Raw genomic sequence first — 60,948 nt, 5'->3', positions numbered from 1 at the left:
AGAAACACTTATTTCACAAATCTAATTAGGAATATTTTCTATCAAAAGTGCACGAAACTGGCTGAGTCTAGGGGAGAAAATATCTCTAGGTTCGTTTGTGAGCCATGTTTTAAATGTGCTACATATGTGTGGTATCGGCTATTATATCAAAACAGATATTTCATAAGTAAACCTAATTAAAACCCAGCTCGCAATTTACTGCAATCAAGAGTTCCAATGCAGGACACATTATAATTCAAGTGAGATGACTACCTCCAGGCGAACTGATTAAGTCGAAGTAAATGGAACTAAAGGCACGTCCACACTGAAAATGGTGAATATTGAAAATTTAAACTATGTCTTATGTACGTATACCGTTATGTGAGTCCTTAAAAGTGTAGCTCTTGGTTCTTAACAAACTGCCTTGTAAGAGCTTAGTACTGATAAATGATAACTCTAAAATCGATGGTTCAATTCGAACACCCTTTTTGTGCAGGCTCTGGTGGCGCACATACATTCACAAGTAGTAGAGTTTCATCCAGCACCTGCAGATTCGTTATCCTTACTGTCAAGCACGAGATAATTATTAAAACAAATCAAGATTATACAAATTCAGAGGTGCGCGCAAGCACGGTTTGAACCGGCAATCTTTGATTAAACGCCTGCATCTCATCACAATGATGCAAATACAATTGTAATACAAAAAAAAATGCGGTGTTAAATATCTCTGCATCTCGTACATCAGCTAGTAAATGATGCAAATACAATTGTAATACAAAAAAATGCGGTGTTAAATATGTCTAAAAACGCTTAACAATTAAATATTTAAGTAATTTTAAAGAACCCTTGGCGCAGTGGTTAGAACGCGTGCATCTTAACCGATGATTTCGGGTTCAAAACCCAGGCAGGCACCACTGAATTTTCATGTGTTTAATTTGTGTTTATAATTCATCTCGTGCTCGGCGCTGAAGGAAAACATCGTGAGGAAACCTGCATGTGTCTAATTTAAACGAAATTTTGTCACATATGTATTCCACCAACCCGCATTGGAGCAGCGTGGTGGAATATGCTGCAAACCTTCTCCTCAAAGGGAGAGGCGGCCTTAGCCCAGCAGTGGGAAATTTACAAGCTGCTAATGTAAAAAAAAATGTAATAACATACATATTTATAAGGTATTTGTAACCTAAATTGGTATTCATTTGTAATAAAGCCATCCCAGCTTCGCACGGGAAGAATAAGGGTCTATGTCAGAGGTTTTTATTGTAATACATATAATCTTATTGACTTACGCGACGCACGCTAGTGAAATTCTCAGTCGGGATCATTCTCCCGACATCTTCTAATATCATCGTAATTTTTCAGCTAATTGACATAAACCGCAATGAATAAGTTGTATAAAAATCAGTTCATTTTAGAACTGGTAGTTATCGTGTCGAGACAGACAGACATGGAAAGTTTTTTATTTTATTATATAGTAATAACGTTCTACGTAAAGTAAAGGCCCGTATCTCTACATTTATTTTAAAATATTTTATAATATTTTAACTAAATTCAGACATCGACTGCCAAAAAAACTCATAAGAATTTTACTGTAAATCAAGTCAATAAAGGTAGTGTAGTATTTTTGTTGAACTTAGGCAATACATTGCGTAAGCAGTAGTAATTGGCTAGCACGTGATATGGCTTTAGATGTTTGATTAAATATACTGAATCAAATTCGCTTAACTTATCCGTCCTTCAATATACAGAATTTCATCGTGTTTGAGTAAAATGTATGCCAATATAAAGCATAAAATTGTCTCGTTGACTTTTTATCTTAAGGATAAAGATGTTTAAACATTTTCTGAAACGAATTGGTACATGCGATTGAAATGAAATAACATCAGCTCCTTTCCGCTGATTGTCGTTTGTAGTATTATGGTAGTGTATATTTTGTTCCGTTGAAATGTGTTGTTAATAATTTACGGAAATGTGATGCAAGTATTATGGAAAACAAAAACGTGTTAAATTGCAGTTTCTTATACGTAAAGACTGATGAGTCATATAATCGGCAGCTGGATTTCAAGTATCACCTGCACCACCTACATGTCCGAAAATCCACAACAGTGCGATTTTTAAGACATTTTCTGCCTCGCACAACCACTCTGTGAGACCAGCTTTCGCCAGTGGTTTTACCGAAGTGATACGACTTGGGAACCTTCAAGAAAAGTGCGTACTCATTCCTTAAAGGCCGGCAACGCACCTGCAAGCCCCCCGGTGTTGCAGATGTCCATGGGCGGTAGTAATCACTTTCCATCAGGTAAGGCTCCTGCTAGTTTGCCACCTATAACATATAAAAAAATAAAATATAATAAATAAATAGTTCATTTTAGAACTGGTAGTTAGCGTGTCGAGACAGACAGACATGGAAGATTTTTTATTTTATTATATAGTAATAATATTCTACGTAAAGTAACGGCCCGTATCTCTACATTTATTTTAAAATATTTTAACTAAATTCAGACTTCGACTGCCAAAAAAACTCATAAGAATTTTACTGTAAATCAAGTCAACAAAGGTAGTGTAGTATTTTTGTTGAACTTAGGCAATACATTGCGTAAGCAGTAGTAATTGGCTAATAATAATAATATCCGATTATATGACTCATCAGTCTTTACGTATAAGAAATTGCAATTTAACACGTTTTTGTTTTCCATAATACTTGCATCACATTTTCGTAAATTATTAACAACACATTTCAACGGAACAAATTATACACTACCATAATACTACAAACGATAATCAGCGGAAAGGAGCTGATGTTATTTCATTTCAATCGCATGTACCAATTAATAGAAAATAAGATTTGGGTGTTGTTAAATATTTCAGAATCAGATTTTTCTTCTGAAGTTTCAAATAATTCATATGATCAGTAATATTATATATTCTTATGTTATGCCGTATGTTATTCCTTCCGCCGCCGTCAGTATTCCATCAATGATGCGGTCACCCATAGATCCTTTCCTCTTCAACATCAGCAACCGTTTATCGGTAGAATATTGTCAATAACGACCGATTTTAATTTGGTTCGATTTAAACAGCAAATAAGTTGTAAGCAGCTCGAAGTGGAGAAGTGTTGCGGTGAGGTGCGGTGATAAAACTAGAGAAGAGGAGCGGGGTTCAGATTTTAGTATTTTCTATTATATTTGTACAAAAATTAATGTGAAACAATGACACGGCAAAAGTAAAAACTGTGCAGTCGACGCTACTGCAAAATTTTAACTGACAAAATTGACTGCTTATTGTGAAGCTGTGCCGCGTATTCGTGCCTTACAACTGCCGTCGTCTACGCTACCACAATTTGTTAACTGTCCCATTATGTTGAACTGTATTTCGCGCTCAGCGTCCTGTGTCTCGTACATTGTTTGAATTAAACAAGTCGCTGACGGAGTGCCCCTCATCGTGGCATGTTTGTACACGAATGAGACTAAATAATATGTTAGTGCTTATAAATTAATGAATAAATTAATTACTGTAAGTGGATTATGTTGTCCGCTTTGTTTACATTCAACATCAACCTGTTTCTGTCAACTGCTGGATATAGGCCTCAGCTATGGAACGCTATTAAACTCGAACTTCAGCTCTCCTCCAATCCCTGCCCGTTGCCATACAAATTTAATCGCCCAACTTAGCTACGTTGTGCCCTATACTACGATTGCTGACACGCGTTCTCCACCCAAAAACCAGTTTGCTCCACATCTCTTTTCTTGATTAAAAGGTTACCGACATAGCTCAACGAATTGGCTAAAGTTGCAGTGGGAAAGTTACAGGAGCCGCAGAATTGAACAATAATATAATTATAATAGTATATAACTCGCTAATTACATAATGGATAAATAAATTGCGTATATAACGTCTGCATCTTCTGCATTTATAATAATATAAAAAAATAAACAAATTAAATTGACTGTGTCCTCTTACTTTTTAGATGACGAAAAAATTAAAAATATTTGTATCTTGGAGCGCCGCGAATAGTAATTATACTTGTCAATCATTCGATCCCTTCAATCTATCAATCTTTGTCTAAAAAATAGTGTTTTGCTTCCATTAGCGTTATAAGATTATGTGTAATAAATTATTTTAGTGAAGACTCAATCTTACTTTTATCTTAATCTACATTTTTGTAACATTTATTCTTGACCTCGACTCGAGATAAAATTTTTCGTCAGGTGATAAAAGAGAGCTGAAGTCTACGGAATAAATATCGCAAATCTATGTATTCAACTTTGATAGGGTTTTATGCTAGCCTTCTGCGTAGGTATCTGTCAGATATTACCACCAAACGGTAGCACCCAGTATTGTTGTGTTCGGGTTTGAAGTGAGTGAGTCAGTGTACTACAAGCAAAAGGGACAAAACACCTTAGTTCCCAAGGTTGCTGGCGTATTAGTTTTATAGAGATTAATTAATATTTCTTACGGCGCAAATGTCTATGGTCGATGGTGACCACTTACCATCAGGTTGCCCATTTGGTCGTCGTGTGTAAAGAGGTCCTTATAATTAAGTATATATAACGATTTCTTAACATCATTTAATCTTTGATGCTGTTACAGTTAGTTTACTCCATCCCTAACCTTTATATATTTTTTTATAAAAAAATTACATTATATTTATAAATGGAATCGTACTTAAATGCAACAACGAAATACTAGAAATTAAAAGATAATATCAACTAATAGTTTCAATAGATCAGTATTAAGTTTATTGATTGTTTTAATTTACGATTGAATTTTTAAACGATATATCGCGTGGTCACTTTCAACTAATGGGACTACGATGACTTGCAACTCATTAACACGAGTTGAATACGGAACTCATTGTTTGAATTTTGCGAAACGTTTTGAATATTATTTTACTTATTATGAAATTTATATACTAAAATACTTGCTGTCCCTTTTAATACCATTCCACCAAATATATATCTATCCGAAATTTCTTATATCATGCTATTTTAATGGACTGGAAATGACAATGACCCCAGCGACAATCCCATATCCCTTTCGTTTGTCGGACTGTTTCTCTTTATTATTGATAATAAAATATTTTCATTAAAATAATAAATCATTTTCACACAAATATAGAGTTTGATAAAATAATAAAACCGACAGACTATTATTTCTAATGCCTTGTGTAAGTAAAGTCGACTTAAAAGTTTTGTATTGCCTAAAGACGTTAATTTAAACCTAGCGTGATGTAATAGGCATTGTGAATAGTTCACCTCTATAATAATACTTTTCAAACAAACATTACGAGCACAGTGCATTGGACATTCTGTTAGAATTCATTCAAAACATATTATTAAGTATTCTATAGTTCATTTTTCGTTTCGTCATAATTTGCTAGTTTTTAAACCAACTATCGTCAGGTTCGTCGGATTTTATAATATTTAAAGTGCATTCCAAATGACTAAAGATAAAAAGATAAAGATCAATCAAAATGATAGTACACTTCTACAACAGCCTTTTTATGATGTAAGTACTTTTGTATTTATTGATATACTTTTTCTTGGTGGTAATGCTTTATGCAAGCCCGTAGGTAGGTACCTAACCTACCTGGATGTACCTACAACCCACAGATCAATTATTCTACCGGCAAAGAAGGTTCCCAAGGTTGGCGGTGCACTCGCGATGTAAGCAATGGTTAATATTTCTTACAAGACTAATGTCTATGGCCGGTGGCGACTACTTACCATCAGGTAGCCCATTTGCTCGTTCGTCTACCTATATCATAAAAAAAAACTATTTCAAAGGTTTTAATACAATTTGAATTTTTTGCAGAGTAAATTTTCAGTTTTTATTTTTTTTTTAAATGTAAAATTGTTTTTTACTACACGAAAAATTGGGAATGTTCTGCGTAGCGTGATAAGAAAAATAATGCGTTATGTCCTTTGCAACTGTAATTAATAGATCACACGCAAAGTTTTGTTGTTTGGCGGTAGAATAGTTAGGTGGGCGGTAACCAGAAATATCCATGTTAAGAAGCTTTTATAGTTCTTATACTGTATTCTAATAATAAGATGTAAAAATGTTTGAACGGTGCCATCACAGTATGGCTCTCTGACATCTAATTTACAATATGTTAATGAAATAACCTTAGGTTATACAATGTCAGATATATGCCATATTTTAATTTTACAGGAGTTCCTGCAAACAATGACGAATATGATCCATTGGTCACGTTGGGTTGGAGTTGCTGGATCAGAAGGGGTTGTGTGGAAATTATGGGGATTTCTGTTGCTATGTCTTCTCTTGGCCATAGAGGGACAGGCTATATGGAAGGTTATTAAGGCACTCGCTGGCTGGGCCATCGATATGCGTGGACATAGTATGTAAATAAGATTATTCCTTTCAAATTATTTTTATATGGATTTACAAAAAATGTAGAAACGAATATCAGACTTAGATACTGCATATCCATAATGTTATTTGCTGAGTTTTTTTTATTTAAAATAAGAGAACTATAAAATCGTGGTTCAAGCAGGCACCAGTCAGCTTTCCATTCCTATTTCGAATGTTAAATTTCATAATGATTTTATTTCCTATGGGATATGTGGAATGGCCTTCGAAATTCTCTTCTTCAAATTTTTCAGCAGAAGAGGTCCGTGTTTAGTAGTATGTATATACTTAAATGGATTCATCCAAAATTAATGGGAATAAAATAATGAACTAATACAGGATAAATGTAGCTACAAAAGAGTTATTCTGTAAGAAGAAACTCGAAACTCACTGGAGAATACGAGCGTAAAATATTAGAATGTGATATGCGACATTAACTATACTAATTATAAAATTTATAAAACACACGCATCACGAGTGCGATACGACGTGAATTCTTACAGAATCGCACTGCAGTTGTACTGTGGAGCCATTTTAATATAATATTTAATTAATTTCAGGAAGTGTTACCGCGAGACTAGCAGGAACCATGTTTTATTCTGCATCGTTGTTGTGTTTGATACAATGCTGGCGGTTATCCTGTTCTTGGAAAGAGATTTCGAAATACTGGGCGTCAATAGAATGGACTTTAAGCATTCAATATGTACCACGGGATAAGACTATAAGGACAAAAATGTATAAAACTGTTTTCTTTGTTGCTACACTTTCTTCTGGTACGTAGTTATTTTAGGCCATATTTAAAAATTAATTATGGAATAGTAATCAAAGAATCGAACTCCACGTTTTTTTATCTATACTAATATTATGAAGAGGTAATATTTGTTTGTTTAGGGATATCTCCGGACTTCATGATCCAATTCTAGTTTATTTACATTATAGTAGGGTACATAGAGCCATTGTGTTTGATTCCTGCTTGGTTTCCTAGTCTTTCTTGAAAATAACAGCCATGGAGAAAATCTGTCTAAATGATATTGCTTTCAAGATAGTACAACTTCCACTCTTTGGTTTCAGTTGAACATCTCCTGGACATGATATCGTCATTTGATTTTAATTGCCAACTGTCGCTGTGTTTTCGAACGTTCTTTTTAAAATCGCATGGATTTTTAATTTTAGAACGTAAGTTTTACCTTTAGAAGATCAATATTATTTATTTTATTTTTAAAATATCAAGCTTACATTATTAGTTTTAACATGGAAATATCTTTGAAATTATTTCATTATTCTCACGAAAGTTGTATTACGAATGATAGATTTTAGTATTACGATTGCCTTTTATCTGTAAATTTTTCACGACTGGGAAAATTTTCTGTTATGCACTATTATTATTGAATTAACTATTGTTATATTATATATATGTTTTTACGATAGACAGTACATATCAATATTTATTTTGATTTATACACACCCGAGAAGTATGGCATTAGCACATACTTCTTTTTTTTTCGACTATCTGAAAATATAAGCATTTTTGTGGAACAAATCATTCGACATTCGTTATTTATCCGACGCGTTCGATTAACGCCCACGCGATTGGGCCGCCGGTGCGAGCGCTATGACCATCATTTTCCTTTTTCCCTTTACGTAATTAGACCCCTGAAGAACCGCCATACTGGTACAAATGACCTAGTAATTTGTGTCATCATCTCCCGGTCTAGAAGGGCTTTCAAGTAAAATATACTAACCTCATATTTAACTTTGGTAACTTATAAACTCACAGACGAATATTCCGACTGGATTGCGGTTTTGGTCTTTATCACGAGTATAATGGCAACAATTCTGTGGAACCTGCAAGACTTAATAATTATTTTAACTAGTATGGGCTTATCGGCAAGATATCAAAGACTAAATGAAGGTGTTAAAATAGTCACAACTAAAAACAATAAAGAGGAAAAATCGAATAAAGTAAACAATGTAAGTGACAAGACACAAATAAATTAATAGTTTTTAATTTATAATTTAAAATTATGAAAATTAAATGGAATATGGCAATAAAATAAATCATACTAGTAAAATAAGAGCCAGATAATGTCTCACTATTAGCTGATGGTTCTTCTCTTGAGGATAATATTTAGACCTTATCTAACACGCTGCTCCAATGTCGACTGATGGATAGATAAGTGGCAGAATTGCCTCCTGCAAATAAAGATTTTCCCATAATGCTGATCTTAATAGCTCAGCCAAAAATGAACTATAGACACATGAAATTTTGTGAATGAAAATTCAATTGTTTGGTCCTGTCTGGGCTAGAAATCGCAACCTCTGGTTAAGATTGCGATATTTTTATGATGTGTTCTAACTTCTTTGCCATCTCGGCTCTATAGTAATATTGATTGATTAAATTTCAGGACAGAGAATTCTTGAAGGTATATATGTGGCGGAAGATTAGAGAAGCGTATGTGAAACAGTCGATGTTGGTTAGAAAAGTTGACAACTCACTGGGAACATTAATTCTGATGTCGGCATTTTTCAATTTTTATTTTATTTGCGTACAATTATTTTTGGGTATCGCGTGAGTATTAATCTTGTTGTGTACCTACTTAAAGCGATTTATTTGGCTAGTAATAATTTAGCTCGGACTCTTTTACAGTAAATGCCTTTGTTACGTATTTGTACAAAGACTTAAGGTATAGCAAATTTTGAAAATCACGACTATAATAAATTCTTGGGAGCGAATTGAAACAACAGAAACATATAATTGACAACAAAATAAAATGAAAAGACCCGGTTCCACTGTAAACCAAAAAATATTGTTTTCCCAACTATGGCAAAACCGACAAAATCCCATATAGATATTTTGTATAATCGACATTTTTTGTGAAAATTTTGTGTTATTTTTTCGTCGTTATCTGTTTATTTTTCTTTTAGTTCCAGCGATCCAGCTGCATCAGTGAATCAAATATATCATGCCGTATCTTTGTCTTGGGTCTGTATTCGAACTGGTTACACCGTACTGGCTGCAGCCGAAGTCAACAAAACTTCAACACTGGCGTTACCATATTTATATGAAAGTTCTGCTCAGTATTATAACGTAGAGGTAGTTTTTTTTTCTTTGTGTCATGTTTTCTATACCTTGTAAAAAATTTACCGGTTAGTTTTGGGTAATTATATATAATTCCGAGATATCTTGCTGGGAGAGCTCAGTGCAAGCCCGTCTGGACAGGTACTATCCACTTATCACATATTCTGCCACCAAACAAGAATACTTAGAGGGTAAATGAGTCAGTTTATGAACAGGCACAAGAAATATGCCATTTTAGTTGCCAAGATTGATGGCGCCAAGTAGAGACCACTCACCATGAGGCGAATATTTTTTTAAAAATAATCTGGAGTTTACAACTCAATTGTATTGTAAAATAACACATCAATAACTAGAAATGACATATGAACAAAACAAAGTGACTATCAAATACTTTTAACGTTTCTAATAATTTTCTGAAGCTTCGAAACCGATCGCTCATTCCCCTACTATACTTTAGTCACGTGTTACGCTCAACACGTGACTAAAGTACATACATACAATGAAAACGTATTATTTATGATTTTTCGACGTATAGTTAGTTTTTTTAAATATTTCTAAGTGATTTTTTAAAGGCTCAAAGTTAAACATTTAACCTTCCATAACATTAACTCCAATTTTACTTAAAAAAAAAAAATAATTTTCTAAAATTTCGACATGTATTACTAAGTTATTCTAGGAGTAAACGTTCGTTTACGTTTTTTTCATGCGGATAAACTATTAATCCAAATTTAATGGATTAGATTTCTTTCATCTCCGTAATAAGAGATTTTGAGTACTTTATATTATCTTTAAATAAAACATTCGACGGATACTGCGTTCATGTCGATGTAAATATTTTTAAAACGATGATGATGTATTCCGGAATGATTTGGGCCACAGTGGCCAATCTCAAAGGAGTCCATCCAACTACGCAGGACATTTAGTGCACAAACACAGGTGTACCCTCTATTTCCTCTCTCTCTCGTCCGTTGAGACGGCAAATCCGTCATGACCGGAAAGAATTCAGTCGACTCACGGATTGACGTGCTTTCCGAGGCCCGGGAGTGTACACACTTCCAACTTCAGACTGTTGCTGAGTATCTTTCGATAGAAAACTCAATAATTTTTTATCGGCCTGACCTGGGGTTTGAACCCAGGAACTCGAGATCTGCGGCCTTATATCTAGCCGCTAATCATAAAATATATTTCAATAACTGAATTACGTACATTATTCGAACCAGGTTGTTGTGTATATTCTCCCTCCATCCTCAAACATTGGATCATTGATTTACGCTACCACAAATAATGTGACCTCGAAATTAGCAAGTTTTGAAATAAAATTTAATGATTTCAGATAGAAAGACTTCAGAAACAGCTAAGCAGGGATTATGTTGCGTTAACTGGGATGGGATTTTTCTATTTAAACAGAACTTTTGTATTGCAGGTAAGATTAAATCGAAATAATTTTAATAAAAAGTTTCTTGGTAAAAAATAAAATAAGAATAAAAATATTCTCGGCATCGAACGATAGATACCAGTATGAGCTATTTCTATTGATGTTTATTTTCTTTCAAGTAATCAAACCTCCGCAGACGTATTGTTAGTCTCTGGTATATATTTTCTATTGTTCTGATTAAAGTTATTTTTGATGTACTTGCATGTTATTTTTTCCAAGCTGGATCACAATTTCTCCTGTGACTTGCATCCTTTCGCCAACTTCGATAGAAATATTTTATAATAAATAAGCCGCGTGGGATGAGAATTTGATGCGATCTTTTGGAACTGAGACACGCGCGGTCCACTCCGTAGCGTCAGCAATCTCACGTTGTTGTTCACGAGACCGTCACTTGTTTGTTTAAATAGATTATTGTTTGTGATATGTAACTGTATTATTTAAGAGATTTTTAATTTTAAGATTATTTTAGGTACATTATTAATAATGAGTGGAAGGTAGTTGTTTTGCAAGTAAATCACCCTACATCGATATGGCAGTCGAATGTTGAAATTGTTCTAAAATTGGCTTTGTCAGAGATAATTGTTGTTCAGAACTTCTTTGCTAATGATTTATGTGTTGAGAACTAACTCCTTTAACGCTCCTTGATCGGGTACTGTCATATCTGATTTACTTTGACAAAGTTTTATGTCATTCTGATAGCCCGCTGATTTTATTTTATAATTTCATACTGTCTGCTTTTAAGAGAACCATTTTCAGATGGCGGGTGCAGTGGTGACGTACGTTTTGGTGTTAATTCAATACGATGACTCCGAAACTGTTGTTCCAACAAACTCAACATTGACCACGTGATTGGGAGTACTATAATCATAATATTTGAATTTATATAAAAAAAATGCACAAATAAAGATAATAATTCCTTTTTATTGGGTTTGTTTATTTTTTAATTTATGTTACAATTGATTATAGTACCAATAGCTTACTGATAGACAGGACGTCTATGTCAAAAGGAAGTAAGGCTTTCTCTAGATTATATCAGCCCAGTTAGAGTTTCATGTAAAACTATAAGCTAGCTAATGGGAGCATTTTTGCTATAAAAATATCACGGATCAAAAGCAATTTAAATTTAAGTCTTGGATACTAACGATACAATCGTTTACATTTTCATGTCCAATCGTTTTCGAATAAAAATATGTCTGTGAACGACTAGCTTACTGCTTAGCAACTTTCCAAGGGTACTGCACAACATGAATTAGACAATTAGATGCCACTAGTAACCTTATTTATTGGACATCTTCCCAATGCAGTACATACAACAAATAGCGTATCTTGCCATCGCGATGTAGAAATATCAAAGATATAACACAGTCCCATCGAGTATTCGGAAGTAACAATAAACTTATTGATTACATGTGTCTGTCCATTATTAAATATTTCCTTATGTTTAATGATAAATTAGTTGTACAATAAACTTGCCTTTGAACTTAAATAAGTATTTTATAATTAATTAATTTACAAGACGTGTGCTATCTTATTACTGTAAACATAAACCTTCCAATTTTAAATGGAGTACACGCGGACTTAATTCAATTTTAATTTACTCGTAACAGTGCCTTTCAATTTGGCAAGGGTTTTCATTTCAGGATTTTTTATAGTTACAAGTTCGCTAAGATTTAATACAAGTAATATATTTAATAAAATATAATTAAGGTATAAAACAACACTTATCGATTTTTAATCATCGTTTTATTTATAATTTTTTTACACAAAAACATCCTGTTCTACGGCAGAATATTTAGCATGTTAAGCCGTGCAAAGGCGTTATCGTTTTAGCGATATCTTCCAGGTCTTTCCGACGGAAAGAGCTTTAAGAAATAATAAATAGACATAAGAATTGAATTTAAATGATATATTGAGCTCTTATAAATGCACATACATTATTATTACGGTTAAAACATAATTTTATTATTGAAGAAGATTTAATGTATTGTTGTTGAGCCTTAACATTGACATGCTGTTGCGCTTTAATGCGGTTTTTTTTTTCTTTTTATATAACGCTGAATGCACCAGTAAATAGATTAGCAGTCAATCAATTCATATTTAAAATGTTTAGATATATCTCAGATTAATAATAGTATCTTAAAAAAAATACATTCAAGGCCGAATTCGGGTGCATTTTATAGTATGTAATGTTGGTGTGAAATTATTCTGATGACAAAAAGTTTTACTGTTGTTAAATGTACAGAATTGAACGTGCTTTCTGTTTTTTCAATCTCTGTAGGCAAGGTCATCTTGCAGTGGCGCGACAGTTGGGGTGATTCCAGTGAACTGGAGCAGAACAAGTTCGTAAGTGACTATGGTTCCGGCTATCTGAGGATAGAAAAAGTATTTACGTTAAAAATTAATCGTGCATCTGTTCGACTTTAGATAAACAACCTATTTTCCTGTTCATTATTTTTTCACAATTTATTTATATGTATAAAAAAAATCTTATAAACATTACGTTGATAAATATATATCGCGAATACAAGTTACTAGATTTTGATATAGAACTTTAATTTTAGGGTAAGGCTGAGTTTTGGCCGAAAACGGCATGATGGTCTCTTAGGCCGTCTTGGCCCCGTTCCACGGCCGCTCAGGTATAAGGATACCTTGTGTGTGCGGCGAGTATACTATACACTTCGTTGCTACCTATAACTACTACCTATAACCAATAATTTTGATGATTCACATTGCCGGTCGTCTCTTTTGGCATAGGTTTGCGGACGAGCATATGTACCAACTGAGAAAAAATAACCAATACATACATTGCCAATGCGCCATCAACCTTGGGAACTAAGATGTTATGTTCATTGTGCCTGCAGTTACACTGGCTCACTCACACTCATACCGCAACACGACAATACTGAGAACTGTTGTTTGGCGGTAAAATATCTGATGAGTGGGTGGTACCTACCCAGACGGGATTGTACAAAGCTCTACCACCAATGTTTGTATTTTTTTTATTATAGTCATGATTGAAAATACAGTCCACGTATGAGCCAGTAAAATAAATCATGGAATACATCAAAAATAGATCTTACAGCTAAAACTATTCCGCGTTTAACTTTGAAGAATTGCAGTCCAGTCAGAGCAACTGTATCGCCATGGATCTGCTCAATAAATCTTTCTACCTGAAATTAAAAAAAAGACCTGCGCATAATGACATAGGTATTAAGTATTTTTAATTATCATTTCCTCTTAAAATGTTTTATGTCATCGTATTCCATATTTAAATAATCATTTATCAATAAATGATTTTCAAATTATATCTTTTTTTGCAGTATTTAATTCAGTTTATCCAACACCTAATGAGGAACTTATTCTATTAGAAATTTCAGAAAAAAATGTTTAGTTGGCAAGAAATTAAATTGTAGATTAAAAGTATTTCCATCATATTATTTATATGATGGAAATACTTCAATTTTAAATAATTCAATCAAATAATCGACTATCGATAAACATTAAGTTATTTTGTTTAAAGCTTTTAAATATTTTTTTTTTTACTAATAAATGACAAGAGGGTTTTCTTGGAACGCCTAACTGAACCACACATAACCTAAAACTAATACTAGATGATGCAACACATCTCGGAGATGGTTTTAATATAGAATACAGGGAAGGTATCCGCTATTTATCAATACTATTGTCGTGATAAGCGTGCATTTTATGATTTTGTTTAAAATATTTATATCATAAAATATAGGGCTACCTCAACACAATAAACTGCAGACGGAACTTCGTACAAAGCATACGCTGGCTGGCGACTGGCTGTGTGAACTTGAGCTGCTACGAGAGAAACGGCCAATGACCTCACTACGAGGAAAATGAAGGAATACGTGAAGTACAACGCTTGCTCGTAACCTTGTAACGGTCTAAAATTCAAATAAAACAGAAATGTAAAAATGCTTAATTTTTACTCACTACTTAAATTGGCGTGCAATTTGAAATCGTGCCAATATTCAGAAAAAAAAACATTTTGTTTTTTTTTTACCTCTCAGTGTGCAAAGCATGCTCAAGTGAGCATTATACTTACTATTTTATGATACTGGTAGACTGACTGGCAAATTGGCCACCAGATGGCACGTGGCTACCATCGCACATAGACATTGGCGCGGTAAGAAATATTAACCATTCATTAAAACACCAATGCACTACCAACCTTGGGAGCTTAGATTTTAAGTCCCTCGTGCCCTTAGTTACACTGGCTCATTCATATTTTGAACCGGAACACAAAAATACTCAGTATTGCTGTTTGGCGGTAGAATATCTCATGAGTATGTGGTACCTACCCAGACTGGCGTGCTCAAAGTCGTACTGCCAAATTAATAGCTACAATAGAATATGTAAAGGATTTTCTTGCATTTACGAATAATAAAATGAAGGTCAAGAAAGGAATTCTTAAAATGTTTAATTAATAATAACTTTTATTGCAGTACAAAATATATTCAGCTGTAATTATTAATTTAATGCTATAATGTAAGAAAAACTGTTTACCTCACCTTTTATCGGGATTGTGACAGCTCGGAACAGCTTTTATGCCGTTTCTGAAGTAAAAATATTTTTATATCAATATGATACTATATATAATACTAAAATATAAATGGTTTATATAAACATATTATTGCACATAGTATAACTCTACAGTAATTCTCAGTATGAACTGAATTTTGTGTGTAAAAAATGGGCGCCAAAAAATATGTTGAATGAATAAGAAAATAGACTTCAAAATTGTAGAAAATACATCAAAAGACGATATATAACTCAATTGGACTTTTATTGAAAGGTTTTAGGTATATATTCTACGAAATTGTTTTAAGGGCGACTTAACTTTGCCAACGACCAAGCCTAATAAAATTACGACATATTTCTAATAATAATTCTTTATTTATTTTTAATAACGAAATCATTATAATGACATAATTTCAAATTATATTGTTAATTAATAACGTAAATATGTACAAAATAGGGCTTTTGTAGTTTATTAAAAAGTAGAGCGTTGATATTATAAAAAAATATTATTTAAATGATCATATTCTATTGAAATACTCACGCGAACGTATGCAACAACTGCATACATATAAATACGAGATTATTTGCGAATGCTAAAAATATTATGCTGCCGATCACCTCGTCCACTCGCCTCACCAGATCGGTTGCTCTGTTGTAATCCTCGCGAACGCTCCGCCAGAATGTTGTTGGGACATACTGAAATTCAATTATCTTTTATGTTGATGTTACAAGATAAAGATATTACGTAATTTACGAAAGTTTTATCTCTCACGAGTCTAGTGAGATTATTATTTTGAAGTCTAAAGTAACTGCGAATGTTCCATCGCTGGGCTAATGCCACCTTCTAGGACGTATCGGCTTGGAGTTTAATATTAGGTAGGGCATTGTACAGGCTCGTCTGGGTAGGTACCACCCATTTATCTTTATTCCACTGTCAAGCAGCGATAGTTAGTATTAGGGTGTTCCCAAATAAAGGCACAAGGGGCGTAATATTTCAGTTCCCTAGGCTGGTAGCGTATTTATGGGCAGCTCAGCATCAGGTAGCACATTCATCCGACCGCTACCTATGGAATCAAAAGAAGATACAAATCTGGCAGCATTGCAGCCGATAGGTCCAGGTTTCCTCACAATGATATTACAATTATAGAGACAAATTATAATTCAAACGTCGCACTGGGTCCTCCGAGTTCTTTTATTATTGTTAAAGAATAATTAATAACAAAATTAAAGCTTAATTTTAAATAAAAAAACTGTAAACGTACCTTTCCTCTGACAGCGGCAATTTTTTTATTAACTTGCTCCAGTCTTGACGTCAAATAAAAACTGATGGTTATAATGAAAATATCCCCGAAATTCCAATTGAACGTACATAGAATATTAAGAATCTATAAAATGAATATAAAAATAAATATATGAAATATAATACGCGCTGTGTCCAACACGTAAAAAACTGTAGGTACAAGTAACCTATATCTATGGTACATCTATCGTACAGTGGTATAAATACGAAAGCAACCCTGTATGTCCGTTCGTTATCTCTTCCAGAGTAAACCACTTTTTTTTTTTTTTTTATAATATTGGACAACATCACATACATTACTCTGATCCCAATTTAAGTAGCTAAAGCACTTGTGTTATGGAAATCAGAAGTAACGACGGCACCACAAACTCCCAGACCTAAGACAACATAGGAAACTAATGAACTTTTTCTACATCGACTCGGCCGGGAATCGAACCCGGGACCTCGGAGTGGCGTACTCATGAAAACCGGTGTACACACTACCACAACTCATATATTCGATATAATGATAATGTGGATATGGAAATAACGTACACGAAAGCTATTACAATTACACGAATAATAATAATATTCGACCTGTGTTATGAAGCCAAGTGAAAAAGTATAGTCCACGTGAAGATTTATCCAAGGGAAACTATGTTCGACGTATGACTCGTATACTTTGCCGGGTTGACAGTCTGAGGCCATAATGAAACCAGCGAATTCTGCGAGTGCATGTTCCACTAAAATGAAAATTTATATTGATTACAATACTAGCTACCAAACTTCATACTTAAAATTAATACAAAGTCAGACCTCCCCCTCAAAGTTGCCTTATAAACCTATGTTCCAAGTTTCAGTTTCCTAGACACAATAGTGTTATCGTTAGTACAAACGATTTTATAAGAAGATTATTTTAAAAACATCACTTTGCTAATGTTAGAAAAAAATCATTTATGGCCTAATGTACTGCTATTCTGAAGGCACTCACTTCGTATGTCACTTGTAAAATATTAAAAACCACCTTAAGATAATGTGCTATTTTGTTACGTGCATCACATCTTTCCCATATTTCACAATTGTAAACTACGGTGAGCTTGAGATTGATTTTAGAGAGTAGCTCTATTCTTCTGTGATTTTATTAATTTAATTCCATTCTTATTAAATGCCATGCAAAATGTTTTGGAATCTGTACCGAATTGTTCGTGCAAATATATTTAAAAATTTAGTGTTCAAATACAGTACACACAGAGAAATAGAGGAATTCTTCCTAATAAAAAGTCGAACTCTTCGGTAGTTGATTTGTCAATATTTGTTAGTATGAAAATTTATTTTTTTATTTTATTATATCGGTAGGCGGCCGAGTAAATGGGCCACCTGATTGAAAGTGGTCACCACTGCCTATAGACAAAGGCGCTATGAGAAATATTAACCATTCCTTGCTGAGCCCCAGGCTGGTCGCTGGAATCTCGGGAACTTAGATGTTATGTTCCTTGTGCCTGTAGTTACACTGGCTCACTCATCCTTCAAACCGGAACACAACAATACTGAGCACTGCTGTTTGGCGGTAGAATATCTGATGAGTGGGTGTCATCAAGTAATTAATAATTTATCAAATGTAAACAAACTCACAAATAGACATGATAAGAATCACAATACACGACACGTTGCATTTCTTCACAAGTGTCGCATCTTTGACAGGGTCGGCGGCCTCGATTTTCATTATGTACTGGCACAATTTAGGCCATTTTTTCGCCATTCTCAAGAATAGAATTGTGGTTAGCGTATTCGATGCATAAAATACCAAAGTAGCTGAAATATAAAATTGGAATATATCGCTTGAAATTAAATTTAAACAATTCTTTGGATAAACTTCTTTTGCTAACTTTACCACAAATGGGTGCATATTGTAACGCTTCGTCTTCTTTTTAAAGGACAAATAATGGTAAGTCGTTACCATTATTGTGCAATGAAAGAAATATTAAACACTCTTGAAATCATCAATGCGCCACCAACCTTGTGACCAAAGATATCGTGTATCTTGTGCTTGTAATAATTCTGGCTCGCTAATCTTTGAAACCAAGACTCAATAAACTAAACTATACTAAGTTATGAGTAGATTTTTTTGTTGTAGGTTGTTCATTTATAATAGATACTTCATGATTCCAAATCCGGAGTAGTGTTTCTAAGTTTGCATGAATGTATGTGTTTCTTTGATAAAAACTAAAAAAAAACTCACATTATAAAACAAATGACAGACGGAGCGTTCGGAACATTTTAGTGAAGTTAATAAATAATTGAAATGTCAGCATTTTTGACGTATTAACAAAAAGCCGTGTCGTTTAATTACTGGAAATTTGTATTCGCTTTAGTTGCTCCACTATGATGTTCTACGTGCTCCATCTGACTTTTGTTTTAAAATCTGAGGAAGCATATGTTCTTTTGTGCTTATAAGAATTGTGAGTATTGTGGTATGAGAGCAAATAAAGGCTTCATATTTCTATAGGAATATTAATAAACTCACAATTTGATGTCACTGAAGTTCCGGATTCGTTAAAATATTTGATCAAAAAGAAACAGTTCAAGAAAATAGTCTGTCCGAAAATTGCTATTAAAGCATAAACGCAGCGTCCTGAACAGTATGTAAACCTGTAATTCAAAAATACCCCCACCGTTATGTCCATAAATATATAAGATATTCTTTCTGGCGAAATCGAAGTTGAGCAAGTAAGAGATAACGCTTTGAAGATGAAGAAAATTAACTTTAATGAACGAAATTTAGCTCCACTTAATGAACATCTAATTATTATTACAGAAAGGGTTGAGTCATACCGTCTTAAAAGTAAGAACTCAATATTCCAAGCTCATATCGTTCAGTAACTAACACACTTCACATTAAAACCGAACGTAAAACACTTAATGTGGGTTCAAATGCAGACGAGCACCGATAAATTTGAATCCTCTAATTTGTACTTATAATTTATATGGTACGTATATTTTATCGACGGTGAAGTAAAAAATCGTGAGAAAATCTGCTACGGATAGCTTCAAATTGTGTCTTCAACGAATGCAAAATATTTTTGTGCAAATTTAAAAAAAGAACTTAATATTTAAAATTTCACCAACCTTAGTTTTGAAGAATCAGTATCACAAATTCCCAGTACAGGATTTAGGCCAAAGCACTGTCCCACGATAAGGGTTAACCGCATAGCCCTTTGGAAAGTCGCTCGTTGTCCTTTATATTGTCCTTCCGATGGAAATGTATTCTTTATTGTTTTTACTGAAACTGGTAAAAATATAAGAGATTGAAATAAAATAATCGCAAGAATTAATATAACGTAAGATTTAAAACAGTAACAAGTCGTATGATAAACTAAAAGCTTGAAAATAGATTGACATTACGTTTTCTTGTAACCAAGTGGAGCTATACAACACCATTTTTTAAATGTAAGACATTAATTTTGTAAATGATTTTTATTTATCAGATTGCCACCGTATCGGATTATTAGAGTGAAGGGATGCAGATTGCACCTGTATTTATGTAGTCTGTCATACAAGAGTATGATACCTACTGCCCTATTAGGTTTGGGTTAGTTTTTGAAATTAGCCGCGATGGTCGAAAATTCAGTGAAAACAACTTTATTGGAATAGTCGTTCCAGTTTAAATGTTGAGTGAGCTACTAAATATCGACAAAAGGAAGCGTATCGTGTGATATTTGTCCTAATATTTAGATGCATATCACGTATGTATGGATTGATTTAAGCTTCTTAAAATGATAAATTTTTCTGCCTATCTGTGTGTTTGACTGTCTTACTGCTGCGAATAAAAATTTTAAAATTCACCTTCCTATTTCCGTTTAGTTTTTTATTATGTTTGTTTTTTAAATACAGCAGTGAATCTCAGTACTGAGTTGTGTGAAATTAAATAGAATATTAGCTAATAGGATAATTAGATAAGTCAATTACATTGATAATTTAATTAAAGTAACTCTTACTTACAGGATACTTGTTTGTTCCTTCCAGATTTATGAATATTAGGAAAATGCATTTTGTGTCAAATCTATGACGGCATTTCGTAATATTCGATAAAACTTCTCGACGCGACCATCATGTTGTCATGTTTATTATTTTCGTATCGTGTTAGTAAAATACTACTGTTGAACGTTGTTTGTGTTTCTAAGTATTAAAGCAATTATGATGTTGACACTAAAAAAATAATAGGTTAATTTAAAATTTTAACAGCTTAGTCGTTAGTATTTAACTATAAATTAAGTTCTGTAGCCACGCTACAAACTTGTCAACCTTGGAACGAAATCGAGCAACGTTCGAACTTTATTTGCGATGAATTATTAATGTCATTGGATATTATGACATAGTCAGCACCGCTATTTTGCAAGAACCTTAATTTCTTATACAAAATATCTCCTCGTTTCAATTTGCTTTCTAGTTTCAATAGAATTAAATCATTCCTTGGTTTGGCTTTGTGTAAATCTGTATAGGTACTATCATAGTTGTGTTCCGGTTTGAAGGGTGAGTGAGCCAGTGCAATTACAGAGACACGAGATAGTTCCCAAGATTGGCACCGCATTGGCAATTTAGAGGATGATTCTTGAATTGAATATTTCTAATAGTACCTCGTTATGAAGGAACTTCGTAGACTATTTTATTACTAGACTTTTCAAATATGCAAAATATTTCTGTTGCAACTGTTCTCAGGTATTTTTTTGTAAGATTTAAGTTAATATGTTAGTTTGTGTTTGGCTCAAATCATAAACAATTACAGGTTTGTTAAAATAATATTATTTTTCTAAGATTTAATTTATCCAAATTAACTTAAAATTTTGATAAAATTTGTTCTAAATTTTGGCATATCAACCACTCTTTGTCTTTGGAACATTAAGCCCCGTAATCTATGTTCCTTGTAATACATTTGTATTGATTAATAAAGAATTAACTCTCGAGGTGATGCATGGATGGATTAGGGAATCGACTGAATGACACTGTTTTTCGAAATGAACTTGTATTTGATGACAAATTAAACATAAACAAGATTTTCAGAGCGTCAAACCCTTTAAAAAAAATAAAAAAATTGTAGTTTAATTAATTTACTCATAACTTATTGCAAGAGATGCAATACATATATTTAAATATATATAACTAAGCCACAAGCGCCCGGGTCTGTATTGGCGATCTCCCCTTCCCCAAAAGATTTAAGAGATGGGATACTACACCGACAGTCTAAGTCTCATTATTGGAAAGGACAAACGCCCATTTGTCCTATTTCAAGCTGGCTATTATCGGTTGAAAGATCTTATCAGAATGATTACCATCATACTTTTTACTTTAAATTTAATCTTAAACCTTAAAATGTTTCCTTCACCGTCGAGCACAAGGTGAATTATAAACACGAATTAAGCACATGAAAATTCAGTTTTGCTTGCCTGGGTTTGAACCCGAAATCATCGGTTAAGATGTACGTGGTCTAGCCACTGGGCCATCTCGGTTCTGGATATGAGAGTTAAGAAGTAATAGTCCCAATTTCCAATAGAATAACCTTTTCAAGTTCAAGAGAATATTACACTGATTTGTTTGAAATAATATCAAGAGCCGTGATGGCTTCATGGTTACAAGACGTGAATCTCAACCAATGATTCTGTGTTCAAACTTGTGTGGATTTCTGAGTCATATATAGACGGAGCTATATGTGAGAACATGAATTTGTTTAAATTAACATTTTATCAGAATATAGATTGCTTATAAAAATATTGTTACTATTAATTTAGTTTATGGTTAAGTTAAATTGTAATCATACTTCAAATATAGTATTATTTTTATTTTTTAAGTAATAGGTAGGCGGACGTTCCAATGGGTCACCTGATGGTAAGTGGTCACCACCGCCCATAGACTTTGACGCTGTAAGTAATAATAACCATTCCTAACATTACACCAATGCGCCACCAACCTCGGGAGCTAAGATGTTATGTCCCTTGTCCTGTAGTTACACTGCCTCACTCACTCTTCAAACCGGAACACAACAATACTAAACTATTGTTGTTTGGCGGTAGAATATCTTATAAGTGGGTGGTACCTACCCAGACGGGGGTGTACAAAGTCCCGCCACCAAGTATCACTTCATCTGAACGTTGAATGTCTGTACAAACAAGATAATATTCATTAAATATTCTAAGTCTGAATATTGCTTTGTTTGCGAGGCTGCGTAATTACAAACACAAAGACAGAGAATAATAGACAAAATTATATTTAATTACTTCTATACCAAAACTGTATTAATAAACATACCGACGTACTATGTTTAATATGTAGAATATATAATATATATGGAAGATATTTTATTTATCATTACATACATATACATATATTATTATTTCCTTTGAAAAAAAAAATACAAAATCTAGTGTTGTAGCGGCCTTGCTTCAGCCTGGGGAGCTGACTTATGAACAACCATTGAGATTCTAGTAAAACTAACCGCGTCACTCCACTTTTGGCCCTAAGCTACGATTACCGCTATCCAAAACTCATCTATAATAAATTATATACGCATCAGTTTAATTTACATAATTATGTATTAATATTTATTAAATAATATTGATATTATATAAAATATATTATAATAGTTAAAAATATATTGACGATAAGAATTTATGGGATTAGATCATGTCGATGTTTATGCAGGAAAGAAAATTGAATTGTAAATAATATGAAATTCATATCCGTAACAAAAAAAGTAATATGAACTATTACTTTGGATTTAATCGACAAATTTTTAGACATAAAAAAAAAATCTAATTTCAACGAAATTCTGCCTCACGTGTACTCCACCAACCCGCATTTGAGCGTGGAATATGCTGCAAACCTTCTCCTCAAAGGGAGAGGAGGCCTTAGCCCAGCAGTGGGAAATTTACAGGCTGCTAATGTCATAGAAGTTTTACGATTAATTAATTTTCAAGCCACTCAATTGATTTTCATTAAGATTCAAAGTAAAAAAAAAACACATTCTTCTCCTAAACGCCTAATAAATATATCAAATACATATTTTTACCTGGTTTATTTAGACGTCACGTTTAAACGCGATGAATAATATTCTCAGTCCTTACCGTTTACGTCTTGTCGAGACAAAACAATTTATCTTCTCGCGCAATTAAATTAAAATCCTACACCTGAGTATTACTAAGGGGAGGTAACCCTGAACGGAAAACTTTGGAAATGACACGCGAATGTTTTCATTTAACTCGAAATTGTATTTAATTTTATTTACGAGTATGTAAATTGATTATAAGAAAATAATGGTAGCTTCAGATTAATGAAATATTACTTGTCGCCCGCAGCTTTGCTCGCGATTTTGGTATTAGTCGTCAGGTGCCATGCATAAAGTCCTTCCTTGAGTTTCAAGCTTGCTTCATACCAAAATTTTATCAAATTTGGTCGTGTGGTTTCGCCATGAAAGAGTAACAGACAGACAGACACAGTAATTTTCGCATTTTTAATATTAGTATAGATAAAATGTTCAAATCAAATCAAATTAAAACATACTTTATTCAAGTAGGCTTTTATAAGCACTTTTGAATCGTCATTTAACAAACTATATTAAGTGCCGAGAAGAACCAGAAAGAAATTCAGTAGTTACTCTTTTTCAACATCTAAAAATACATGTTAGTTAAATACAATTATTCCATAACAAAGGTATGTAATTATTTTATGCATAAAGGATAATAAATGCAAAACGCACATGTAAATAGAGTACTTTCTTAATAATAATAATCAGTTAAAGGCATACTTATTTTGCATCCTCCCATACATAAGCTCAGTAACATTTGTTTTTAATTGCGTCAATAAAAGAAAATATTATTATTACAATTACTAATCTGAAGTTCTCGCTAGATCGTATTTGAATATAATTAATTTATTAATAATATAAACCTAAATACATGCCGTATTGTACGTCGTTTTCTTCAGGATGAACCTACATAAAACATATTGACTACATAAATAAGATCATTTACTTGGCCATGCCCGTAAATGGTTTACAAAAATACCAGCTCTCGGCTGAGAAAAACACATATCGTATAAATAATAAAAATAATTATACCCCACAGCAGCCGATATGGACAAAATAAAAGTACATTATACAGACAAACTTCTAGAATAACAACAAGGCTGTATTGCCACATACATATCGCGTCAAACAAACAAACAAACGGACGAAAACGTAGTAGTAACAATTCCAAATAATTTCTTATTCTGAGGCAAAGAACTACCAACTGTTTACATCGTAGTTTGTGATACTTTAGTTCAAAAACGATTTAAAAGCCACATTTTGACACAGCGATTTCGCTATTACTTGACACTTGCTGGTATATTAAAACCGATCAGTTTTGTTTGTACTGTAAAATGTTGTACGTCTTTCGAATTAGAGTAGACCAGTGAAATCATCGTGACATGTTTTCATTAAGGTTGTTTTGGCAAGTCGGACACATTTCGAATGAGTTGCAAGTTTTAGAACATATTCAATTAGGTCGTTGCGGAAATTTGTTTTATAGTTTTAAAGTTTAATTTTATGGAAGGAATAACGCTGATTGATAATTGTTTACTGAAAATCGTTCGGCCATAAAGAACACGTTTATTCCATGTAGTTTTCTGAAATTAACTTAGATTCAATAAATATATTATTGAATCTAAGTTAATTTCCGTCTATTCTAGCTTAAAATTAGGATTCATCCGATAATATACCTGTATAAAGATATAAAAAAATATTATCTATTGTTGTAAAGCAATAAATTTGAGTTTAATAATTCAATAAAGGATATTTAATGGTTTATTTGAGATTTTACGATGACTTTAAGTATTCATATTTAAACGATTCAATCAAAGAAATTATGTAATACAAATTATTCACATTTATTTAAACAATATACAATCATTATAGTAACTTTTTGAATGTCAAAGAAAAAATGATTACAGATTCGGAACAAAATAAGAACAAACACCTAAAATTGAGATAGACCAGCGTAAAAAAACTCTTTTTTTTGGCATTCGGCGCCTATCCAAAGCGGTAAGTGAGAAAACGGCGCTAATGGCATATCATGTATTCGTGGTCTCGTCGTTAAGATAAGGACTGGCCATATAGGGCAACTCAGTGGACATAAAACCTTTATTTATTGAACAGACGAAGTATATGAGGATGGTTTTCGGAGCCAGTTTTGAAGTAACTGACTTCGTATCTCTTTCGAAAAATGTTGCAAACTTAAGATGATGCGCTCTTTTGGTGCGTATATCTTTCAATGGTATACAATAGAAGCACATTATTTTTTTATTAAATTAATTCAATTATTTTCTTTAAATTTTATAAATAGATTATCGCAACAACCAAAGAAACTTTATGAATCAAATTAATCGTGAGTCTAATCAATTAGACAAATCAGACGTTAGACAGTCTGCCCACTACACCATCTGATACCAGTTCGAGCTATGTATGTATCGGCACTAGCAAAATTTTCTACTCGACAGTTGTTAGCGCTTGTGCCCGTGACGGTGTCGAACGGTGATGAAACATGGCCCCAAATCAGTCGAAACAAAGTCGTAACCGCTCAGCCGTTTTCGTACAAACGCATCAATCCAGTTGCGGTTCGTTCAAAGTTGGATTTTGAATCGGAATCATATCGTCACCGATGTAAATAAGTAGGAATAGATCCTCAGTTACGACTAGGCTGAGATTAATTTTTATAATTTATATAGAGAATCGAAAACATTACCGTCATAGATTTGTAAAATTGGTACCCTAGCTTGTGTACATAGTCGTATAATTATTAATATAAATTAGAGGATATTTTTTTGGGGTCGTGTCCTAGCACGCTGGTATGATACAGTTTAGTGGTTAGACACCTTTAAGGAACATTTTATCACTGATCAAAAGTGTATTCAATCTGTCGTCTACTACGATTAATCAAAGTTAGTATTAAAATTGCTTTCATTATCGAAATGTTTTGTACATTTCGATATTAATCATAATATTTGTCGCGTTTCATTTGAATGATTAAAGCGTTCTTAATAATTATTCTAGTATTACATTTAGTAATTATGATTATTGAAATCAATATATAATAAATTCTTAACTTAAATCTTGAATGACCATAGATGAATGAGAGAAATCTATGTTTAACTGAAGAGTTTGTTCAAAAGATTTTCTAGGAATTTCAAAACCTGGTTATGTTTTGATTTCATTTCATTGTAAACTGCAAGTCCCTCATCTACATTTGGCGTCAAAATGATGAAATATTATTTAAACAAAATTTAAAAAAAAAATTAAAAGTCAAATAGTTAGGTTAGAATTGGAGTTTGTCGATAATAATTTAAGTTAATTTTGTTTATATTATACAGCCGTAGCACCGCTCTCTAGCGGCCATTATATTTTTCCGCTTTATTCTTTGTTAACTCGTAACATTTTAGTAACTTGCAATCAAGAATCCTCTTTAATATTCTGCACATCTATGGAGCTCTTCAAAATCAGACCACAACCGATTTTTTAATCCATGGGATACTCCCATAATCACTGGGACAAAAATCGTCTTACGCTATTAATATATAAGATTCATTTTTATCATTTTTTCATAAGGCGTCAAAAGAAGTACTAATTTTAAAAATACACAGACCTTAAGAATCTATTCCTTACTTGAGGTTGGTCAATTAAACGTCACGAAATCATTTTTTCAAATATATGTTATTGAATATTCTTTTTTCAATCACATTAAAATATCCAATTCCAGATTTTGAGATAAGAAGCTTCAGCTGCCTCTAACTTTTAATGTATTTGTCTTATACAGTCTGTTAAGCCCTTTAGCCATCTTCGTAAAGCTTTTTTATTGAACAGGACAAAATACATTTAATCAGAATACATTTTACCAGATGTTCGGTAAAGCATATAGTAATATAGATCCAGTTATGCGTCTAATAATGTGATCATCGTAATGATTCAATTCGCTTTTATTATCTGTATGTTTACGTTAGTTTGGTATTTAAACTTACATCTGTAAGATTTAATCTAAGTTTAGAAGGTAACCACATAAGCAAATAGGCTGCATTTTAATTTGTAACCTTCCTCTGTCCTAACACCTCGTAACTTTTAAACGGGGACACAGTAATATAAGATATAAAAGTTTGCCAGTGAAATAACCGATCAATGGATGCTACCTACCAGGGTGGTCAAAACCCACCTCTGTTTCACTTTATACAACTGGCTCCATATTATATATTTTGGCTCACTACCAACTAATAATTAGCGCAGTGGCATACTATCAATATTTTGATATTTGTCACGTATTACTAATTGGTAAAAGTCAAGTTAAATACACAATTTAAAAAAAAACGCACTTGCAGCACCGTCCCCATAAATATAAGTATTTCTTTCTTTCTATGGAATATCTTTCTTTTCTCTCGTGTAACGATATTTGACTAAACGTGACGCATCCTAAAATACTCTCAATTCTTCAATCTATCGATTATCGAATCCACCCAAAAAGTTTAACTGCGAATTATTAAAATCAATATGCTAAGTTAATATATGTCAATGAATAAAAAAATATTTTGTAGAAATTCCAATTTTTTTTTCAATTCATTCTTACGTACGTAAATATGAAATATCAAAACACTTCATAAATCAAGACGGGCATGATTTATGAAATCAAAAACATTCAAAGTGTTTACCGATTGTCTTGATAAATATTTTTTCACGAAATAAAAATGACACGTCAATGAATTCAAAATTGAAGTATGTAACAAATTATTTCAATGGAAAATAAGTTTTATTTACTTTCTAATAAGGTGTCAAATCATTTTTACAATCGTTTAAATCATGTAAATCTGCATTACATTTATTTTTACGTTATGAAGTGCTTGTAAGCACATGTGTTAGTTACCAAAGAATCGACAACCACGTAAGTACACTACTTGTAAGTATTAAATTTCGAATTTAGGCAAATCCAAGTAATTTATAGGTCTTTGCGTTTTATTTCAGACAAAAATGATATTTAGCTTCAGATTGTTAATAATAATTCACATTATTCGATAATAAATATACATAATATTCAATTAAATATTATATACATGGTGGTACCTATCAATACTACCGACTACTCACTCATCAGGTATTCTGCCACAAAACAGCAGTACTTGGTACTGTTGTGTTTCGGTTTAAAGGGTGATTGAACCAGTGTAACTACAGGTACAAAGAACGTAACGTCTTAGTTGCCAAAGTTAGTAGCACATTGGCGATGTAAGGAATGATTAATATTTCTTACAGCGCCAATGTCTATCGCCAGTGGTAACCACTTAACATCAGGTGTCCCATTTGCTGGTCTGTTATTACATAAAAAAAGAAAATAGAAATAAAGTAAGGCGAAATTTCAATTAGAGAAAATTTGTTTTTAGTCACTAAATGATTGTAATATTATACTGACTTTCTAACCAATTTTGACGACGCCTTATCTCAATGGAGATCAGACGACCACCGAACCAAACATAGGTTGATTTGAACCATCCGAGTCACAGGTGACATCCTGAAGGAACAGCCTCGAAATCCGAAGAATGGAAAAGAGATCATACGAGACGAACAGCCTATCGTACTTTACTAGTCAAGGGCGTGTAACAATGTATTTTCGTACACTCGTCTACGCCACTAATATTATCCTGGATCAAAAATCCAATAATTTTCACTAGCTCGACCTGCTAATTGCATCCACACTCAATCAAGATAACGTTACTACAATACACATAACCTTTGGAGATATAGGGCATATATAAATAGTACCATTTACAGACTTATAACTAAGCGACATATTTCAATAATTTCAGTTCTATTGCAGATAAGTGTAAATATTACAATGGAGGCAACTGTCACAAATAAACGTCTGCATATTATCCTCCGGCATCCCATGCAACTCTGTCGTAGAGCCGGCCTTTTTCCCGTAGAGGGCTTAGATAAGGAAACTATTACCAAGTTAAGGTACGTAAAGGCATACGAGCTTAGCTAGTTATTGAGAAATTGTATGAGCTTCGAATGTGGAAATGAACTTTTAAAATGGAACATCATTTATGTTGATCAAAGAGTTATGGTATTATAAGGGAATGTGCACCCGGAATTTACCTGATCTAATTCTATTGGATTTTAAACTCATTGAATTTTATCTCATGATGGACGAAAATGTAGTAAATTCTATTGTTTGCTCATTGGCTCATACGTTGTATGGAGTAGTTCATTTGTCAATTAGTACAAATCCATTTTTAACAATAAAATCTTGTTTTATTATGTTTAAACTTTCTTCTTTGAATTTTGTTAACAACGATGAATTTCTCAATAAAAGAAAGATTGTGTACAGGATTACCAGCTCAGAACGATCGGATATAGATTTTGATTTTATGAATTACTAATAATAGTTTTTTTGCTGTATTCTAAATTCTTGTTTTTTTTCTGCTCGTGTTATATATGGTGATTTGTTTAATGAGTCGCCGAGACAGGTTTTTCTAATTCATTTGATTGACATTTAATAATCGAACTTTAATACTACATTGTTTTTTTTTTTTCAATAAATGTTGATTATACCAGCAAAGACATCGCATATATTGTTATTTTAATTTTAATATTAAGATAACTAACAATAAGTGCTTAGTAAATATTTTATGGTGTATCTTAAATAAACGAACTGAAGAAGAATAAAGGTTAAAGTCAAACTTCGTTATTAATATTATTTATTGAAATTGATTGCAGATTCAATATGAGCACGGTTTATGCTTTGTATCACGTCGCAACGCTGGTTTCTCAGATGACGTTAGCATGTTTAAGCATTTACTATTTCTTCAAAAACGATCTTAAGCTTAATAACTTAAGTAAGTTAATGATTTTAATATTTATTATTGCATTAACAACTACTATAAACCAACGTTGGCTTGTTCAAAATCTATTTTCCATATTATATCCCTATTACAATAGCCATCCAGTTCAATGATATAACGTAGTGTCCTCAAGTCATATTTTTATATCTCCAAAGGTTAGTTTATATTTGAATAGTAAACAGATATTGAGAAACTTTCCACCAACCTGCATTGGAGCAGCATGGTCGAATATGCTCCAAACCTTCTCCTTAAAGGGAGAGGAGGCTTTAGTCCAGCAATGGGAAATTTACAGGCTGCTAATGTAATGTAAAGTAATTGAGAAACTTAACAATCAGTTGTCAGTTTTACTAAATCTAGTATTAGACTTAAATCTTAATAATGGAACATTTTGAAAATGTCTTATTGTATGAGCACATCCTGCTTTACTTTACAGCAGAAGGTTAACGGTTATTCCACCACGCAGCACTATTGTACGCTTCCAGGATATTAACGTCATTTTGTAACTTTTAGGCAGATTGAACTCAATAGTGCTTTTTTTGTTTGAATCCGCTATCTTCAGTTACTCAAAAATTCTAGCCTCTGAACCGTTTCGGTTTGCGAATTTTCAATCCCAAATCTTCTTTTGTAGAAAATCTTTTATTTTACACAACTGGTTTGATATCCGCGTTTCTTCTATTGAAACTGGCGAAAAATTGGCCACGACTCATAAGGCGAGCTAGTCACATCGAGCAGCTTGTTGCTGAGGTTCAACAGGACACGGGCAAGGGCTGGAAACAGGATAAAATTGTTTATGGTGTGATGCTACTTGCATTATGTAAGTGATAATAATTAAGTAATTCAATTAATAAGCTAAAATAATAATATTTTAACGACGATAAAAAAATCAATATAAAGAAAACTTAATAAAAGTACATATTTAGATGTATAATTTACAATAATACTGAGATTAAATTTAAACGTGTCAAAATTTCTTACTTTCCAGTGGAACATGTTCTATCAATAACATTCCAAATGAAACTCGTTATGCATTGTAACCACGATTTCAAGATTGATCTTAATTTAATAAAGAATTATTTTATAAGAACCACACCTGTCGTTTTTGGTATAACAACATACACGGAATGGAAGGCAACTTTGTACGAGGTATTGCCATGTTATCATTTTTTTAAGCTCTAACACGTACCCACTGTTTTGTTATAAGTTTGATGCCTATGTTTGTCTTAATGTGAAAATATAGATTACCAACGGACCAATTTTTAATATATATAGCCGAGTCGGTTTAGCATATGCCCTTGCAAAATCTCCGTCGGCGATTTTATTGTTTTGACAGTTTCGATGCTAGTCATTTCACGTATCATTACAATCAACGGACATTAAAATTTTTACTATATGAAAGATAATCAGACGATGCATAACTTCGTTTACAGTTTCCAGAAATCCATGCAATCTCGAAAAAACATCTTCACTAAATAACTTTAAAAAATATAATTTTTCCAAAAGCAAACTTCCAAATAAATCCTCGAAATTAATATTTTGATGGTGGATAAGTCGAAAGAAAGGATAGATTGAAAATCAACAGCAACGAGTCATAATTCTAGTTACAATATAATATGCAATTTATATTAATATTCCAAAAGACTTATCCAATGAATTCCGGCTATTTTCCAAAATATTTATTTCAAATTTCGAAGAAGTATTTAAATTTTACAAGGAAACGACAAATATCCAAATTTATTTAAATAATCATTCAAGCATTTAATGATGATAATCTCTTTGACAATGCTCATAGTTTAAAACAAAATGAAAGTCAACTGTCAAAGATAATTTAATCATTAGGTCAAGAATATATAACACAAAAATGTTCATTCCAATTCAAATGTAAAGGATAGCCGTAATTTTTAAATTATGTTTAAACATAACCTTATATGAACTTGTCAAAGTCTAATGACAGATGACATCTGATTATCGAATTTGTCGATTTATTTAAAAGTAAAGGAATCATATAGCGTGCCCCAAAATTATTATCACTTGCTGCGCTTACAGCTGATATTTTGAATGGGAAATATAACTTTGTAAGCCAATGAGATTTGGATGGGATGACTGTTTAATTATTATCAAACCCACAGAATCAGAAATTTTTAAGCTGCCTTTTATCCTGTAATTGATTCAAGATTTATGAACTTTAATGTCGAGAAAATTACACGATCTGTTTTATAAAACAATACATTAATTAATTTTAAATATGAATTGTATTACCGATAATATTACCATTATTCCAGCTAGTAGAATAAAACGTTACTCTCAAATACTACACCAATTATCTCCACTAGCAAAAACATCTTTACCGTATTATTACTAGTCATCCGATTATTTACTTAATTTCATGAATACTTAGAAGTTATTATTAGTTACCAATATGTTCTAATACAAAAAGGAGGAGATAGAATTGTAAGGAATTTTACGATACACCCAAAACTATTCCGGAATTTAAAATATATGGTGAAATTAAACCATACAGATCTGAACTCGGCAAACATTAAACGCATTTTTGAGGCAGTCATCTAAAATCATATATACAATACATACAAACAAAAATAAATCTTTTTGTTGTGATCTTTGTGCAGAAAAAGACAAATATAACAATTTAAAAAATATGTATAGATCCTGAATTAAGAACGTTCACATGACAATCGCCGAACCTGTAACTCATCTCAATAAAGTATATTATTTGTTTATTTTAAAAGATTGCGAATTTACAAGCTACGTTCCTTTGGAATATTACCGACGCCATCACAATGTGTACTAGCTTGTACCTCGCTTCATATTTTAAAGATTTAAACAAACTCATCAAACGACAGGAAAAACAGGTACGATTTATTTTTCAAACTTAATCAAATTTTTCATTTATATACAGCACAGTCACTGTCAATCAAATAGCACTGAAGTACATTAACCTATCATATTACTTATGAAAATTCAATGGTAAAGCAAATATCAAGAAATCAAAGTACACTATAATAATAAAATCAATCAGTTTGTGTCAAACGAAAATCCCAAATATATTTTTTTTATATTTTGATTCAACAAAAGCTATCTTTTAAACCATACACCTAGTATACAACTTTTGTGGAATTAAAAAAAAGAAGTTAAATGCCGTTCTACATTTCAGAATGCTGTCAACTGGAAAGAGATACGAGTGTTTTATTCGTATTTGGTGGAACTCGTGAATGCAGTGGACGAAAACATGTGCTACTTGATTCTGATGTCGTTCTTCACTAACCTATTTTTTATTTGCATCCAATTGTATTATTTGACAAAGTATGCTCTACTACAGTATTTTAAATATTATCACACAGCACGTAAACATAAATACATACATTTATAAAATTAATTTAAAAACGAAAAAATCCGCACTTTACGCTCTCAGAGTATATTCATCAACTATGAATACAGTTTCGTGTCTATGGAAAATCACGGATCCATTTTTTACAATAGGAGGTCTTTCTTAAACTTTTTAAGATTCCATCGAATTATAGCTTCATAATAAATAAATTCAAAAATAGAACCTGCCATTAACTTTCAAACCGAAAATGCAAGAAAAATTGTGTTATTATGTTCTATCTACAATTATTCTGATTTGATAGACTAAATAAAGATTATGCGTATACTCTAAGCATCTGACCTCTGTGATCCTTCGTTGACCAAAACACATTGGATTAATTTCCCGCTTAAAGTTAACGATAATGATAACATCTTTTTTATGAGTGACTAACATTAGCTTAGCAATTCTTCGAGAAACTTTGACAATTCTTGAACGATCGTGAAACCTCAAGACCGACATACGGTGATTGGCCATTTTGATACTTGTATCCAGAACATATTATCATCATTGTCCAATGACATACACGATCGAGTTTTGAGTTTTTTTTCAGTTATTCTGTAAACTCCGACGGACTTTTATTGTCAAGGTTAAGTTGTCAATACTGATGTTTATCTTAAATAGAAAGAAAAAATAAGAAATAGTTATTTTCCTTTGAGGTATTCCGTATGAAAAGTAGTAAGTGTGAAATTGATCTATTTCGTGTACATTTATAATTATTATTTGTCATAGATATGATGACTCTGTTTTCGAGGGCTGTGATATCCATCATGACCAAAATCGGATCAAATTGTAAGTGTGTCTTATCCAATTTATTAATATTCTAATAACTAATTCGACCTTTCGAAACTTTTTTTGTTACATAGTCTACGAAATTGTCCTGGTATTTTACCATTGTCTATGGGCAGTGGTGACCACTTTCCATCAGTGGCCATATACTGATATTCGGTTAAGAACTCACGTCGTGGTTTCCAAGTTAATTATTATGATTATATAAATTGTTCAGGATGAAAACAAGTGGTTCAGTGTGTTCGGCGGTGCGTGTTGCACGAATGTAGTTTACTTCTGGAGTAATGTTCAAGCATTTGTTGATCTTGTGATAAATTGAGGGCGAATTCTTAAATATCTCGTACAAATGACATAATATATTATTTAGGAGTTTATGCATTTGTCTTCGTAAATCATACTCATTAAAGTATGTAATTAAGTAATAATCATCAAAAATTGATATCGTATCACATCTGAAAAATATTGAAAACGGATTTCCAGTGATACGCTATTTTGATTCTGAAATTTTATAGAATATTAGTTTAGGACATTCAGAAAACAACTATCGTCAAACTTATGTAAAAATGAAAATAAGATACAGTAATAACTCTCTTCTAGACTCCTCCTGCTTAAGTATTTTTTCGATTTTCCTTCTAGCCCAAGGCAGTTGACACAGAGTAAAAAAACCCCAAAGCTAAATTTAAATAATCTGTACTTAACTTATATAGCTAATATATATGTATATATATATTGCCTTACGCTACAGACGTGTTGATCGTGCATTTGTATTGTTTTCTTTTATTTCATCGAATTTATTAATTTGACATGCTTGCATGTTTTTTTATGTCCAGACAGAATCACAATCAAAATATTAGTATTATAATTTTTGTTTGGTCGCCATCTTGCAAATAATTTAATCATCTTATTATTTCAGGGTATTTGACAGTTGGGAACATACGCTGTACTACGCGTTTTCTTTCATTTTCTTATTTACCAGAGCCAGCGTCACGTCACTATTGGCTGCGAATATTAATACTCTCGCCCAACAACCTTTGATCGTTTTGCAAAACGTTTCGCCATCGGAATATACTATTGACGTAAGTTGATTACCTAGTCGCTCTTAAGTATAAATTAAAATCTATTAGCTGTCTATGGAAATCATAAGCAATGCGATTTTTTTTTCTTTTGTACAGCAATAACGGAACAAAATCGACGTGACTTTATGCTTAGTTTAATAAGGTCTTAAGAGTCCAAACGGCACAGTGGCTTTAAACACGAGCAAGCATCACTGAACATTAATACGCTTAGTTTATTTTTATAATTTATCTCATACTTCGTGGTTAAGGAAAACATCAAAAAACTATAATGGGTTTAATCTCTATCTCCAATATATAGCTTACCAAACCATAAAATATTACTTAATACACCAAAAAATATAAATAGCATAGTCATATTATATCATTATATGCTATTCATATTTTTTTTTTTTGGGAAAATTTTCTTTTTGACAATTCACATTCGACACGTGGCGAATGAAAGCTAAGCCAAAATAAGTGTAAGAATTCGACTGTCAGACACTTTTGCTAGAGTAAGTGTTTATATATGTTGCAAGCGTATATCTATTTTCCATTTAATTACTCTCCAATAATAATAATTTATTCCTTGGCTGTTATTTAATGCATAATATATAGCAAAAGGAACATCCCGATTGGATGTCGCATGGAAATTCTTTGTTTTTTATTATTAGATATAATAACTTAATTATTTTATATTAATTTCCGAGTACATTTTTAGGTGCAGAGATTCATCCGTCAAATCCGTTACACAACAACAGCGTTAAGTGGATTATTCTTTTACATAACCAGAGGAATGATTATCACGGTATCTTATTATTATTAATAATATTATTAATACTTATTATTAATTTCTTTTTTTTATATTCTGAGCGGATTTATATATTCTAAATTCAATAAAGTTATTTTAACTTTGACAATGCCGAAGTACCTGAGTATATTTACCATTGCCATTACAAGAGCCGGCTCTTGTGACAGTTGTTCATCGAATCGAGAATCGAAGTTCGGAAATTAACTGTCAAAATGTTTAATGTCTTACGTTCGATCTCAGAATAAATATTAGATCATACTGATAAGCTGAATGCGGTGGTACTGTGTTTAAGAAACGATTCGTTTTGCCTAAATAGAATTGGCTACGAAACGTTAATTAGAAACAATGGATGAGGCATGAGTATAAAGACTAGTTGCGTTATCAAAATATTATCGTATATTTTGACGAGATTATAAATTCTTATACTATTATAGAATTTCTTATGTTTTGCTATGAGTTGCTTGTTGTGGAGTAAGTGACATTTAAATTCTTATAATAGAATTGAGATACATATATTTTTTTAAATTTCGTTTGGCGAATCGTAATTGCTTACAAAAAAAATCAACAAGGCTTTTATTATACAGAGATCTTAATTCATCTCCAAAGATTTGCAGAAGATAATATATATATATCTAGATAGAGATATCAGAATTTATAGTATTTAAGCATGTTATTACTTTTATTATCAGATCATTTTTTTTTCATCTGATGAAACTAATTTTCAAATATATATAATATATAACATAAATCTGGAAGTGTAAAGAATTATTGATTAACCGGTGCCTTCGCTCTTCGACTACTAAGCTACGTCCTCTTAAGAACACCTTCACTATCCCATCAACATGCTCTCATATCCACTAGACATTGATTTAATTATGAATCACCTAGAATTGACGAAGTGAGAAAATAACTTTAGATAAGTATATATACATATAAATTGATAATTGATGACCTCCGTAGTTGAGTAGGGTGTACACCGGTTTTCATGGGTGCGCCACTCCGAGGTCCCGGGTTCGATTCCCGGCCGAGTCGATGTAGAAAAAGTTCATTAATTTTCTATATTGTCTTGGGTCTGGGTGTATGTGGTACCGTCGTTACTTCTGATTTTCCATAACACAAGTGCTTTAGCTACTTACATTGGGATCAGAGTAATGTATGTGATGTTGTCCAATATTTATTTATTTATTTATATATATATATATATATATATATACATGATAAGTTATACCTTCAGATACATTATGCATTAACCAACTGAATTTTCCATTTCAAACTTTTAGATAATTCAAAAACAGCTGTATTTTACTCATAAGCAAAATCCTTATCATCGATTTCATATTTATTAAATAAAAAAGGAATCACGTCAGTACAAAATAAGTACTAATACAGTACAGTGACAATTATCTTTTATTCCTTAGCCGAAGCTTAAATACCGAATTCCATATACAAACTTTTTCCTTAAAATGTGTCCCCTCTTTAACACCCTTAGGAGTTGAGTTAAGTGGAGTAGAAGATGAATATTATTTTTATGAATGTATGCCAGTCAGACATTTCATTTTTTACTAAATATATGTCTAGTTATTCAGTTTATAAAACAAAAGGATGGAGCGCTCTACATATAATAGTGAAGCAACAAAAGCGAATACATTTTTTTTTGTTATTATTACTCAATTCCAAAAATGAGGAAAGAGATGATTTATTTTAATCTTAACATTGGAATTCAGCGTATTTTGTTAAATAATTAAAAAAAACTGTTAATGATTGTGAATGATGAAACTGCATTCATTTTGATATATTTTTTTTATTTTACATTAGACTACAAACTAGTACTTCATGTCACTAGAACACAATCGTGAAATGTCATCATGTGATAATATGCAACATTGATTCTAATAATAAAACACTTACAGACAACATGCATCAGATTAGAGTATCACCATAAGCTTTTTTTAGGGTTACCAAAGGGTAAAACGGACCGTTTACAAAGACTGCGCTGTCCGTCCGTCTGTCTTTCCGTCTGTCTGTCCGTCTGTCACCAGGCTATATCTCATGAGCCGTGATAGTTAGACAGGTTGAAATTTTCATAGATGGTGTATTTCTATTGTCATCTATAATAAAAGATACTAAAAAACAGAATAAAATCAATATTTAAGGGGCTCCCATAAAAAAAGACATGATTTTTTGCCGTTTTTATAGAAAATAGTACGGAACCATTCGGGCGAGAGTCCTACTCGCACATCCGGTCAAGTGCGAGTAGGACTCTTGCCTTTTTTAAATTTGACGAGTGAAATAAAAAACATTCTGCCTAACAAACTTCAATACTACATGACCACTGCCACAGATTCATAATATTACATTTTTAAATTGAAGCTTAATTCGATTGAAGAAGAAGAAGTCTTCTTCTTCTTCTTCAATCGAATTAAGCTTATATAGATCGATGAAGATTAATAGATTAATACGAATAATAATAAAGTTTTTTTTTTATTTCCAGGTCATTAGCACAGTGATCAAATATGAGTTAGTGATGTATCAATTCAATTTAAATAAAATTTGAACATTTCATTAAGAGCAATTAAAAAAATGGAAAAAGATATATTTTTAAATTATATTTTCCTATTCTGTTCAAAATGAGAATATTATATGTATATTTAACATAAGTTAGTTCAACGTAAAAATGTGGCGGGACCAAACTGGATGCGAAAGTTGGAACTCTGAGCTTTGTTGAACTTTGGAGACGCCTCCGTAGTCCAGCAGTGGATTAAGATTGTCTGATAATGTTGACGATGAAACGAAATGGAAAAGCTATGATTGATGGCGATTCTTACAAATTTAGGATAAACATAATTGATGGACTGATTCAGTTGTAATTATTTTACTAACTCAGTAAATATATTAACTCTATCCGTCTGTCTGTTTGTTGCTCTTTCGAAGGCAAACTGAAACGAATTAAAAAAAAAATCGTATGAAGTAAGCTAGTATTCCAAGGAAGGATATAGGCTACTTTTTTATCCCTAACTTCTGACGACCAACCCCTAAAAAGCGAGCAAAGCAGTGACAACTAGTCTTAATTATAGATTTATAGTTTCTTAGTAAAAAAAAAATGATTATTTTTTCGGTATTTCTCTTCTCTAGCGTCTTCATCAGAATAAATCAACAGTTAATTATATCATATAAATATAACATAAATCATTAGTTGATAATCTTTGACCTTTACTAAATACTTAAAACAAAAACGGTACTTAATATAAAAAGACGACAATATAAAATTCAGCAAAACTTCGTGTACTAAACAAAACAATCAGCAGTTCCCAAGGTTCTCCTAGGTTTTCCCAAGGCGCATTGATGTATTTAATGGTTAATATTTCGTATAGCACCAATTTCTGCAGGCGCTGGTCATTTACCATGAGGTAGTCCATTTCCCTGATCGAATACCTATATAATATTAACTATATATGCATACATATAAATATAAGGATTTTTTTTTCTTTGTGCCTCAATCGCGTGAAAACTACTGAACGTATTCCGTTTGTCCATCCCACCTTTTTCAGTTTTATTTTAAGTTGAGCAAAGCGGGCGGGTAAAAACTAGTTTATTTATATTTTGAATAGCGTCTAGCCAATCATCTAAAGATACGTTCATGTGACTTCTCTATTACTCGCAAACTAATATCGCTGATACCGAGCTGATACATGGAGTTTGAGTATCTTGGATTGTCGAGACACAAATGTGTCTGGAGATGTAATCGAGTACATTCGTCTTTATTACCTTTGTATGATTGTGAAATGGTATTTTAAGTTAAAATAACTCATTGATCATTACGTTGTAAGATGTTCGATGTATATGTTACTGTAAAAGCTCGAACTACGGTAAATCTTAAGATTTTCCAGTAAAACCTAAGATTTACCGATTATGAATGGTAAATGTCCATAAAACTTTGGGATTCGAACTTTTACCATCATTCACTTGGTAAATCTTAGGATTTACATGTTAGGTTAGGTTAGGTTGGAATGGTAAAAGTCCGAAAAAGTGGTCCCTTTATAATAAATACTTACATTTAACAACTCGTGTCGGTAAATCTTAGGTTTTACTGGAAAATCTTAAGATTCACCTTAGTTCGAGCTTTTACATTAACATATACATACATATAATAAAGTAGTAGATTTATGTGTCTGTACGTAAAATAAATTCATAAAAATTATTCGTCTGTTTGTTCGCGATTATCTTCGAAATGATTTGCTTGTGGTTTTCGGATATAGATTAACAGATTTTAGCTCAGCTTAGAGCAATGTTTAGACATTGTATTATTGAAATTATATTACACTGAAAACGGTACCCTAAGAACTTTAAGCTTAGAAAAACAGGGGTTCGTGATAAACATAATATTCAGCATCAGTAATATAAATATCATTATTTAGATATATTAATAAAGGTAGTAATGTTGGGTAGTACACAGTTTCTGCCAAATAAGGAATCTCTGGGAACCAGACTACCTGGAGTTTCCAGTTAAATTTGCTGAATTGTTTAAAATTAATATTGTATAATATTATGTTTAATTTATCATTACATGATTGGCATCCAAGTTTACCTAACGTTTTCATAATAGAATACAGTTGTGATCTTAGTTGAAATAAATTTTATAATTTTTACTATTCTTAGCACCAGACTAAGTTGACTTGACTAGGTTATATGTAAATCATGTTAGCGTTTTCATTGTAGAAAACTATATCCTTTCCAGGAAGATAACTGGCCCACAACATGTGCATCAATAAAAAAGGCACACAAATAAAATATAAAATAACAACAGAATACAATCTAATTACTGAAATTTCGAATGTATTGCTGCATCGTAATAAAATCAAAATAATCTCGATTAAAATAAACGTCTGTGGATTAACGATACTTAAAAAAATCAACCACGAAAATATATTTTCTATCGTGTTATTTTTAATCGATACCTGGAATATGTTTTTCCTTTATCGCATAATATTATTTTAATAGTGCGTTTGTCGTAATAGTGCAAAATCTGATCCAAGCTAATCTGATTCGCACATTTGATTCCAATCGAGTTTTTATATCGAGAATATTCACACACACACTTAAATTAAGGCAAAGAGCTTCGCTTAGAAATTGAGTCCAATAATTTAAATTTTCTTAGACTACATCTAAATAATCAAAACATTTAATTACTGTGAATGTGAGTGATGGCTGTGACGATAATACTGAAACTTCTTAGACTACGTCCGGAGGGAACACCTCAACTCAGCGCTGGATGAGTGGAATTTATTGAATGAAGGCATCTGTTCATTCAGACAGATTACTCTCTTTAAGTGCTAGTTCGATACGCAGTGTAATATGTAAAAATATAAGCGAATATTTTTTGTTCATGTCATGTTTGATGGATGGGCAAAAGGGTCATCTGATGGCAAGTGGTCACCCAAAGACCGCCGTAAGAAATCATAACCGGTCCTTGCATCGCCAATGTGCCACCAACCATGGGAGCTAAGATTTGTCTCTAATATCTGTCCTGGCTCACTCATCCTTCAAAGTCTCTAACGTTTCGTGAGTTTCGAAGTCGAAAGCATGTAGTTGATTCAAGTCTTATAGGAACAGCTTCCACGTCTCGTTACTTGTGACTCAAAATTATCGCCTATCCTATACAATAACGATACATACTTTTTTTTTTTTTTTTCGTAGATAATGTCGAAACATCGAGCTCCACCAAATAAAAATAAAAAACATGGTAAATATCCCGTTTTAAATACTGTTAGTAAATACTGTTAGTGATACATAAAATATACGTTAAATTAATTTTTTCATTAAATAGACGAGAGAGAAAGCCTTTGACTGAAAATTGGTACATTTCCGATGTTTTTATGATTTTATGCTCACATATTTAACATATTTTCTAGATTAAATTACCTTAGAAATAAATTCAATTTATCAAGCTCCAGTGCACCTTTATATCATAATCTTGAACACAATCCTCTTATAAAGCGTTGATCGCCGTAAGGAAACCATAATTCCCAGGACATAACTGTTTTAATACTTATGGGTTGAAACATTGAAGGCCTGAATTTGGATATGGCATTTTACAAAAATGTGCAAATGTTCTACCTGATGGTGAGTGACCACTAATTTGCTCGTCCGCCTTTAACCATTGGCACTGTAAGAAATATTATCCGTTCCTTCCATCGCCAGTGCGACGAACGCGTTATAATATTTTTAAACAGTGTCAAGTTTGAAACATTAATTATATACAATTATTAAAGTGTTAAAAATAGTTTAATTGAATTGTACTTACCTGAATATATACCATCAATAAACATGGTATTATTTTTGATTTATGAATATATCAAAAATCTTAAGATAAAATATTATAGGATATACTAATCACGATAACATTTCGAAACACACGCATGTGATATTTTAAAACTAGTAGATAATTTTTACTCTATAAAGTAAAAAGATAAATCTTAGCGTATTTAATTTTTTATATCCGACTGAAAGCCAAGATACCGTGGGACTGCGCCTTTAGAACTTGGAAGATATTGAAACTTGTCTTTTAGAAAGGTAGACGTATGTTATTATAAAATATATATGAATATAAAAAATGGTTATTTGAACATTTAATCAGAATTTTTTTTTTTTCTGAAATGGAACTGTCACTAATTATATTAAAAACGAGTCGCCAATTTTAAAGAAAATACACAACAAGAATTATGTACTACTCATACAAAATGTGGTACAAAGATGGTCACCTTGCAAAGAGCAGTCTCTTCCAGACTAATAACGAGTTCCCATAATGTATTTCTTTATGAATAAAAATTAAATTGTGAAATTGAAATTAGCGTAAAGGTTTCTGATATTGTATCATTAGCGTATAAAAAAAAAGTAGTGTATCGCGTGCCAGGCGTCGCTAAAGTAACAGCCTCTAAATATTCCATTGCGGGCAGAGGCCTCCTTGAAAAGGTTGCGAGCACATGCTTCAATGTGGGTGCATAAATTCAGTCCTACACGCGTGTAAGATTTTATTACAATACACGAGGTTTCCTCAGTATATTATACGAGAATGATTTATAAACACAAACAAATAACTTGAATTTTTTCATGTTTCTTCGGATTTGGAACCGCAAACGTGTCAGACTTTAGTAATATTAAATAACATATCGTGTTAACTATTATAACCGAGCTGAAGCGATTCAAGTTAGGAATGCGGCTCGTGGGAAATAGGCTCCGTTAGGAATTTAAACACCCCAAGATAATTTTGTGAAATTCTATATCCAGTGGAATATATAAAAAAAATTAAAAAAACTTACGTCAAATATTAATTTTTCGGGCCCATGCATCTATATAATATCCGCTATTCGTTCACCCCTAGTGGACGTATTTTTTTCTTCAAATTAAATTGGAATCAAATGGGCCTTTCCAAATACAAAATATTTTTTCAAATAAGTTCATAAATGACGGAATTCTGAGGTTAAAAATATTTAATAAAACCGAATTTAAAACCTTTTTTTTGAAGTCAGTTTATAAAATAGGAGTTGATGATGACGATCGCATAAGATCTATCGTTATAAAATCTAAAACCACGAAATTTACGATTAACTAACTATTTAATTATATAAGCAAATTATCAAGCGTTAGAATTGATCTCCTAAATACATCTGAACAGTACGAAGTCGCTTGCGGTAACTTAGTTTTCTATAAAATTCTCGAATTTACTTGGAAAGTTGTAAATACTTAAAACAAATAGCTATCAGTTCGAACGTCTACTTGGAACGTCTAACTGCTTCTGAATTAAAGTTTTACATTTCCAGTTTCCTCTGAAATAGACTCAGCAGTTTCGTGTTAAAATGTCTGAGTGTTGAATGAGATTCGTGTTTAATTTTGAGTTTCTCTTTCAATTTTCACTGGACCGATATTCTGTAATATGAGCGTCTTAAAATTGATTAAAAGTGTGTGTGTTTTTATTTGCATAAAGCTCGATTTGTTTTAAAATCCTAGGATAGTTTGTCCTTAATACCTATTTCGGATATTACGAAATTTTCAAACTAAAAAATTTAAATGAATAAAATAAAAATACATTTTATCGAACTATAAAATAGAAAATAAATTAAATTTGATACAAATATTAATATATTGTTTAAACTGTACTTGAAAAAATGAGTGCCTCGTCACTTAAATCACACTTTTTTATTTTCGGTTAAATCAGTGATCATCATTGTATGACCATCGTTCGTTCATCTGCGGTTTCCAAGGCACCTTATAAGATCTATCATTAGTTTTTTTCCATTTCTCTGAGTAAAGCATTTTCGAGACGAGAATCTGAAACCTTAGCAATATCACTTTCAATTTGGATTACAGCAAAGCATTCAATTATGATAATCATGAAATCTTACTGAGTTTGTAACAGTCTACTAAAGTATTATCTCCTTCTGTTATTGGCTTGATTAGAATTTAGGCTGATACTGTTATCATGTTAATGAGGTGAAAAGCCCAGATTTTTGAGTAAACTCTGAGTACATAGACCTCAATACGATCTTCTTTTCATGAGGTGATATTAGGATTGGGGTACTTCAGGGAGTTGTGTTATCTCCGCTTCTCTATGCAATTTTCATAATTTCTCTACTATGCAGACAATATCTTGTTGCTAGTTTAAGGGTTTGTAAGAGTTAGGACTTGAAACATTAGTTCAATTATTGACCTTAGCAGTGGTTGTCATATCAAGGTGGAGCTAGATCGGACTTAATAATATTAAGTATACCAACTTAGGTACATGACAAATTTTTATTTTTGGCAGTTTAAGCATAACCTCGAGGACTGACTTCCCAAGTTCTTAACTTGTGTATCTTAATTTGTGTGAGAATCGACTAAATATACTTGAGTGACTTTAAAATCCTGTTTAAATTCTTTTTTAACATATCTTGCTTTATGTGGCTCTCTGTGCAGATAAGAGTGATCATTATTTTTTTGTACTTTTTATTTGAAGGATAAAATAGACATTCTAAAGCACTTTTTCGTGCAAATCATCACAGAGCTCTATGCGTAAAATTCCTGGACAAACTATTTATTTTATAATCAGCCTTTCATGCTTCGGCAATAAAATTATATATATAATTATTTACCCGTGACAGCATAGGAATTCAATTTAAATATTACTATATTAAAACTGGAGACGACTATAAATTATTGTACTAGAAATCATTATAAATATAATAGTATATATTTATACACTATTATTTTGCATGCATCTGCATTTCGAATATTAATGTTTGTAACAGTAACATACATTTTACCTGATGGTAAATAGTCACAACCGCCCATAGAAATTAGCACTCAAATATTAACCATTTCTGACATCGCCAGTGCACCACCGACCTTGGGAGCTAAGATGCAATGTCCCTTGTACATGTAATTTCATTGGCTCACTCACCCTTCAAACCGGAATACAATAGTACTAATTATTGCTGCTTGGCGATAAAATATACGATGAGTGGGTGGTACCTACCAACAAGAGCAAGTAAATTTAGCTGCAAGTATCGAACTTAAAGTACTCGACATCAAGTATCAGTTTAATTGATTGGGAACTTTGAACACGATGCTCAATAGGCGCCGAATCAAGTCCAGCAGATTCATAACTTTGAATGTAACTACCGAATTTCCAATTCAACAAAACGAACGCATTTATTTTAAGATTTCACACGTCGTCTGTCAGGTAATAAAAATATACAAACTTCGTATCCGTAGCTGTAAGCATCGTTACGTATATTTTTTGTTCGTCGTATATTATAGTCCATTTCGAAATTGTTCTCTCTGTTTATTTCATGTAGAGGTATAATTTCTCGGCGTTGCAAGTTGTCGATAACAGAACCGCCATAATACTCGTATCCGTTGTTGACACCGATAAAAATATAAATAACGTGAACTATAAGATGCATGTTTTATTGTCAGCGCGAAAAGCATGTCTAGCGTTCGATATTTAAAATTGAATTTGCATATTCTATTAAACTTTAACGCATTTTGTGATATTTCGCATATGCATCATAAAAATGGTAGCTGAAATCATAAATTCAATGTAAATTGAAAACTCATAAATTTTATATGTTAACAGTTGGAAATTTAACTAGGTCATTTTTCATATCACCATTGTTTTTAAACGACTTCAAAAAAGGTCCTCCTTTTTTGAAGTCGTTTAAATTCGCTTCCAATTCGACTGTATTTTTTTTAATTTACATTATTATGTTCATAACCCATATTTATTCGTACTTATAATATATCATTCAATTGTTTTCTTAATCGACTTTTGAATTGAGTTTTATAAAACTCTATAAGTTAGTCGAAAAGGTTTTACTTCTTGTATTCAAGTATATGGTATACTATCAAATCAATGGAATGCAAGTCAAATATTTTACAAAAAATAATTTTAAGCTATGTGGCATTATCTTATGCACTAATGTATATATTTCAGAAATCTTTAAACAAGTTCCAGTAAAAATATTTTCCCAGGATTCAACTCTATTCTATGTACAAAAATCTATAATCAAAATCAAAATCAAAATATACTTTATTCAAGTAGGCTTTTACAAGCACTTTTGAATCGTTATTTAACAAACTATTTAAAGTAAATCTACCACCTGTTCGGAATGTAGATTCTATCGAGAAGAACCGACAAGAAACTCAGTAGTTACTCTTCTTCAACGTCTTAAATATTTTAAATATTTAACGTCATCTAGTGACATACGACGGAAACATGTTTAACTCTTAGCACATTATTTTTACGAAAGTTAATAGACGCGAAACAATGACGGAGACAAATGTTTTAGAACAAAGTCCCATATTGTACCGTTTGTGCAAGGGGTCATTGACTCATGTTTAAGACGATATGAACTAAGTGACGATAAGATTGATAGTAAATGAACGCAATGATATTCCCGTCATTTGCTTATAAACTTATGTCACTTTATAACAACGTATGCGTATTATGTCTGAATAATATATCTCAGTGTTTGTAACGCCTGCCTGTCTTTATCTACGACGCGGATAGGAAAATTAAATTGTTATATGAAACAACGCGTGATTAACTTTTTAGGAATATAACAATTTGTAAGCGGTAGTACAATTATCCATGTCTAAAACTCATATTCTTTGATTGGTGTATATAATATTTGAAAGTACGCTAGAAGCCATATCAGATCTATGCCGGAGGTCTCTGTAGTGAGAATCAGTAAAATATAGTGAATAAACAGTTAAATAAGACTCAATTAACTTATAAGTGATAATTATACAAATTAACCTTAACAAAAAAGATGGGTTCTAATCACTCTGTTTCATGTCCTGGAGAAAAAAAAACGTGACACAACCTTTCGTGTGAGATGTCGTCCTGGATATCCAGTACTTCTGACACCGCATTGCATGGAAACATTTAAATGTACATCACGGTACTTCATTTTGGTAAATAAAAGAGACCAAAAGCATAATTAAAAAACTGTATCCTTAGTCTGACCTCGATTAAAGTCGATGTTAAGCTTATTTAATAATACAAAAATAAATAATCAATTTTATAATATTGGTGTTCAATCAACATATACATATATGTTTGTATAAAAAACATATTGGATAGTCGATGGGTGATATTGATCAAGTAACATCGAGGACAATTACTGACAATCACGCAATGTTCAATTTTCCCTATACGGAATAGCGTTTAAACGAATACCTACTAACTCAGAACACAAGTTTTGTGGAAGAGGTTTGTGTTTTATATGCCGCTTATTAAATTTATTTTAAAATCGATAGACTACTAAAAATGGCTTAATCGTAATCAGTTATAACACAAAAAAAATATGAACTATAAAGATCACCACCTCCTTAAACTTTTTTATAACTAGCTCCCGTTGTTGCTTTGCACAGATAAGAGTTAACATATAACATTATATTGAGGGGCGATACAATGAAAAAAAATATGTTATTTGGGCTAAGAACCTTTTGGGCGAACATATGATATATTACCCAAAATTTCATCACAATTCGATGAATGGTTTAAGAACTCATACAACATAAAGGAAAAATTTAGGCCTTAGAAGGCATCAAATGTTAACCATAAGATTGGGTCTCGACCCTATCAAAATAAAAATCAAAATTTAATTATACTTTATTCAAGTAGGCTTTTACAAGCACTTTCGAATCGGCATTTTACAAACTATATTAATTGAAGCTACCACCGGTTCGGAATTTAGATTCTGCCGAGAAGAACCAGCAAGAAAATCTGTAGTTACTCTTTTTCAACATTTAAAATACAAAGTTAGGTTAGTTAAATACAATTATATATGTGTATAATATATCCTGTCTGGAAGTCAACAAGTATTAGCTCCACGCATCTTCTATTGAATAATATTAAATTGGTACCGTAAGAAATATTGAACCATCCCTTACATCGTGAATGCGGAACCAATCTTGAGAACTAAAGTATTATTATATGCACTTAATAATATCATCTTGACCGATTTCGGCTACGTCGTCCAATCTCTCAAAAAATACTCGCCAACAAATTGCTAACGTACTTCTATACTGGCTAATTCAAGTCAGAAGAGTCGGTGGGGTACCTACCACCAAGTAAGCATTTGTTTTTGATGGTATCTATCCAGACCGGAATAAATGAGACTAACCACAATGAATTCATAATAAAGTTTACATTAAATTTAAGTCAAAATTATGCAACAAATACTGAAAAAGAATTATCACTTCCGAAGCATTTTTAATTCTTAACACAGGCCGCTACATAGAACATTTATCAAAATTATCGTTAATGTTTACAAATAAACAACACAGGGGTCAAGTGAGACTAATTTGTGATTCTAAGAATGATAATATTACATTGTCGATCGGACATTTGATAACGATCAAATTGAAAAGTTGCCCACGCAGAATTAATTGAAAAAAAAAAAAACGTAAATTACTAAAAACGGTTTATGCTTACCTTAAAACTGTAAAGTTACCTTCCGATTCCGAACTCCTCAATAGAATAATAATGAATTGACTAGCTATTGACGCTAAAATTATTTCAAAAGGAATTGTGGTTTTCCATTAAGATCAATAAGGATAAGGAGATAGAATTGTCAATCAGAAATAGTTCAGGTATGTAAGATATGTTTTATTATAAACACAATGCACGCCTTATGTGGTTTTTATTTATTAATAAATAATTCGATTGTCATTAGAGTTCTGGTAGCCTATCTAGTGGTAAGTTTATACTAGTGGTGACATTAAAATAAATTGTACAACCTTATGTGAAATAATTTGGTGATGAATCGTGATAAAGATATTTATCTCTTTCCCTTATCAATAATTATTGACAAATAAGCACCAACTATTGTGTTTCAACAACCGCTATATGGCATTTAATACTAATTGAGATGGAATAATAATTCTTCTTCTTCTATTTTTCACTTTTCAGCGGAAGTTATTATGATCGGTCTAATTTTATGAAGATCAACTTATTTAGCTATTCGTATTCCAAATTCACGTAAAGCCGCAAAACATGAGTAGAGCTTCACGTATTCTTTGAGGCTCCACGCGACTTTCGCATTGTATCAAAATTTATGTTATTTATTTTTCAAATAAGTTACAGTAATAAATTCAAATTAAATAACAAATCAAAATTATTCCAAAATACACAGCGCCAATTTGTAAAACAAAACCAATGCGCGCGTGAAATGTTTTTGAAAGAAGATCCATTTGAAAATCTTATTTTATTTTTCTTAACTCGCCAGTTTGCTTCCTTCATTGGCATTTTACCTTTAGGTACGCATTAAACCTATTTGCAAAATATTCAAAGAGGGAATTTAAGTTTTGTTTGAATACGAATTTTTACTAGCTTCCTGTGGTCTTTTTTCAGTTTTTTTAAATAAGTACCTAGTTGTTAAACATTTTTGGAGAGCTACACAAACCATAATGTTTTTAAAAAAATCTGCAGGACAAGTTTCATAACGTTTGTTTTTTTAATATATATATCTATATTTTTAAATAAAATTATATCGATTTCCAGCTTGAATGTTTAAATTTGGAACGATAATTGTTAAATCGTTTTTCTAAATCAAAAGAAAATCTGAGATTAAAATTAATACTTTAAGTCACATTTTTAACTTATTTAAAAAATAAAGCAAAAACCCTGTTAAATCAAAAATCGTTCACTTTTGCATAATGCGTATGGGAGTTATAATTATCGCAAATAGTCACCCCTACCACCTCCTAACGGAAATACGTCGAATTACCAATAACCCTGTATAATGGCGGAGCTGACATTATATTTAATGATTCATTGAAATCGCAACCCTAGATCGGGTCAGTTAGTCAACCACCGCGTTGTTTCTGTCTTTTATAGCCACATTCAAGGCATCATTGCTACCAGTTTTACAATCTCACTGGCAATTTTTTATATCTATCGCTTACCATTTCTAGTAGTACAAGAAGCATAGATGACGGTGGCAAAGGAAACTTTTAGTGTCAATGTCGTCCAAATCGACCCAAAACAAATAATGAAACCGAAGAATTACAAGCGGAAAATACCTTTCCTGATACCTAGCAAAAGTAAGCAACCTTTAGACTAACATTTTTAAACACATAATCACTGTAAACATAGTATTAATATTAATATATAAAAATGCTTACCAATTTAATTTATTTACGTAATTATTTACTGGAAAAATTCAAAAATACACAGTAACAACAATAGTTATGAATAATGTTTTTAAAACTTTATGACACATTTTATTTTTAGCCAACAAAGTCGATGTATCAGAATTAAAACAAAATAAAGCTCCTGCGACGTTCCAGAAATCATTACGAGTCACCTTGATAATCGGACAAATATTTTCACTGCTGCCAGTGGAAGGAGTTTGCAGCACATCGCCGATTGATGTTAGGTATTTGTTCCAATAATAGTTTCATGGTTTTCTTGGAACAGTTATAACCTGAAATTAGCAAATAACTTATCTCCCCTCAAGGAGATTTTTTTTAGAATATATTATACTACGCTGCTCTAGAAACTGTTGAGAATTGTTTTCCTTTTTTGCTGAACATAATATGATTTATAAGTATAATTTTATTACATTGCAAACTCAGCGGTTCTTGCCTTGATGTGAAACCACGATTTTGGGTTTAGGTGCGTTTTTTTATATTCTGTTTCATCTCTATTCCTAAAAGTAACTACTAACTTCTTACCATTGCTGTTACCATTTGAGGAGTTAATCGCACAGTTGCACTGATGTTACTAAGATATCCGTTTTGTTGTGATAATTATTTAATCATTGTATTTATTGTAAATATGTTACTACTACAAACAAATGCATTATTATTTTTTTAGATTCGTATGGTGGTCATTCAAATTTACTTACCTAATCTTGTCGCTGATTGGACAATTCTTTATCACATTTATGTGCTTCTACAGAATTTTTCATAGTACCTCTTCATTAAATGGAACAAGTAAGTCTTAAATCATTATAATATTTTATTAATTATAATTTTTTCACGAAAATTGTTCAAGTGAAATATTATACGATACGATAAGCTTGATAGGTCTAATTTTATGTATTATAACTTGTTATATGTTGATTGTACAGTTATTGCTCATTTTATTGCTAAAATTTAAGCTCCCACGAATGGGATAGTCTTCTGGATTTTGTGTTCTAGTTCAATAATTATAAAAATGGTCATTCCACAGGGATCAATTTTATGTCTTTTTCTATTTTTGATATACGCAAATGACCTCCATGTCTATATTAATTGTATTTATGATATTGTATTATTTGCTGATTATATATGATTTATTTTTAAAATCACGAGATAATACACTAATTATTATAAGTAATATACGTTGTAAACAACGTATTTTCTGATTGGATTACAATAGATTTTGTTTATTTGATTAGAATTTCGTTTTAAAGGACAAACGACCAAAATGTATTGTGTTTACTTTAACAAATGTAAAACAATGAAACGTTGTGCTTCTCGTATAAGACAATAGATATTTCAGAGTGAACGATACCAAAGCATTTTAAGTAATTACTTTTGTCGAAAAGTCCACTGTAATTCTCATTTGTCATCCAATAAAGCACTTAGCTAGCAGCTATATATATTATCTATGGTATCGTGATCGATTCGAATCTTATTCGATTCTATAATAAAATCCAGCAGGATATCTTACATTTATCAAATTATACGTTTCCAATTTTGCTTTTTATTACGATTTTGATATTTTACAATTAGGAGATCAGACATCGAAGATTTATAATCATTCTAAACGTCTTATACATTATGCGATTGTGAAGATAGAGAGAGAGGTAAGACTCCTTGACCAGTTCCTCAGTGAATGTCGATCAAAGATTTAATCGATCATAAATATTTCTTTATGTTATATGCAACTTTCATTTTCAGTTAGATGTTTGTTTTGTATTTGATTTCAATTACTTATTTTAGTTAGTAAGATCATTTGCAATATAATCTAAATTTAATTGTTGTTAAAATTCAATAATTCATATTTTTATATTTTACAATTTGTATATTGTATAAACTAAACTGCAGGAAACTATTGTGATCAACTTTAAGTCCACTGCGCTTTAAGTTATCTTATCTCGTTAATTAAATAGTTCTCAGCTTGATGCAGCTTCGATTCAGGAACAAGATTCAAACTTGGGCTTTAAATAATCTACTAAGTGATTTGATATATAAGGTTACAGTTTGTTTAACTGTCTGTTTACGAGAATAAATTTAAATCTAACATAGTGCTAGTTCGTTGGTTTGTTTCATATTAAACAGTTTTTTAAAATAATTATAGAATATGATTTTTTTTTTATTATGGCGGAGATTAAGTTGCTTCAATTATACGTATTGGTTATTTCATACAATATAATAATTTACTTTTTTATGGTACATACATGAGATTTATGTATGTACAAGTAGATGTATAATAGATAAACTAAATATTAATATCTCGGTCAAGTGACCAAAGTCATGGAATGAAAGTCAATATTCTTGATTTTACCTTTGTCAATAGGAATTAATAAAGATTTTTTTAACAATATGTTAAGGGGCTCCCTTTGTTGCCGATACAAGGGTCTCGAGCACGATGTTGCTTGACGGAACATATTTTACGTTCCTTACGCTGGAGCCTCAACTTCCGGTTGCGTCTGTCATGCTTCCCATGAAATATATTATAATTTCTCAATTTATTATTTACTAGCGTTTCGCCCCGGCTTCGCATTTGTTCAATTTATTAATTGAGATATATAAATATAATTTACATCTTACTTTAATTTGATATGATTTTTTTTATCTTTTTGTCTTACTCATTTGAAACAATCAAATACATTTAAAACTATTGTATGTAATGTCTTCGCTATATTATAAGGCCACTGTCTATTTCAATTCCGTCTATCAATATATCACAAACAGTTAAGTCATTAATTTTAATAATAACAACGTGACTATGATATGTTATGTAATATATTAAGTCTTTTGATATTATAACTTTCTAGAAATTTTAGGTATAAATAATTCAATTTACTCGTAGCTCATGAAAGAGAAATATTACGAACTAAAATGAACAAATTTTGCATTTATCAATGAAAGTATGATATGCGGGTAGCTAGAACTTTAAAGAAGACGATTGATTTGAATAATTTTATATTAAAAATGATCCATCTTCAGAAAATTGGCACGAATATTCTAGAAATTTATGACTTAAGATTCGTTTTATTTCACATTTTTATTAGCTATTTAGTTCTATTACTATAAAATTAATTTAACAATATTTAATTTGCTTTTCGACTGGCAAATATATATAATAATATTGAATATATATAAATTATAACTCGAATTTAATAATATTCTGTTTAGAAATAGCAAGAATATAAAGTAATTAGACTATTAATTAACAACATCGCACCTTTTTTAAATAAGCTAATAAACGAATAATAATTATTATTCGAACAGAGATGACCTAGTGGTTAGAAAGCGTGCATCTTAATCGATGATTTCGGGTTCAAACCCAGGCAAGTATCACGGAATTTTCATGTGCTTAATTTGTGTTTATAATTCTTCTCGTGCTCGGCGGTGAAGGAAAACATCTTGAGGAAACCTGCATGTGTCTAATTTCAACGAAATTCTGGCACATGTGTATTCCACCGACCCGCATTGGAGCATCGTAATGAAATATTCTCCAAACCTTCTTCTCAAAGGGAGAGGAGGCCTTAGCACAGCCGTGTGAAATTTACAGGCTGTTAATGTAAAAAAATGTAATTATTATTTAGTGCAGCGGTTATCAACGCAGGATGTTTAAATTAAAATTTAATTCAAATATTTAGTTGCTTTAAATATTCGATTCTGGAACGATAAATTTATGCAAACTACAGCAAAGCACACGACTACAAAAATTCGAAAGTACATAATTATGTATATAAGTATAACGATGAATAATTAAATTAAAATAATTTGCATGTAAATCGACGTTATATACTAATTTCACATATTCATAACTTTGTACACGTAATTATTCTCTGTTAATTAAAGTAAATGAGCTTATTGTCGTTACAACGGAATCAATCAATCAAAATGTACTCAATTAAAGTAGGTTCTTGCAACCATATCTGATCAAAGATTCAAGTTAAAAAAGTATTGAACAGATGAAATGCTAGCGTATGTATATTTAACTTCATTAAATGAAGTGTTTAATGTCAAATAGTATACATTAGTTCAGTTAGAATAAGAGTTTGTCGAAAACAATTTACTTTAATTTCGTTTATATAGCCATAGTGCTCTCTAGCCGGCCAGTAACTTTTTTCCGCTCTCTAAAATTAATAATTTGTTTAACAATTTAGTAAATTGCAGTCAGGAATCCTCTTTAATTTGCACATCTACGGCTGGAGCTGTTCAAAATGAGATTACAAGCGATTTTTTACGAGCAGCTATCGTCCCGTAATCACTGGGACAAGAATTAATATAGAATATTATACAAATTCCAGCTCCGTTTATCTTCTATGGAACAACTTGTATAACAACGACGTTATTCCTTCGTGTTGCCCTTCGTTGGCCGGACTTGATTCGACACATAGCCCACGTGGAAGATCAGGATACATATTACGATCGAACACTCACTCTTAAATGTAACGCTACTTGTGCCGGCGTCTTGTTCCTAGCTCTAGGTAAGTCTCCATTAAATTCTGCATTTATTTATGAAAAAACATTTTTTTTTATTGACGTTTTAAATATTGTGTTTAATACTATTTCGAAATTCTGACTGATTGATTTTCAGGAAAAAGACATATACAATCTTAGCTCCCAAGGTTGGTGGGAAATGGTATGTCATTGGTAATGTAAGGAATTGTATATGTTTCGTACTGCGTCAATTTCTATGCGCGTTGGTGACGACTTAACATTTGGTGATAATTTGCTCGACCGCTTATTTATTAAATAAATTACTTATTAAATAAAAAAATTAAAATGCGAGTACGTGTAAAGCACATGCAATCTATCCAAATCGGTGATACACATGATGAGTGGATGTTACCAAACCAAATGGTCTTGCACAAAACCCTACAAGCAAGTAAAAACGTCCAGGTCACAACAAACTCCATACTAACAAAATGAAGTAACGCCATAAATATGATCATTGTTTTTAAAAATATCTGTTTTAATCATATAATTATATTATTTTAGTGGAACATCTGTTATCATTGTTGTCCGCTTACACGGGAGCAATGGTATGTCAGAGCGATATGACACACGAAAGCTTCGTGAAACATTTTTATCCATGGGTCTTCAACTATTTGCCTTATTCATTTGGTTTGGGAATATTAACGCAGGTAATTTTATTGATATTTTAACTCTCCTGAGTCTTTCCATTTATCATCATCAGTTATCGTCATAAGAGCCGAGATGGCCCAGTGGTTAGAACGCATGCATCTTAGCCGATGATTTCGGGTTCAAACCCAGGCAGGCACCACTGAATTTTCATGTGCTTAATTTGTGTTTTATAATTCATCTCGTGCTCGGCGGTGAAGGAAAACATCGTGAGGAAATCTGCATGTGGCTAATTTAAACGAAATTCTGCCACATGCGTATTCCACCAACCCGCATTGGAGCAGCGTGGTGGAATATGCTCCTAACCTTCTCCTCAAAGGGAGAGGAGGCCTCTTAGCCCAGCAGTGGGAAATTTACAGGCTGCTAATGTAATGTAATGTAAATATATTATATACAAAGTCATAGCCAAGCTGACGTAGTCGACAGAACACGTGTCTCTTAGCAAAAAATGACGAGTTCTCATCACTCTGTTATCATGTTCTGGAGGCAAAAATAGTGAGAACCTTTGTGTGATAAGTCATGTATATTCGGGACTAATTACACCGCATTGCGTGGAAACATTCAGAACTACACATAGTGATAATTAAACACGTTAAGGTTTTTAGATTTCTTGGTTGGCTTAATAATGATGTCGAGATGGTGACTGCTATTTTATCAGAAGAATACCCTATATGTCGCCATTGAAAAGATCTTTTTCATATTAGTATAGTGAACAGCAGTATTTATAATCTGTTCTTTTTTTTTATTATTTAGCCCATTCCTCCCATATTTGTATCAAAATAAACTATTGTAATATTGATCTTGTCAATACATCGTGGGATCTTAGCCAAGAGAATATTGATAATTTTTTTTACAGTGTCTTAGTAATTACTTCTTTTTTTTCATACTGAATGCATACTCTTACATCATCACAATATGTTGATTCAACTTAGTGATACGCGATATAAATGCTTGTATCCTTTAAATTATATTATTATTATAATCAATCAAATCTTCCTGCTCATTTGAATTTAGCAATAAAATTTATTGTTGTAGCCTAAGTTATTCCTTATTACATCAGCTTTCTGCCAGCGAAAGTCCCGTAAAAATCGATCAGATTAGCCGGAAGAAACAGACAGACAGACAAATATTAAAAAAAAATTATTATTGTATATTTATCGTGTATACATATGTATTTAGTAAAAAGCGGTTATTTTAATATTACAAACAGACACTCCATAATTACATTTTATTATATGTATAGATGAATAGCTTTACTGGTGTTGAAGTCTAGGGTTGTTGTAGTTAATCTCATTACCACTCTTTTAATCTATCTATCATCTATCTATATCTATCATCTTTTAATTTGTCATAAGTTTTGATTTTTATACATTGTGTTCCAGTTTCTCCACTTCCAATCGACGTTTATTTGGAATTTCTCTGATTTATTCGTGATATGTATAAGTTACTATTTAACCTCAAGGCTCAATTATGTCAATAAACAATTACTCAACGCTCAAGGAAAGGTAAAATTATTTATACTATATTTGTTAAAATTTTAAAGTGTACCTAACGACTTATCATTGTCATCCTGCAATCCGTAACAATGATTTCGTGAAAGGGACGGAAGTGTGTAACAGAAAGCCGAGGAAGCGCGATATTTGATTTGACCAATGAGCGCGGCTTAATAATGTTGGCCGTCAGATGGTATTAATTCATTTTCCAAAATGATATTATGTTAATATTGCTTATTACCATTGTGAGATACTATTGTAAGGCTCGTTTCCCGATATATATTTTAATTATTTCTATAATCAACATATTGCTTAGTTGTGTATGCTCATTCATAAAATCCGATCAGCTGAGTGCATATAATACCTTCTTAAAGTGAAATCTAAAAGATAAGTATACACAAAACGACATTGAAAATAGTGTTAGCTGTATTTAAATTACTAACATAGCCCTTTATATAATTAAACTTCCAGGGAACAGAATACAAGTGACACGAATACGACATGTAAGGCAAGCTTAAGATATGATTTAGTCAATTGAGGGCACACGTATTAAACAATGAGCGCATGAGGGTAATGTCTTTTGAGAGCGCGTTTCGTGGAATCGACTGTAGTCGTATTACCTCTATGATATTCAATAAGCTCGACGCGTATTAGTCACGTGATATAGGTATAAATTCTCGAACTAGTGCAATATCGACTGTATTACTACGTATTTTGTCTACTGACAAGTCAAACTCGATAATGCTGTTAATTTTTAGTGAGTGTGAGTTATCTCTGGCACAGTTTTGCAATATGTCTCTGTCTAACAAAAAATGTTTACTCTATTAGAATTTAAAATATCCTGTTTAAAGTAAAATAGATCTCTCATATAAAAAAATTTTTTCGTTTCGTTTCAGTATTTACCCGAGGTTTTCTGGAGGACAGTTCGCGAAGAATACTGTCGCGCAACTCAGCTCGTGAGAAGAGTCGATGACGTCATCAACGGAGTCATTTTTATTTCATTCGCTAATAACCTATTCTTTATCTGTCTCCAGCTTTTTAACTCTCTGGAGTAAGTTTCTTATTAAAATTGAATTATGCTCGTTTAAAAGGCGGGTAGTAATATTGAGTATCTCACGCGGTAGTGATCACTATTTTGTACATTATTTTTCTAACGGTACCTACTTACTCATCACCTATCCACCGCAAAATTTATTTCATATTTCATTCGTATTTCGGTTTCAAGGGAGAGTAAAAGCAAGAGGTAAATTGAATACACAGTTGTATTTTAGAGATCTTACTGAGTAACTACTGAGTTTCTTGTCGGTTCGTCTCGGTAGACTCTACTTTCCGTACCGGTGTTAGCTTTACATTAAACACTGTAACATGTCGATTCATGAGTGCTTTTATGAGCTTGATTAAAGTATATTTTGATTTTTGATCCTACACTTGACGGCATATATGTAGTTTGAAAAATATTGGATCCCTTATCACATTATTAACAATTGCTCCTCTGCCCAGAGGTTGTCTGAAAGAGTTGCCTGTTTTAGCAACTTTAGTACATTCCGTAAAATAGTACAAACTTGTTACTCCTGTTACTCGACTGCACAGAGTCAGTAACTCTTTTGTGGGGCAATGTATACAGTTCTATAACAGGATCCCAGAGAGCGTTCAAAATGCTTCTGTTGCCGAATTAAAAAAAATGTTAACGAACGCTTGTCTGCGAAAGGTTACTATACAATTAGTGAGTTTATGATTGATAGCACACCTTTGGAATGAAACGATCGCCTCCTGGCTATTCCTATTCATATTCCATATATGTATTTAATTTGATTGACAAAAAAAAGACCCGCTGAGTTTCTTTCACCAGTTCTTCTCAGATCAGGGTGTTTCCTTTTCCGAACCGGTGGTAGTGTATAATTTAACTATCAATAAGTAAGTGTAATGCTTTTATATTCAATAAAGTAATTTTTGTTTGAGTTTTAGTCACGTATAAATATGTGAATTGGAGTGTAATGAAAAAGTCACACACAGACAGACAAATTCGCTAAGCATCTTCTAGATATTTCACTTACAATTGTTATAATATTTAAATTTATTTAATTTTTCTTATAGAGATGGTATCAAAGGAAACGGAGAATGTAACAGTCGTGGTAAGGGGTGAGTCAAAAGTTATTTTTATGATTATAAACGACAGGAGTTCCACTTCTATTTTTAAAAAATTGGCGGCGTGATTTTGACATGTTCGACCCACAGTGGGTTGACAACAAAAACGTCGAATGTTTCTCGATAAATACTTGACGTAAGCGTAAGTTGAATTCGTAATATTGAATATGAATTAGTATTTACGAGTTTGTTTCATTGAATAACTGGCTGGGTTAGTGTCAAGCTTATAAGACTGTAGATTCTGAGCTCCTGCTTGGGGTAACTTGAAATTTCTGTACTAGAGTCATATTGGTCAGTTCTAATGCACCAATCTTAGAATCCACTGTTCTGATTTTAAAATATATTTATACTTTTAATAGCCCAGTAATTGATAAATGTTTTAGACTATATAACTTAACGCTTACGCCCCGAGGGTGACGGGTGAGCTCTAATGTTCAACGCGTATGAAACCGCTCCGTGCTAATAATATTACATTATACTGTTTATTCTAGGAAGCCCAGCATCCTTGGAGGTTACGAGGCAGCTTCATATTTCTTCTTCTCTCTCGTCTTTCTCATTGCTCGATCTGTCACAGTGTCACTCATCGCATCTCAAGTCAACTCAGCTTCAAACGTACCAGCGTCTGTCCTGTATGACGTGCCCTCACCAGTATATTGTGTGGAGGTGACCTTTTCTTTTAATTTATTTTTAAATCCATAGTTTTATTTTTGTTATTTTACTTATATTCGTATTTGACGCGACGGAGACACGGTCAGAAGGATATTATTTATTTATTGGGTAACTAATTGAGCACTATGTATGCTATCATATAATACTATGCCTGGTATGTTA

General features: G+C 32.1%; 4 protein-coding genes across 4 annotated transcripts in view; 3 read left to right on the top strand and 1 right to left on the bottom strand.

Annotated features, from left to right (window-relative positions):
• The first annotated feature begins 5,418 nt into the window (after nt 1–5,418).
• Nucleotides 5,419–11,714, top strand: LOC113392409 (gustatory receptor for sugar taste 64a-like). The gene is made up of 9 exons (XM_064220786.1): nt 5,419–5,487; nt 6,154–6,340; nt 6,912–7,124; nt 7,423–7,527; nt 8,129–8,313; nt 8,757–8,920; nt 9,277–9,445; nt 10,764–10,853; nt 11,622–11,714. Exons 1-9 carry the CDS (start codon nt 5,419–5,421, stop codon nt 11,712–11,714), a joined length of 1,275 nt encoding a protein of 424 aa, XP_064076856.1.
• Nucleotides 11,715–13,120: 1,406 nt separating this feature from the next.
• On the bottom strand, nt 13,121–19,972 carry LOC113392439 (gustatory receptor for sugar taste 64e-like). The gene is made up of 10 exons (XM_026628872.2): nt 19,819–19,972; nt 19,217–19,341; nt 18,325–18,504; nt 17,290–17,435; nt 16,676–16,798; nt 15,955–16,109; nt 15,404–15,448; nt 14,614–14,776; nt 13,946–14,035; nt 13,121–13,232 (listed from the first exon to the last, which is right to left on the bottom strand). Exons 1-10 carry the CDS (start codon nt 19,899–19,901, stop codon nt 13,131–13,133), a joined length of 1,212 nt encoding a protein of 403 aa, XP_026484657.2. The 5' UTR covers nt 19,902–19,972; the 3' UTR covers nt 13,121–13,130.
• Nucleotides 19,973–29,585: 9,613 nt separating this feature from the next.
• Nucleotides 29,586–36,640, top strand: LOC113392710 (gustatory receptor for sugar taste 64f-like). The gene is made up of 9 exons (XM_026629255.2): nt 29,586–29,707; nt 30,470–30,588; nt 31,223–31,408; nt 31,577–31,737; nt 33,339–33,461; nt 33,764–33,912; nt 34,706–34,765; nt 35,676–35,838; nt 36,536–36,640. Exons 1-9 carry the CDS (start codon nt 29,586–29,588, stop codon nt 36,638–36,640), a joined length of 1,188 nt encoding a protein of 395 aa, XP_026485040.2.
• Nucleotides 36,641–50,997: 14,357 nt separating this feature from the next.
• The window catches only part of LOC113392474 (gustatory receptor for sugar taste 64f-like), a 12,135-nt gene continuing 2,184 nt past the window's right edge, over nt 50,998–60,948 (top strand). Inside the window, exons 1-9 of the mRNA XM_026628925.2 lie at nt 50,998–51,211; nt 51,402–51,546; nt 51,987–52,105; nt 55,642–55,821; nt 56,336–56,481; nt 57,862–57,984; nt 58,869–59,023; nt 60,067–60,111; nt 60,609–60,780. Of these exons, the coding sequence (XP_026484710.2) occupies nt 51,100–51,211; nt 51,402–51,546; nt 51,987–52,105; nt 55,642–55,821; nt 56,336–56,481; nt 57,862–57,984; nt 58,869–59,023; nt 60,067–60,111; nt 60,609–60,780 (1,197 nt within the window). The 5' untranslated portion in view covers nt 50,998–51,099. The remainder of the gene's footprint in view (nt 51,212–51,401; nt 51,547–51,986; nt 52,106–55,641; nt 55,822–56,335; nt 56,482–57,861; nt 57,985–58,868; nt 59,024–60,066; nt 60,112–60,608; nt 60,781–60,948) is intronic.

The sequence above is a fragment of the Vanessa tameamea genome, chromosome 5 (assembly GCF_037043105.1).
Source record: "Vanessa tameamea isolate UH-Manoa-2023 chromosome 5, ilVanTame1 primary haplotype, whole genome shotgun sequence".
Classification (NCBI taxonomy): Eukaryota; Metazoa; Arthropoda; class Insecta; order Lepidoptera; family Nymphalidae; genus Vanessa; species Vanessa tameamea.
Note: the sequence above shows the minus strand (reverse complement) of the source record. Positions and strands in the feature narration are given on the sequence as shown.

Coding starts and splice junctions, on each gene's coding strand:
- LOC113392409 (XM_064220786.1), top strand. CDS start 5,419: ATGACTAAAGATAAAAAGATAAAGATCAATCAAAATGATAGTACACTT. Junction 6,341..6,911: donor CATCGATATGCGTGGACATA/GTATGTAAATAA, acceptor AATTAATTTCAG/GAAGTGTTACCGCGAGACTA. Junction 8,314..8,756: donor AAGAGGAAAAATCGAATAAA/GTAAACAATGTA, acceptor ATTAAATTTCAG/GACAGAGAATTCTTGAAGGT.
- LOC113392710 (XM_026629255.2), top strand. CDS start 29,586: ATGGAGGCAACTGTCACAAATAAACGTCTGCATATTATCCTCCGGCAT. Junction 29,708..30,469: donor GAAACTATTACCAAGTTAAG/GTACGTAAAGGC, acceptor AATTGATTGCAG/ATTCAATATGAGCACGGTTT. Junction 31,409..31,576: donor TGTGATGCTACTTGCATTAT/GTAAGTGATAAT, acceptor CTTACTTTCCAG/TGGAACATGTTCTATCAATA.
- LOC113392439 (XM_026628872.2), bottom strand. CDS start 19,901: ATGCGGTTAACCCTTATCGTGGGACAGTGCTTTGGCCTAAATCCTGTA. Junction 14,036..14,613: donor CTGCAGTTTATTGTGTTGAG/GTAGCCCTATAT, acceptor TTTTAATTTCAG/GTAGAAAGATTTATTGAGCA. Junction 13,233..13,945: donor AACGCGGAATAGTTTTAGCT/GTAAGATCTATT, acceptor TTCTATCCTCAG/ATAGCCGGAACCATAGTCAC.